Here is a 72,089-nt window from a genome sequence, read left to right as displayed (position 1 = left end):
GCGGTCACGTTGTGACCGCTGTGTGCCCTGCTGGTGACCTGGCAGTGACCTGCCTAAGATCGGAGGGATCCTAGGCAGTTGCCATGGTCACCAAGCCCTGCAGGGATTGGTGGGATCGATGTTATCATTCGATCCCACCAATGACAGCTCACAGCAGCGGTGTGACCGCTCTGTGACCTGTCTGTCACCTGCAGGTGACCTGTGTGACCGCTCTGCAGGGGTCCTCACTCTAGCTGAGGGACTCCTGCTGAGCGGTCACACAGCCAGATCTTGTCTTGCTGGGCCTTGTGGTGCTACAGAAGCCTGTAACACCACAATCCCCTGCGATACAAAAAAGCGGAAGAAAGAAAACCAAAGAAAGAAAACCAAAGAAAGAAGAGAGACTACAAAAGGTAAGTGCTAACAGCCCCTACCCAGTCTCATTTCACCCACCCATCCCCCCTTCCACCCACCCGTCCCCCCCTTCCCCCTCTTCCCCCTCTTCCCCCTCTTCCCCCCCTTCCCCCTCTTCCCCCCCTTCTTTACCCCCTCCGTCCCTCTTTGCGCTGCCTCCGTGCGCACGTTTAGCAGCCGCCGAGCGTTGATTGGTGACGCAGTTCACCGATCAACACTCGTGCTCGCTTTTTTTTCAGCAGCCCCCTTTGCCCAATTCCGTACACCCATCCCGCAGCCACCAAACTTTGATAAGTGACGCAGTTCACTTATCAGAGCTTGTGCCTGCCGTTTTCCTTTTTTTTTTCTCTCCCACATCTCCGTGCGCTCACCCCGCGCGCATCTAACCCGTGCTTTCCTTTTTTTTTTCCCCACATCTCCGTGCGCTCACCCCGCCGCGTCTAACCCGTGCTTTCCTTTTTTCTTTTTTTTTCTCCCACATCTCCGTGCGCTCACCCCACCGCGTCTAACCCGTGCTTTCCTTTTTTTTTTTTCAACCACATCTCCGTGCGCTCACCCCACCGCGTCTAACCCGTGCTTTCCTTTTTTTCCCCCACATCTCCGTGCGCTCACCCCGCCGCGTCTAACCCGTGCTTTCCTTTTTTCTTTTTTTTTTCTCCCACATCTCCGTGCGCTCACCCCACCGCGTCTAACCCGTGCTTTCCTTTTTTCTTTTTTTTTTCTCCCACATCTCCGTGCGCTCACCCCACCGCGTCTAACCCGTGCTTTCCTTTTTTCTTTTTTTTTTCTCCCACATCTCCGTGCGCTCACCCCACCGCGTCTAACCCGTGCTTTCCTTTTTTTTTTTCTCCCACATCTCCGTGCGCTCACCCCACCGCGTCTATCCCGTGCTTTCCTTTTTTTCCCCCACATCTCCGTGCGCTCACCCCGCCGCGTCTAACCCGTGCTTTCCTTTTTTTTTTTTTCTCACATCCCTGTGCACGCACCCAGCAGCCGCTGAACTTTGGTAAGTGACGCGGTTCATTTATCAGAGCTCTCGTGCCTGCGGGTTTTTTTTCACATCCCCGTTCACACACCCAGCAGCCACCAAACTTTGGTAAGTGACGCGGTTCACTTATCAGAGCTAGGGCTTGCTGTTTTATACTTTTCTTTCACAGGTATTTTTTTTCCTTTAGCTTTTTGTTTTCAGAGTAGTTTGCACCAAGCACTATCCCCCAACACTTACACAGTTACCAATAAAGTACACTCAAGCACCACACTTACAAAAAAAATGTCCCGCTCGTCCCGTTCGTCCCAACGGCGCTATTCAGTGGAGGAGGCATATGCTTTCCTTGCCTCCGACACTGATAGCGAGGGAGAGGATCCCACTTTTCTTTATTTTTCTGATTCTTCCTCATCCTCTTCCCACTCCTCATCTTCCTCCTCCGGCCCTGCGGAACCGCCACGCAGACGCCGCAGGACAGAAGATGAGGCTAGGCCCACCATTGCTGAAGACGAACCAGCACACCCCACTGCGGATCCCATATGGACCAGGCCCCCCGAAAATTACGAGCCACTGATTCCTGATTTTGTGGCAGAATCAGGAATCAAGTTTGACACCACCGGCCTCACAGAACTAGACTTTTTCAAAGTCTTTTTCTCTGAGGCTTTCGTTAACCTCATGGTGGAGCAAACTAATCTGTATGCTCGGCAATTTTTGGCCCAAAACTCGGGTTCATCATATTCTAACTGGTCTCCTGTAGACGCAGTTGAAATGATGCAGTTTTGGGGCCTGGTCCTCCATATGGGGATTCTGAAAAAGCCTGAACTTCGGCAATATTGGAGTGTGGATATTTTATATAACACTCCAGTATTCAGAATGGTCATGACCCGGACGCGTTTTGAGGCCATCCATAAATTCCTGCATTATTCCGATAATGCACGGTGTCCCGCACGAGATGACCCCAACTTTGACCGTCTGTTCAAAGTTCGGCCGGTCATCGAACACTTCAACAAAAAGTTTGCAGAAGTGTACGTGCCTCAAAGGGACATCTGCGTGGATGAGTCCTTAATTCATTTTAAGGGGCGGCTCGGATTCCGTCAATACCTGCCCAGCAAGAGGGCCAGGTACGGAATCAAACTCTACAAGCTGTGTGAGAGTACCTCAGGGTACACCCACAGCTTTAGAGTCTACGAGGGGAAGGACAGCAGGATTGAACCGCCTGAGTGTCCCCCTGTCCTGGGAGTGAGTGGGAAAATAGTGTGGGATTTGGTGCACCCACTGCTGGATAAAGGTTATCACCTCTATACCGATAACTTTTATTCCAGCATCCCACTCTACAAATCTCTCTTTGCGCGAGGTACCGTAGCCTGCGGTACTGTCCGCAAAAATCAGAGAGGCCTCCCAAAGACGCTACTTGGGCAGATTCTCAGAAAAGGTGAGAGCAAAGCCCAATGTAGCGACCACCTGCTGGTTGTCAAGTACAAGGACAAAAGGGATGTCCTTCTGTTGACCACCATACACGGTGATGGCAGCGCCCTCAGCATTGTTCGGGGTACCTCTGCACAGGTCTTGAAACCGGACTGTGTACTTGGGTACAACAAAAACATGGGGGGCGTTGATCTCTCCGATCAACTCCTCCAACCGTACAGTGCTTTGAGAAAGGCCAGGGTGTGGTACAAAAAGCTGTCCGTGCACATCGTACAAATGGCAATGCTCAACGCTTTCCTGCTGTCACGATGTGCACGCAACACCGATACGTCGTACCTTCATTTCCAAGAGGTAGTGGTTAAGGCCCTGATGTTTGGCACGAGGGAAGGAGCGGGCCCCAGTACTTCTGGAACTGAAGGTGCACGTATCGTACCAGGCCAGCATTTTCCTGGGGTGGTCCCGCCAACTGAAAAAAAAGGTAAGCCGCAAAAAAGGTGCCGAGTGTGCTACAAAAGAGGAATTCGAAGGGACACCATCTATCAATGCGACACCTGCCCCGACAAACCTGGCCTGTGTATGAAGGATTGCTTTAAATTGTACCACACCTCCATGCACTACTAATTTACTTTCCAGGAAATAGAATAATTCCAAAGTTGGCACATCTACGTAGGTTCTCTGGGGGTCTACTTTCCAAAATGTTGTCACTTGTGGGTTTTTTTCCTGTTTAGGCACATCAGGGGCTCTGCAAACGGAACATGACGCCCGCAGACGATTCCATCAAAGTCTGCATTCAAAAACGTCAGTACTTCCCTTTCGAGCCCCAACGTGTGCCCAAACAGTTTTTTCCCACATGTGGGGTACCAGCGTACTCAGGGCAAATTGGACAACAACTTTTGTGGTCCAATTTCTCCTGTTACCCTTGGGAAATTAAAAAATTGGGGACTAAAAGATCATTTTTGTGGGCAAAAAATAGGATTTTTTATTTTCACGCCCGGGCGTTATAAACTTTAGTGAAACACTTGGGGGTTCAAAGTTGTCACCACACATCTAGACAAGTTCCTTAGGGGGTCTAGTTTCCAAATTGGGGTCACTTGTGGGGGGTTTCCACTGTTTAGGCACATCAGGGGCTCGTCAAACGGAACGTGACGGCCGCAGATGATTCCATCAAAGCCTGCATTCCAAAACGTCACTACTTCCCTTCCGAGCCCTGACGTGTGCCCAAACAGTAGTTTTCTCCCACATATGGGGTACCAGCCTACTCAGGACAAATTGGACAACAACTTTTGTGGTCCAATTTCTCCTGTTACCCATGGGAAATTAAAAAATTGGGGACTAAAAGATCATTTTTGTGGGCAAAAAATAGGATTTTTTATTTTCACGCCCGGGCGTTATAAACTTTAGTGAAACACTTGGGGGTTCAAAGTTGTCACCACACATCTAGTCAAGTTCCTTAGGGGGTCTAGTTTCCAAATTGGGGTCACTTGTGGGGGGTTTCCACTGTTTAGGCACATCAGGGGCTCGTCAAACGGAACGTGACGGCCGCAGACGATTCCATCAAAGCCTGCATTCCAAAACGTCACTACTTCCCTTCCGAGCCCTGACGTGTGCCCAAACAGTAGTTTTCTCCCACATATGGGGTACCAGCCTACTCAGGACAAATTGGACAACAACTTTTGTGGTCCAATTTCTCCTGTTACCCATGGGAAATTAAAAAATTGGGGACTAAAAGATCATTTTTGTGGGCAAAAAATAGGATTTTTTATTTTCATGCCCGGGCGGTATAAACTTCTGTGAAGCACTTGGGGGATAAAAGTGCTCACCACACATCTAGATAAGTTCCTTAGGGGGTCTAGTTTCCAAAATGGGGTCACTTGTTGGGGGTTTCCACTGTTTAGGCACATCAGGGGCTCACCAAACGCGACGTGGCGTCCGATCTCAATTCCAGCTAATTTTAGCTTGAAAAAGTCTTATGGCGCTCCTTCCCTTCTGAGCCCTGCCATGCGCCCAAACAGTGGTTCCCCCCCACATATGGGGTATTGTCTTACTCTGGACAAATTGGACTATAACTTTTATGGTCCAATTTCTTCAGTTACCCTTGTGAAAATAAAAAATTGGGGACTAAACGATCATGTTTGTGGAAAAAATATGTTTTTTTATTTTTACGCACGGGCGGTATAAACTTCTGTGAAGCACTTGAGGGATAAAAGTGCTCACCACACATCTAGATAAGTTCCTTAGGGGGTCTAGTTTCCAAAATGGGGTCACTTGTGGGGGGTTTCCACTGTTTAGGCACATCAGGGGCTCACCAAACGCGACGTGGCGTCCGATCTCAATTCCAGCTAATTTTAGCTTGAAAAAGTCTTATGGCGCTCCTTCCCTTCTGAGCCCTGCCATGCGCCCAAACAGTGGTTCCCCCCCACATATGGGGTATTGTCTTACTCAGGACAAATTGGACTACAACTTTTATGGTCCAATTTCTTCAGTTACCCTGGTGAAAATAAAAAATTGGGGACTAAACGATCATGTTTGTGGAAAAAATACGTTTTTTTATTTTTACGCACGGGCGGTATAAACTTCTGTGAAGCACTTGGGGGATAAAAGTGCTCACCACACATCTAGATAAGTTCCTTAGGGGGTCTAGTTTCCAAAATGGGGTCACTTGTGGGGGGTTTCCACTGTTTAGGCACATCAGGGGCTCACCAAACGCGACGTGGCGTCCGATCTCAATTCCAGCTAATTTTAGCTTGAAAAAGTCTTATGGCGCTCCTTCCCTTCTGAGCCCTGCCATGCGCCCAAACAGTGGTTCCCCCCCCACATATGGGGTATTGTCTTACTCAGGACAAATTGGACTACAACTTCTATGGTCCAATTTCTTCAGTTACCCTTGTGAAAATAAAAAATTGGGGACTAAACTATCATGTTTGTGGAAAAAATACGTTTTTTTATTTTTACGCACGGGCGGTATAAACTTCTGTGAAGCAATTGGGGGATAAAAGTGCTCACCACACATCTAGATAAGTTCGTTAGGGGGTCTAGTTTCCAAAATGGGGTCACTTGTGGGGGGTTTCCACTGTTTAGGCACATCAGGGGCTCACCAAACGCGACGTGGCGTCCGATCTCAATTCCAGCTAATTTTAGCTTGAAAAAGTCTTATGGCGCTCCTTCCCTTCGGAGCCCTGCCATGCGCCCAAACAGTGGTTCCCCCCCACATATGGGGTATTGTCTTACTCAGGACAAATTGGACTACAACTTTTATGGTCTAATTTCTTCAGTTACCCTTGTGAAAATAAAAAATTGGGGACTAAACGATCATGTTTGTGGAAAAAAATACGTTTTTTTATTTTTACGCACGGGCGGTATAAACTTCTGTGAAGCACTTGGGGGATAAAAGTGCTCACCACACATCTAGATAAGTTCCTTAGGGGGTCTAGTTTCCAAAATGGGGTCACTTGTTGGGGGTTTCCACTGTTTAGGCACATCAGGGGCTCACCAAATGCGACGTGGCGTCCGATCTCAATTCCAGCTAATTTTAGCTTGAAAAAGTCTTATGGCGCTCCTTCCCTTCTGAGCCCTGCCATGCGCCCAAACAGTGGTTCCCCCCACATATGGGGTATTGTCTTACTCAGGACAAATTGGACTACAACTTTTATGGTCCAATTTCTTCAGTTACCCTTGTGAAAATAAAAAATTGGGGACTAAACGATCATGTTTGTGGAAAAAATACGTTTTTTTATTTTTACGCACGGGCGGTATAAACTTCTGTGAAGCACTTGGGGGATAAAAGTGCTCACCACACATCTAGATAAGTTCCTTAGGGGGTCTAGTTTCCAAAATGGGGTCACTTGTGGGGGGTTTCCACTGTTTAGGCACATCAGGGGCTCACCAAACGCGACGTGGCGTCCGATCTCAATTCCAGCTAATTTTAGCTTGAAAAAGTCTTATGGCGCTCCTTCCCTTCTGAGCCCTGCCATGCGCCCAAACAGTGGTTCCCCCCCACATATGGGGTATTGTCTTACTCAGGACAAATTGGACTACAACTTTTATGGTCCAATTTCTTCAGTTACCCTTGTGAAAATAAAAAATTGGGGACTAAACGATCATGTTTGTGGAAAAAATACGTTTTTTTATTTTTACGCACGGGCGGTATAAACTTCTGTGAAGCACTTGGGGGATAAAAGTGCTCACCACACATCTAGATAAGTTCCTTAGGGGGTCTAGTTTCCAAAATGGGGTCACTTGTGGGGGGTTTCCACTGTTTAGGCACATCAGGGGCTCACCAAACGCGACGTGGCGTCCGATCTCAATTCCAACTAATTTTAGCTTGAAAAAGTCAAATGGCGCTCCTTCCCTTCTGAGCTCTGCCATGCGCCCAAACAGTGGTTCCCTCCACATATGGGGTATCAGCGTACTCAGGACAAATTGGACAACAACTTTTGCAGTCTAATTTCTCCTGTTACCTTTGGGAAAATAAAAAAATTGTTGCTAAAAGATCGTTTTCATGACTAAAAAGTTACATTTTCATTTTTTCTTTCAACATTGCTTTAGCTCTCATGAAGCACCAGAAGGGTTAATAAACTTCTTGAATGTGGTTTTGATCAGCTTGAGGGGTGCAGTTTTTAGAATGGTGTCACTTTTGGGTATTTTTTGCTATATAGACCCCTAAATGTGACTTCAAATGTGAGGTGGTCCCTAAAAAAAATGGTTTTGTAAATTTTGTTGTAAAAATGAGAAATTGCTGGTCAACTTTTAACCCTTATAACTCCCTAACAAAAAAAAAAATTGTTTCCAAAATTGTGCTGATGTAAAGTAGACATGTGGGAAATGTTAATTATTAAGTTTTTTGCGTGACATATCTCTGTGATTTAAGGGCATAAAAATTCAAAGTTCGAAAATTGCGAAATTTTCTAAATTTTCGCCAAATTTCCATTTTTTTCACAAATAAACGCAGGTAATATCAAAGAAATTTTAGCACTATCATGAAGTACAATATGTCACGAGAAAACAATGTCAGAATCGCCAAGATCCGTTGAAGCGTTCCAGAGTTATAACCTCATAAAGGGACAGTGGTCAGAATTGTAAAAATTGGCCCGGTCATTAACGTGCAAACCACCCCCGGGGCTTAAGGGGTTAAGAAATGAAGGTCGGTCAGTCAGAAAAATTGGGAAAACTTTGAAAGTGTCCCCAAGTGCAGTTGCAAAAACCATCAAGCGCTACAAAGAAACTGGCTCACATGAGGACCGCCCCAGGAAAGGAAGACCAAGAGTCACCTCTGTTTCTGAGGGTAAGTTTATCCGAGTCACCAGCCTCAGCAATCGCAGGTTAACAGCAGCGCAGATTAGAGACCAGGTCAATGCCACACAGAGTTCTAGCAGCAGACACATCTCTACAACAACTGTTAAGAAGAGACTTTGTGCAGCAGGCCTTCATGGTAAACAGCTGCTAGGAAACCACTGCTAAGGACAGGCAACAAGCAGAAGAGACTTGTTTGGGCTAAAGAACACAAGGAATGGACATTAGACCAGTGGAAATCTGTGCTTTGGTCTGATGAATCCAAATTTGAGATCTTTGGTTCCAACCACCGTGTCTTTGTGCGACGCAGAAAAGGTGAATGGATGGACTCTACATGCCTGGTTCTCGCCGTGAAGCATGGAGGAGGAGCTGTGATGGTGTGGGGGTGCTTTGCTGATGACACTGTTGGGGATTTATTCAAAATTGAAGGCATACTGAACCAGCATAGCTACCACAGCATCTTACAGCGGCATGCTATTCCATCCGGTTTGCGTTTAGTTGGACCATCATTTATTTTTCAACATGACAAAGACCCCAAACACACCTCCAGGCTGTGTAAGGGCTATTTGACCAAGAAGGAGAGTGATGGGGTGCTACGCCAGGTGACCTGGCCTCCACAGTCACCAGACCTGAACCCAATCGAGATGGTTTGGGGTGAGCTGGACCGCAGAGTGAAGGCAAAAGGGCCAACAAGTGCTATGCATCTCTGAGAACTCCATCAAGATTGTTGGAAGACCACTTCCGGTGACAACCTCTTGAAGCTCATCAAGAGAATGCCAAGAGTGTGCAAAGCAGTCATCAAAGCAAAAGGTGGCTACTTTGAAGAACCTAGAATATAAGACATATTTTCAGTTGTTTCACACTTTTTTGTTAAGTATATAATTCCACATGTGTGAATTCATAGTTTCGATGCCTTCAGTGTGAATTTACAATTTTCATAGTCATGAAAATACAGAAAAATCTTTAAATGAGGTGTGTCCAAACTTTTGGTCTGTACTGTATATCACAGCTCACGCAGTATATTGCCCGGCCGCGTAATATATTGCACAGCCACATAGTATATAGCACAGAGACGTAGTATATAACACAGCCCATGCAGTATATTACACAGCCCATGTAGTATCTAACACAGCCCACGCAGTATATAGCAATGTGGGCACCATATCGCTGATAAAAAAAGAATTAGAATAAAAAATAGTTATATACTCACCTTCCGGCGGCCCCTGGATCCAGACGAGGCGTTTAGCGATGCTCCTCGCGACGCTCCTGTCCCAAGAATGCATTGCTGTCTCGCGAGATGATGACGTAGTGGTCTCACGAGACCTCTACGTCATCATCTTGCGATACCGCAATGCATGGCCCGAAGCATCACGAGGAGCGGGAAAGGCGCCGGAAGGTGAGTAAATAACAATTTTTTATTTTTTTTCTTATTTTTAACATTAGATCTTTTTACTATTGATGCTGCGTAGGCAGCATCAATCGTAAAAAGTTGTCCACAGAGGGTTAATAGCAGCGTTAATGGACTGCGTTACACCGCGGCATAACGCAGCCATTAACCCTGTGTGAGCGCTGACTGGAGGGGAGTATGGAGGAAGTACTGATGGAGAGTAGGAAGGGGCGAATTTGCGGCCGGACTGTGCCCATCGCGGCCGCGACCAATCAGCGACGTGGGATTTCCGTTACAGACAGACAGACGGAAGTGACCCTTAGATGATTATATTGATAGAAAAGAACAATTTACATTTTACTTAAAAATCTATATATATAATATATATATAATCGTCTAAGGGGCACTTCCGTCTGTCTGTCTGTCACGGAAATCCCGCATCGCTGATTGGTCAGCGACGGGCACAGTCCAGCCGCGAATTCGCCCCTTCCTACTCTGTCAGTGCCCCCTCCCTACTTCCCTCCAGTCAGTGCTCACACAGGGTAATGGCTGCGTTACGCCGCGGTGTAACGCAGTCCGTTAATGCTGCTATTAACCCTGTGTGACCAACTTTTTACTATTGATGCTGCCTATGCAGCATCAATAGTAAAAACATCTGTTAAAAATAAGAAAAAAATAAAAAATCATTATATTCTCACCTTCCGGCGCCTTTCCAGCTTATCGCTACGCTCCGGGCCTTGCATTGTGGTCTCGCGAGACGATGATGTAGCAGTCTTGCGAGACCGCTAAGTCATTTGGGTAATTTCGCAATGCATTGCTGGGAACGGAAGCTGACGGCCGCATCGCACGCATAGGGACAGCTTCGCTGGATGCCGGAGGGTGAGTATTGTTATGAACAGGAGATTCAGAACCACAATGGACCTTGAAGTTCAGAGCACATAAAGTGACCTGACAATTACCAAAAACATAGGACGAGCTCTGAGACGTGGGAACTCTGCTGACCGCAATCCCTAATCCTATCCAACCACACTAAAGGTAGCCGTGGAGCGCTCCTGACCAGTCCTATGCGCCTCGAGCACAGCCTGAGAAACTAGCTAGCCCTAAGAAAGAAAAATAAGCCTACCTTGCCTCAGAGAAATACCCCAAAGGAAAAGGCAGCCCCCCACATATAATAACTGTGAGATGAGATGAAAATACAAACGCAGAGATGAAATAGATTTAGCAAAGTGAGGCCCAACTTACTGAACAGACCGAAGATAGGAAAGATTGCTTTGCGGTCAACACAAAACCCTACAAACAACCACGCAGAGGGGGCAAAAAGACCCTCCGCACCGACTAACGGTACGGAGGTGCTCCCTCTGCGTCCCAGAGCTTCCAGCAAGCAAGAAAAACCAATATAGCAAGCTGGACAGAAAAAATAGCAAACAAAAATAACACAAGCAAAACTTAGCTTATGCAGGATAGACAGGCCAGAGGAACGATCCAGGAGAAAGCAAGACCAATACTAGAACATTGACTGGAGGCCAGGATCAAAGCACTAGGTGGAGTTAAATGGAGCAGCACCTAACGACTTAACCTCATCACCTGAGGAAGGAAACTCAGAAGCCGCAGTACCACTCTCATCCACCAAAGGAAGCTCATAGACAGAACCAGCCGAAGTACCACTCACGACCACAGGAGGGAGCTTGGCCACAGAATTCACAACAGAGTATATAACTATATTTGTAATGTACTACGTGGGCAGTGTTATACACTACGTGGGCTGTGTTATATACTACGTGGGCTGTGTTATACACTATGTGGGGAGTGTTATATACTACGTGGGCAGTGTTATATTCTGCATGGGCTGTGTTATATACTACATGGCTGTGTTATATACTACGTGGTTCCTATATACTACATGGCTGTGCTATATACTACGTGGCTGTCTATGTTACGTGGCCTCTGCTATATGCTATGTGGCTTCTATATATATACATACATACATACATACATACATACATACATATTCTAGAATATCCGATGCGTTAGAATCGGGCCACCATAATATACCTATAAAGAGAAAAATCAGACAAACTGAACATTTTGCAGTGGCCTCTTAATTTTTGCCAGAGCTGTATGTTCATCATTCTTTTGGATGTTTTTTGATAGGTTTCAGGCAGTGTTTTCTGTTTTGCTTTTTTTTTATCCGTATTGCTTTTAGGAAAGAATAGCTTTGTACGTTCGGCACACAGTACACAATAACATGGTGGCACAGAGTCACTGCAGCCCTGTAGTATGAAGTAATACAGGACTCAGTGCATCTACGTACAGCCACTGTGCACTTTGCATGTATTGGTTTCTGAACTTGCAGTAATTACTGTTTTCAATCAATTTCTTCCAGCATCCCACTGCAGAAAAAAACTCAACCAAAGTTTCTGATGCTGAACATGCTGTTTATTGAACTTAAGCTGTGGGCACACATGACGGTGGTTGTTCATTCTTGCACAAAGTCTTTTTTATCAGGCTTCTCAATCACATTTGGATTCTGGTGAAAGTCCGGGGATGATTTACTAAGGATGTCTGTGCGCTGCTCATCACTCTTCTCCCATATACTACGCTCATCATTCTTTTCCACATGGCTCTGCTGTATGCCAGGGCCAAGGGGTGCCGAGGCTGTCTCCCACTGTTTCTTTGTCTCCCTTTGATACAGTTTCTTCTTTGCTAAAAACTCACGCTGGGCATCCCAAGAGCAAGAGTAGGTAGAGAACGTGTCGTAAAATACTGGGTTTCTGGTTTCCTGTTCGATCTGTTCTCCCTGAATCCTGTGGAGAGTAGTGGATTGCTTTCTTCGAACAGCTCTTTCCAAGAAAGGTTTTTTTCCCAGGTCCACCTATACACAAGCAAGGAAACATTATCGGGTATGGCAAACGATAGTGAATTTAGATTGAGCTGAGCTGACATATGACAAGCAGTGAAAATAAAGTTGGTATATCTGTTGTGACAGAATGATGCCCAGGGCGCTGTCTGGTGTTACAGCTCAGTCTCATTCACCTGAATAGGGTTGAGCTGCAATGCCAGTCGCATGTACAGATGTGACTCACCGGGTTGGACCAAGTCATGGTCATTCATGTCCAGCTTTTGTATCTTATTTGTAGGTAATCTCAGGTCAATTGGAATGGGGTTTGTTTTTTACGTTTACATCCTGGAATATTGATGTCCACGTAAAATGGGAAAAAGATGAAAATACATGAATCATTCATATTCTATGTATTGTCCAATGTTTTAAAAGTTTGTCTGTGATTGTCTGTCTAATAAATGAAAAAAATGAAAGGCCTTTTATTTTTTTCCCAGAAGCAGTTTACTCTTGCAAATAGACTATGTCTGATATAGAAAGTCACCCATTTACTAGTCACTAGGCTTGAGCTACAGACAAAACCAATGGACAAGTGTGGTCCTGCTTCTGTAAAGAAAATCAAGGGTTTTATTTAAAGCTAATCAAAAAGATATGCAAAACCCTGGTCCATTGAGTATGTCAGTAATCCATGCCTGCCGGACCAGAAAAGCCTTGCAAATGTCCTCCTGCCTGCCGTCATCCCCGGTGCCTCTTCTGATTAGTAGGCCCGGTGAAACGTCATACTCAATGAGAAGATGATATCGAGCTAGGCTAACTAATCAGAGAAGGAGCTGTGAATGTTAGCAGGTAGGGGGAGGTTTGCAGGGCTCTGGTCCAACTGTCATGGACTGCCAACATGATTGATGGACCAGGGTCCTGCAAATCTTTTTGCTCAACTCTCGTTTTATTTTGAAGTCTGAAGGGACTTTTTTGCTTTACATAATTACAAATTTGCATCCACGGACCAAGAACTTTTTTGTGCTTTTTACAAAAAGAATTACATAGAAATAATAGGTAGAACTTGATAGATTGATGTGTTTTAACCTTTCCAGGTAACAAAGGGTGGCTTTTCCAAAATCAGCATCAAGCCGTAAGGTGACAAACCAGAATGCCATGGTGCTTTCTACCCCTTACATCCTTCTGCATGTACACGTCTGAGATTTCTTTATGTCTATTATGGATGGTTTTCTGCATCAGCCTGTGGCGTTGTGGGTGTCCAGAGAGTTTCTTTTCTTTCCTTGAGCTCAGGGGAACACATGGTATCACATCATAGGGACTACTAGAACATGAACCTATGCATGAAACAGTAGAATATTAGGTAGTTCATCTATACACCTAAAATTATACATCATGCTACCTGCATTTCTCCATGTAATGACCTTTATTTGTCTTGATCTTCTTAAGGTAGTGCACTAGTTGTTTGTCTGTCATGCTCATGATGTGTGTGTCACTGAATAAATTTACTATTATGTGGGACTTTGACCTCTCTTTCTTGGGGAATGGTGGAATGGCTTCAAATTTTTCCTGGTAGTATCTGTTAAAGTAAATCATAAGGATTTAGAACAGAGTTTTTTGGTGAGTCAGAGTCTTCACACAGAGAAGTCTATTCATTAAAATCTAGCTTAAAATGACAGAGATACCCCAATATCCCACTTGTTGGTTTTCAGGAAGCCGAGATGCTTGGGATCATCACCTTGTAAAATCTAACATAAATGGGTTATGAGGATCAGGGCTCATACTCCACCATTCATAGGGTTTTAAATGATGTTAACCTCCGTGTTGTATCTTCCATACAGTCAGGCCAATCAGCTGCAATAGTGTTTAGCACTGAATGACTTCCCTTTACACATCAATTGCCTGCAGTCGCCACTAGGGGGAACTCCCAATATGCAGATTTTTACTGCTCTCCTTGTTAGTATTAGCTGTACAAATATACATGCAGCATGGCTGACCCAAGTGGTGGCTGAATGCAGAATTTCCACCGTTTTATCAGGATTGACCATTTTTTCTCCTCCCACACCTTGTCACCTTTTCCGTGAAGTTGAGTGTACCCATGTACCTAATCCTTTGTGGTATTGTGCTGGTGGTCCATTGTATTGAATCCTGTATGAGCACTGTTGATCTGTTGTATGTAATAACTGTGCAATACTGTGCAGCTCCAGCAGTTTAGAAAGAACCTGTCAGCAGGATTTAGCACAATAAAGAAAATGTATGGCATAATGGGAATATCACACTGATTAAATTGATACCTTTGTATCATCTTGGAACATTGCTCTATCACCAGGGATTTTTTGCATGTGTAGTATATACTATGTGCACTTTCATGGATATTATTTGCTTCATTTGTCATCCAATACTGTTTGCATAAGAAATTTTTAGGATGCCCTAGTTGAATGTCATGCCCATCGAATGTAGGACTGTCATACTGTAACTAGGGTTGAGCGAAACGGATCGTTCATTTTTAAAAGTCGCCGACTTTTGGCAAAGTCGGGTTTCATGAAACCCGACCCGACCCCTGTGTGGGGTCGGCCATGCGGTACGCGACTTTCGCGCCAAAGTTGCGTTTCAATGACGCGAAAAGCGCCATTTCTCAGCCAATGAAGGTGGACGCAGAGTGTGGGCAGCGTGATGACATAGGTCCTGGTCCCCACCATCTTAGAGAAGGGCATTGCAGTGATTGGCTTGCTGTCTGCGGCGTCACAGGGGCTATAAGGAGGCGTTCCCGCCAACCGCCATCTTACTGCTGCTGATCTGAGCCTAGGGAGAGGTTGCTGCCGCTTCGTCAGAAGCAGGGATAGCGTTAGGCAGGGTCCATTAACCACCAAACCGCTTGTGCTGTAGCGATTTCCACTGTCCAACACCACCTTTTGTTTGCAGGGACAGTGGAAGCTACATTTTTTTTCCCTCAGCGCTGTAGCTCATTGGGCTGCCCTAGAAGGCTCCCTGATAGCTGCATTGCTGTGTGTACGCCGCTGTGCAAACCAACTGCTTTTTTCAAAGCACAAATCCTCTTGTTCCTTCCTTTCTGCACAGCTATCTTGTTTGTTTGTCCACACTTTTTATTTAATTTGTGCATCAGTCCACTCCTTATTGCTGCCTGCCATACCTGGCTGAGATTACTGCAGGGAGATAGTAATTGTAGGACAGTCCCTGTTTTTTTTTTTTTTTTCTCCCTAAAAAAATAAGTTGTGGGAGATTAAGATTGGCATTTCTGCTAGAGTGCCATCCCTGTGTGTGCCATCTCTCTCACATAGTGGGCCATAGAAAGCCTTTTTTTTTTTTTTTTTTGTGGGGTTTATAAATTCTCCCTGAAAAAAAAAAAACAGTGGGAGATTAATATTGGCCTTTGGGCTTGTGTGCCAGTCCTGAGTGTGCCATCTCTCTCTCAAATAGTGGGCCATAGAAAGCCTATTAATTTTTTTTTTGTTTCTAAATTCCCCCTGAAAAAATAACAAAAAATCAGTGGGAGATTAATATTGCCCTTTCTGCTTGTGTGCCACTCCTGACTCCTGGGTGTGCCATCTCTCTCTCTCAAATAGTGGGCCATAGAAAGCCTATTTTTTTTATTGGGTTTCTAAATTCTCCCTGAAAAAATAAAAAAAAAATCAGTGGGAGATTAATATTGCCCTTTCTGCTTGTGTGTCACTCCTGACTCCTGGGTGTGCCATCTCTCTCTCAAATAGTGGGCCATAGAAAGCCTATTTTTTTTATTGGGTTTCTAAATTCTCCCTGAAAAAAATCATTTTTTTTAATTTGGTTTCTAAATTCTTCCTGAAAAAATCATTTTTTTTAAATTTTGTTTCTAAAGTCTCCCTGAAAAAATAAAAAAAAATCAGTGGGAGATTAATATTGCCCTTTCTGCTTGTGTGCCAGTCTTGACTCCTGGGTGTGCCATCTCTCTCTCTCAAATAGTGGGCCATAGAAAGCCTTTTTTTTTTTTATTGGGTTTCTAAATTCTCCCTGAAAAAATAAAAAAAAATCAGTGGGAGATTAATATTGCCCTTTCTGCTTGTGTGCCAGTCTTGACTCCTGGGTGTGCCATCTCTCTCTCTCAAATAGTGGGCCATAGAAAGCCTATTTTTTTTTTTATTTGGTTTCTAAATTCTCCCTGAAAAAATCATTTTTTTTTACTTGGTTTCTAAATTCTTCCTGAAAAAATCATTTTTTTTTATTTTGTTTCTAAAGTCTCCCTGAAAAAATAAAAAAAAATCAGTGGGAGATTAATATTGCCCTTTCTGCTTGTGTGCCACTCCTGACTCCTGGGTGTGCCATCTCTCTCTCTCAAATAGTGGGCCATAGAAAGCCTATTTTTTTTTTTTTATTGGGTTTCTAAATTCTCCCTGAAAAAATAAAAACAAAATCAGTGGGAGATTAACATTGCCCTTTCTGCTTGTGTGCCACTCCTGACTCCTGGGTGTGCCATCTCTCTCTCAAACAGTGGGCCATAGAATGCCTTTTTTCTTTTGGTTTCTAAATTCTCCCTGAAAAAAAAAAAAAAAAAAGTGGGAGATCAATATTGACATTTCTGCTTGAGTGACAGTCCTGCGTGTGTGGCATTTCTCTCATTTGGTGCCACCGAAAACAGAGTGTGTAACATTGTGCCTGATTTTCCTTGCGGTCTCACCCACCTGTAAAGGGATATCTAAATCATACTGAAGTTATAGCTCACCGTGTAAGTTGTTTGACAGTAACAAATACCGTTACTTTGGTTACGTTTTTAAAACAATGAGGAAGTCTGGTGGAAGAGGTCGTGGCCGTGGGCGTTCATTGTCAGCTGGTAATGATGGTAGTGGTAGTGGAGCATCAGGTGGTCGTGGGAAAAAAAATATTGCACCTAAGTCTGGAGCTGTGGAGCCAGGTTCGTCGTCTGGCTACAGAAGGCCTCGAACGCTCCCTTTTCTGGGAGTAGGAAAACCGCTTTTAAAGCCGGAGCAGCAAGAGCAAGTTTTGGCTTACCTTGCTGACTCAGCCTCTAGCTCTTTTGCCTCCTCTTTTGAAACTGGTAAATGTAAAAGCAGCGCGTCGTTAGTGGATGTTCACGGTCAGGGACAAGTCGCTTCCTTGTCCTCTTCAGAAAAACAACAACAGAGAAGGATGCAGCAGGCGACACAGCGGGTTACTCCATGGAGCTCTTTACACATACCGTCCCTGGCTTAGAAAGTGAAGCAGTTAACAGGCCATGCCCATTACAAGTTGAATCTGACATGGAGTGCACTGATGCACAGCCACAGCCAGACTACTATGCTGGTCCTTTGACTCAGACCACAACATTGCCCTCGCAGGGTACTGATCCAGAATCAGACCCTGATGAGACTATGTTGCCCCGTCACGAACGCTCTACCACCGACTTACACGGTGACACAGATGAAGTTGCGCACGAGCTAGAAGAGGAGGTTATAGATGACCCAGTTGTTGACCCCGATTGGCAGCCATTGGGGGAACAGGGTGCAGGCGGCAGTAGTTCTGAAGCGGAGGAGGAGGGGCCGCAGCAGGCATCAACATCGCAACAGGTTCCATCTGCCGGGCCCGTAGATGGGACAAAACGCGTGGCAATCCAAAAACTGTTGGAGGACAGCGTGGCCATCCGGTTAAAGCTCAGTCTGCAATGCCTGAAAAGGGATCCGAGGCTCGAAAGAGTGCAGTCTGGCATTTTTTTAAACAACATCCAATTGCTCCGCACAAAGTCATCTGTCAAAAATGTTCAACTACCTTAAGCAGAGGTCAGAATCTGAAAAGTCTCAATACAAGTTGCATGCATAGACATTTAACCACCATGCATTTGCAAGCCTGGACTAACTACCAAACGTCCCTTAAGGTTGTAGCACCCTCTGCCAATGAAGCTAGTCACCAACGCTACATCCCTACCGTCACTGTAAGGCCACCATTTTCCGCACCACCTGCAGTATCTGTGCAGGTTTCTTTGCCAGGCCAAAGCAGTCAGGGTCAGGGAATCACCAGTTTCGTAGTAGGAAACACTGCATCTAGGGCACAGGCGGAAACAATACCGTCTCCAACCGTCTCTCAGTCTGCCATGTCCACCGGCACACCCGCTAGTTCCACGATCTCCAGCTCTCCAGTCCAGCTCACCCTACATGAGTCTCTGGTTAGAAAAAGGAAGTACTTATCCTCACATCCGCGTACACAGGGTTTGAACGCCCACATAGCTAGACTAATCTCGTTAGAGATGATGCCCTACCGGTTAGTTGAAAGTGAAGCTTTCAAAGCCCTGATGGACTACGCTGTACCATGCTACGAGCTACCCAGTCGACACTTCTTTTCGAGAAAAGCCATCCCAGCCCTCCACCAGCATGTTAAAGAGCGCATCGTCCATGCACTCAGGCAATCTGTGAGTACAAAGGTGCACCTGACAACAGATGCATGGACCAGTAGGCATGGCCAGGGACGTTACGTGTCCATCACGGCACACTGGGTGAATGTGGTGGATGCAGGGTCCACAGGGGACAGCAATTTCGGGACAGTTCTGCCTAGCCCACGGTCTAGGAAACAGTTGGCTGTAGGTGTTCGCACCCCCTCCTCCTCCTCCTCCTCTTCGTCCTTCTGCAGAAGCGAGAGCTCGTCCACAGACCGCAGTCGCCAAACCACTCCATCCGCAGCTGGCACTGTTGCACACCAGTTGTCCCATTATGGGGCAGCTACTGGCAAGCGTCAGCAGGCTGTATTGGCTATGAAGTGTTTGGGCGACAACAGACACACCGTGGAAGTTCTGTCCGAGTTCTTGCAGACAGAAACGCAGTCGTGGCTGGGCACAGTAGATATTGAGGCAGGCAAGGTAGTGAGTGATAACGGAAGGAATTTCATGGCTGCCATCTCCCTTTCCCAACTGAAACACATTCCATGCCTGGCTCACACCTTAAACCTGGTGGTGCAGTGCTTCCTGAAAAGTTATCCGGGGTTATCCGGCCTGCTCCATAAAAAGTGCGCGGACTTTGCTCACATATTCGCCGTTCGCCCGTACACTCCAGCCGTATGCAGACCTATCAGCGGTCTTTGAACCTTCCCCAGCATCGCCTAATCATAGACGTTGCAACAAGGTGAAACTCAACACTGCACATGCTTCAGAGACTGTGCGAACAGAGGCGGGCTGTTATGTTTTTGTGGGAGGATACACATACACGGGCAGGCAGTAGGATGGCAGACATGGAGTTGTCAGGTGTGCAGTGGTCGAAGATACAAGACATGTGTCAAGTCCTTCAGTGTTTTGAGGAATGCACACGGCTTGTTAGTGCAGACAACGCCATAATAAGCATGAGCATCCCCCTAATGAGTCTGCTGATGCAAAGTTTGACGCACATAAAGGAGCAGGCATCTGCAGCCGAGGAAGAGGAAAGCCTTGACGACAGTCAGCCATTGTCTGGTCAGGGCAGTGTACAGGACGAGGTAGTGGGCGAACAGGAGGAGGAGGACGAGGAGGATGATGGGGATGATTATATTTTTAATGAGGAAGCTTCTCCGGGGCCACTGGAAATTGGTGGCGTGGCAAGGCCGGGTTCTGGGTTTCTGAGGGACACAAGTGACGTAGATTTGCCTGAAACTGCCCCTCAACCAAGCACAACCGCAGATTTGACAACTGGAACTTTGGCACACATGGCGGATTATGCCTTACGTATCCTCAAAAGGGACACACGCATTACGAAAATGATGAACGATGACGATTACTGGTTGGCCTGCCTCCTTGATCCTCGCTATAAAGGCAAATTGCAAAATATTATGCCACATGAAAACCCTGAACAAATATTAGCAACCAAACAATCAACTCTTGTTGACCGTTTGCTTCAGGCATTCCCAGCACACAGCGCCCGTGATCGTTCTCACACGAGCAGCAGGGGGCAGCAGACCAGAAGGGTTAGAGGTGCAGAAATCCGAAGTGGCGTTGGACAAAGGGGTTTTCTGACCAGGTTGTGGAGTGATTTTGCTATGACCGCAGACAGGACAGGTACTGCTGCATCAATTCAAAGTGACAGGAGACAACATTTGTCCAGTATGGTTATTGTTCTGTCTCCGCCATCTAATATTGTTACCCTGATTATTTGCTTGCATAATTGCAGTTTCCTCAGTATACAGTATTGATATATTCATGCCTTTATTCATCTGTGATGCTTTGGCTCCCTCTAGCGGCCAGAGTTATGTTGGCAGTTCAATCTTGTTTTTGTATTATCCATGTCTGATTCTCCTCCTCCTTTGCAATGCATTATGGTAGCTCAGCCTCCATTTCCCTCCATTTTTCCATTCACTTTCTTCGGTTTGCCTTCAAGGAAAGACGCTTCACTTCATCCCCCTTGCGATTGCATTGCCGGTATGTCTTTATTCTTCCTATAGATATTTCTGCACTATATTAGCTTAGTTTAACCAGTTGTACTCCTAGTTTAGTCACTAGCCTTCTAAATGTTATGCATAATGTATATCATGTGTATTATGTATCTGTTCTATGCCATGCACTGATTCTATGTATATCATTGTTCATAGTTTCACCGCATCAATATACCACTACGTTTAATAATGCACAGACTCAACCACAGTCTCCTTATTGGACCCGGTATAGCGGTTTAGCTGACTGTATAGCTACGTATGAGCCTGCCTCAGCTAGTGAGGACAGAACAGTGAAACGGCAGCCATCCAACTAGTGGGATTCAAGTCACCGGCTACACAGGGACTAAATACAGCTACAGCAATCTCTGCACAGCCAAGCACTTTCCCAAGACACCATGTCTCACAAATCGCATAGGACAAGATCTGTTACTTCCGTCTCCTCAAAGACAACATCCATCAGCAGCGCTGTCGCCATTGCCCGCGCAAATGCTGAAGCTGCCAAAATACGAGCGAGCTTTGCTGACCAAGAGATGCAACTTAAATTAGAAAAAGCATGCATAGATGATGAGAGAGCCAATCAAGAGAGAAGGTCGCAGTTAGAAAAAGCACGCATAGATGATGAGAGAGCCGATCAAGAGAGAAGGTTGCAGTTAGAAAAAGCACGCATAGATGATGAGAGAGCCGATCAAGAGAGAAGGTCGCAGTTAGAGAAGGCACGTGTGGATGCCGCCTTAGAAAGCCTAGCAGCAAAAAGGGAAGCTGCCGCAGCCCTCGCCGAATCAGAATCGCTAGAAGCCGCGCAAAATCCCAAGCTGCATAGCCAAAGCAGTACGTCGAGTCTGGAGTTTCCAGTGCAAGACTCACCACAATGCACATCTCAGTATGTTAATGACCTTCCTGATCCAAACTATAACCCTGAACCAGTACCAAAACCACAATACGACACCTCCAGCGAAGTGAGCGAGAGTCGTCACGAGGCTCAGGACAGAAACAAACTTGAAAATGTGAGGCAAAACAACTCTGCTAATGACTACCTTGCCCCTCATCAGGTAACCAACGTGGATCACCCTGCTGACGCACCGTACATCAGGCCGAAGCAATACGACACCGGCTGGCGCCACCATGAGGACACTAACAGGTACGAACGCACCTCACATCACTATCAGGGCGACCCATCACCAGTATACTCTGCTGACAACCGGTTCACGACAGAATTTGCCAAGTTCTTCACACGACGTGAACTGGTTGCCAAGGGACTCATGAAATTCACTGACCGAGCTGAAGGTTACAGAGCTTGGAAAGCTTCCTTCCAAAATGTCATTAGAGACTTGGGGCTGCAACACAGGGAAGAGATAGACCTGTTAGTCAAATACCTGGGAGAAGAGTCAGTCAAACACGCAGTAAGGATCAGAGACATTAATATAAACCGCCCTGAGACTGGCCTCAAAGAGATCTGGAAAAGGCTGGATGAGTGTTACGGCTCAGCAGAAGTAATAGAAAGAGCCTTGTTCAAAAGAATCGATGACTTTCCTAAAATATCTAACAAAGGTCTCCAGAAACTTAGAGAGCTAAGCGACCTGCTGAAGGAAGTCCAAGTTGCCAAATATGAGGACGACCTACAGGGACTTGCATTTCTCGACACAGCCAGAGGTGTTAACCCTATAGTCCAGAAGTTGCCCTACAATCTACAGGAGAGGTGGCTCACACATGGTTCCACGTACAAATACAAACACAGTGTTCCATTCCCTCCCTTCTCCGTTTTTGTAGACTTCATACACCAACAAGCGAGAATTAGAAACGATCCCAGCTTTGACTTTGCAATACCATATGCCACACCGTCACCACCTGCAAATCCACGCAGAACATCTGTGGCAGTACACAAGACTTATGTTTCTTCTTCAGGTTCTAATTACAGGTCTGCTGGCTGCTCCCAATCAGAGACAAAGGTGCAGGACCCTGACAAGCAGTGCCCACTTCATCAGAAGCCTCATCCTCTCCTGAAATGCAAAGCCTTCAGAGGAAAATCTATGCCAGATCGCAGAAGCTTCCTGAAAGAAAACGGTATCTGCTACAAGTGCTGCTCGTCCACAGCTCATCTCGCCAAGGATTGCAAGGTCAGTGTAAAATGCACAGAATGTGGCACCACAGACCATAACACCGCTCTACACCCTGGCCCAGCTCCATGGAGTACACAAAACACGCCTGCTGACAGTGAGCATGGCGGGGAGGAAAGGAACACTGATACAGCTACGCCAGAGATCACTTCACAATGCACCGAGGTCTGCAAAGGGACAATAGACAGTAGGTCCTGTTCAAAAATATGCCTCGTCAAAGTATACCCGAAGGGCCATAGAGACCAAGCTGTAAGACTGTATGCTATCTTGGATGATCAAAGTAATCGATCCTTGGCTAGATCAACGTTCTTTGACCTATTCAACATCAAAGGGCCAAGCACTCCCTACTCCTTAAAGACGTGTGCAGGTACTGTGACAACAGCAGGCAGGAAAGCTACTGACTACCAGATCGAGTCTTTAGACGGACAATTCTGCCTACCGCTACCTACGATCATCGAATGTAACCAGATCCCAGACAACAGATCTGAAATCCCTATACCAGATGTAGCAATCCATCACGCTCACTTAAAACGAATAGCACACCTTATACCGGAACTCGACCATCAGGCCCAGATAATTCTGCTGTTGGGGAGAGATATCCTGCAGGTTCATAAAGTGAGACGTCATATCAATGGACTCCACAATGCTCCCTATGCCCAAAGGCTAGACCTAGGATGGGTCATAATTGGCAACGTATGCTTGGGACGCATGCACGCCCCATCTTCTGTGACAAGCATGCTGACAAATACATTGGAGAAAGGACGTCCATCTCTGTTTCAACCTTGTAACAATGAGTTCCATGTCAGGGAACTGCCACACAGCATCCAACTGCCCAACCATTTAATAGACTTTACTCACGACAGCAGTATAGTGTCGGGAAGCTATGAGGATCATTTAGGGTGCACAGTCTTCCAGAGAACTAAGCAGGACAACCAAGTGGCAATGTCGGTAGAGGACAAGTTGTTCTTAGAGGTAATGGACAAGGGACTCGTTAAAGATGAGACCAACAGCTGGGTCGCACCTCTTCCCTTCAAAACCCACAGACCACGTCTACCGAACAACAGAAATCAGGCATTACAACGTTTCTCCTCTCTCGTTCAAAATCTGCAAAAGAAACCAGAGATGAAAGATCACTTTTTCTCCTTCATGTCAAAGATTTTTGAAAACCGTCACGCAGAACTAGCTCCCACTCTCAAAGACTCTGAAGAATGCTGGTTACTACCCATGTTCGGAGTATACCACCCTAAGAAACCAGGCCAGATCAGAGTCGTGTTTGATTCCAGTGCTAAATTTAATGATGTCTCCCTGAATGACGTTCTGCTGACAGGACCAGACCTCAATAACAAACTACTGGGTGTACTTATGCGCTTCCGTAAGGATTCCATTGCCTTCATCGCTGACATCCAGCAAATGTTCCATTGTTTCCTTGTGAGAGAGAGAGACATGATGAGAGCATTATACTGCCTCTGTACAAATCCCTAGTTAGACCGCACATGGAGTACTGTGTCCAGTTTTGGGCACCGGTGCTCAGGAAGGATATAATGGAACTAGAGAGAGTACAAAGGAGGGCAACAAAATTAATAAAGGGGATGGGAGAACTACAATACCCAGATAGATTAGCGAAATTAGGATTATTTAGTCTAGAAAAAAGACGACTGAGGGGCGATCTAATAACCATGTATAAGTATATAAGGGGACAATACAAATATCTCGCTGAGGATCTGTTTATACCAAGGAAGGTGACGGGCACAAGGGGGCATTCTTTGCGTCTGGAGGAGAGAAGGTTTTTCCACCAACATAGAAGAGGATTCTTTACTGTTAGGGCAGTGAGAATCTGGAATTGCTTGCCTGAGGAGGTGGTGATGGCGAACTCAGTCGAGGGGTTCAAGAGAGGCCTGGATGTCTTCCTGGAGCAGAACAATATTGTATCATACAATTATTAGGTTCTGTAGAAGGACGTAGATCTGGGTATTTATTATGATGGAATATAGGCTGAACTGGATGGACAAATGTCTTTTTTCGGCCTTACTAACTATGTTACTATGTTACTATGTTACTATGAACTTCCTAAGATTCTTCTGGTACAGAGACAATGATCCTACTAAAGAAGTCACAGAGTATCGCATGAGAGTGCACATCTTTGGCAACAGTCCTTCACCTGCAGTCGCCATTTACGGACTCAAAAGGTCGGCTCAGGAAGGAGAAGCAGAATACGGAGCAGATGTCAGACAATTCATAGAAAAGGACTTTTATGTCGACGACTGTCTAAAAGCCATGCCTTCAAATGAGACTGCCATCAGTCTTCTCAGGAGAGCCCAGGACATGCTTGCCTGCTCAAACCTTAGGCTTCATAAAATAGCCTCAAACAGCCAAGAACTCATGCAAGCGTTCCCATCTCAGGACCTATGTAATGGTCTCAGAGACCTGGACCTGGGGTCAGACCCCGCACCAATGCAACGCAGCCTCGGGCTTCTCTGGAATCTACAATCAGACACTTTCACCTTTCAGGTCAGCCAGGAAGAAAGGCCTTTCACACGTAGAGGCGTCCTGTCTACCATCAACAGTTTGTACGACCCCTTGGGTTTCGCAGCTTCTGTTACTATACAAGGCAAGGCCCTACTAAGAGACTTAACTAGGGAAACATCTGACTGGGATGCACCTCTGCCACCTGATAAGAGGATCCAGTGGGAAGAGTGGAAGAACTCGTTAGCGGCACTCTCCAACTTGCATATGCCAAGACCATACACCCCTGTGCCATCTACTGAGATACAGAGCCAAAGACTGTACGTATTTGCAGATGCTTCTGTCAAAGCAATTGCCGCTGTTGCCTACCTCAAAACTGTAGACTCCAAATGTCAGTGCCACATTGGTTTCGTCATGGGAAAGGCCAAACTCGCACCACAACCAGAGCACACTATACCCAGGTTAGAGCTTTGTGCCGCAGTCTTAGCCGTTGAGTTAGCGGAGTTCATCGCATCCGAAATGGATATCGACCTGACACAGGCCAAGTTCTACTCAGACAGCAAAGTAGTCCTGAGATATATCCACAACGAAACCAGGCGATTCTACGTTTATGTCAATAACAGAGTGCTACGAATCAGGAGATCAGTTCACCCACAGCAGTGGCATTACATACCCACAGACCAGAATCCCGCAGATCATGCAACTAGAGCAGTTGACGCAAGTCGACTAGGAAGCACAACGTGGCTCTCTGGACCAAAACTATTGTACATTGAGGTCCAGACACCTTTGAACTTGTAGGAGAGGACTCAGATGCTGAAATCCGCCCTCAGGTGTCTACACTACATACAATGACCTCTGTTACCCAGCTTGGATCTTGCAGGTTCGACAGATTCTCAAGTTGGAAGTCACTTACTCGAGCCATTACCTGCCTGACACATATAGCTCGCTCATTCATGGCTACCAGAACTTGTGGCACAGAAAAATGTAAAGGTTGGCATCTTTGTGAAAATACCTACGTTACCTCCGACTTAGAGTTCTCTAGAAATCACATCATCCTCACTGTTCAAAGAGAAACCTACTTTGCAGAAATCCAATGTCTTACTAACAAAGCTCCAATACCAGCGAGCAGCGTATTGAGAAAACTCGACCCATTCATCGACAACAGTGGCCTGCTGAGGGTAGGAGGCCGACTCAAAGAAGCTGAGATGGAGTTTGTGGAGAAATTCTCTCTTATACTTCCCGGAAAATGTCATGTTGCCTACCTAATCATACAACATTACCACAATCTGGTCAAGCATCAAGGAAGACTATTTACAGAAGGAGCCATCAGATCTGCTGGCTTGTGGATCATCGGTGCAAAAAGACTCATCAGTAGTGTCATCTACAAATGTGTTACCTGCCGTAAGCTTCGTGGTTCAACTCAAACCCAAAAGATGGCTGACCTACCAGCAGATAGACTCAGCCCAGACCCTCCCTTTACTAGCGTTGGTCTCGATGTGTTTGGGCCTTGGTCAGTTGTTACACGTCGTACGAGAGGCGGCCAAGCCAATAGTAAACGTTGGGCAGTCATGTTCACTTGCATGTCAATCAGAGCCGTCCACATAGAGGTCATCGAGTCCCTTGACACGTCAAGCTTCATCAATGCCTTAAGACGTTTTATGGCCATCCGTGGTCCTATCAAGCACATACGTTCAGACAGAGGTACTAACTTCGTTGGTGCAGCAAAGGAATTAGGAATACCCTCAAATCTAAACTATAAGACTCTCGAGAGGTTCCTCAGTGTCCAAGGCTGCACATGGTCATTCAACCCACCTCACTCTTCACATATGGGAGGATCTTGGGAACGAATGATTGGTCTAGTACGGAGAATTCTTGACTCCACTCTTCTTCAAGAAGGAGCAGCGAGACTCACCCACGAAAGTCTCATCACATTCATGGCTGAAGCTGCAGCTATAATTAGCGCAAGACCCCTGGTTCCAGTTCCTAACGACCCTGAGGAGCCTTTGTTATTGACTCCAGCTACTTACCCAGAAAACAGGACTGTCCAGTGCCCCTCCAGAAGGATTCGACGCGAAGGACCTCTACAAGCGCCAATGGAGACAGGTACAAAGTCTTGCAAATACTTTCTGGGACAGGTGGCGCAAACAATATTTGTCTACCCTGCAGCCACGGACGAAGTGGCAATCTACTAAACCTAATCTGAACATAGGTGACCTTGTTCTTGTGAAAGACTGTCAGATTCACCGGAACCAGTGGCCACTTGGTCTAGTTACCGCAACGTTCCCGAGCAAGGACGGCAACGTCCGCAAAGTTGAGCTAAGGATGACTAAAGGGAATGAACCTAAGACATTTTCCAGACCGGTATCTGAACTGGTCCTATTGTTGCCTTCGGAAGAAAGGAGTAGTGACATCCGTTGATGCCAGACGGGGAGTGTTCTGTCTCCGCCATCTAATATTGTTACCCTGATTATTTGCTTGCATAATTGCAGTTTCCTCAGTATACAGTATTGATATATTCATGCCTTTATTCATCTGTGATGCTTTGGCTCCCTTTAGCGGCCAGAGTTATGTTGGCAGTTCAATCTTGTTTTTGTATTATCCATATCTGATTCTCCTCCTCCTTTGCAATGCATTATGGTAGCTCAGCCTCCATTTCCCTCCATTTTTCCTTTCACTTTCTTCGGTTTGCCTTCAAGGAAAGACGCTTCACTTCATCCCCCTTGCGATTGCATTGCCGGTATGTCTTTATGCTTCCTATAGATATTTCTGCTCTATATTAGCTTAGTTTAACCAGTTGTACTCCTAGTTTAGTCACTAGCTTTCTAAATGTTATGCATAATGTATATCATGTGTATTATGTATCTGTTCTATGCCATGCACTGATTCTATGTATATCATTGTTCACAGTTTCACAGCATCAATATACCACAACGTTTAATAAAGCACAGACTCAACCACAGTCTCCTTATTGGATCCGGTATAGCGGTTTAGCTGACTGTATAGCTACGTATGAGCCTGCCTCAGCTAGTGAGGACAGAACAGTTACTAACTATTTTTCATCCCTTATCGATGTTCTACCTCAACCGTCATTCCCATTTGATTACTGGGCATCCAAATTAGACACCTGGCCAGAATTGGCAGAATATGCATTGCAGGAGCTTGCTTGCCCGGCAGCTAGTGTCCTATCAGAAAGAGTATTCAGTGCTGCAGGTTCAATATTAACCGAAAAAAGGACTCGTCTGGCCACCCAAAATGTTGATGATCTAACCTTCATTAAAATGAACCACAACTGGATTTCTAATTCTTTTGCCCCACCTTACCCGGCCGACACCTAGCTTTCCTATGAAAAGGTATTGCCTGTGGACTACTCTGAATGACTTTACCAATCTTGTAATTTGCAGCAGCTGATTGTCCAGCATACGACATGTTTACACCTCCCTAAATGGCCAAACTCCCCACACGGGGCCGTGGTATCGCCACTTGGCGCAAGCACCCGTGAGAGTGCTGTTTGTCTGACGAGGTGGGTGTGCCCGCTTTTGGTCTACGGCACTGCCACTGGGTCCCTCATAGTACAATAAAGTGTCTCTGGCGGTGGTGGTGCGCACCCAACGTCAGACACACTGTTGTAACAAGAGGGGCCCTGGGCATGTACCGCCGGCCACAAGAGAGTTCCCCCAGCCCCAGCTCAAACATTGCTCTACCACTTGCACAATTATCTCTCACAGTTCCACCTATGTTTAGTCTATGCGCTGACATCCGTAAATTTCTGCCACTGACAATACCATTGTGTTGACATGTATGATGGTACTTAACATAGTCAGGGGCAGTGTCCTATATTTACCCAAGTAAATACTTTGTGCCAAATTACTAGGTCTGAAACTACACAGAGGAGCCCACCCCTGTACCTAATGATTGCACCCTTTTGGTTTTTCTTTTTGTTGTAATGCGAGACATTAACATGTATTTATTTTTTGGGACTACTAACTGGCAGACACTCATTACAATCGGCCGCCGCTGACAACACCAATGGTGCCCACTGCCTGTGTACCCCTGCAAGAGAATTAAAAGTGCCTACAGCCCAATTTTATTATGTTAGGCCTTCGAAGCCTGTCTGCGGTCCCTCCTTCCAATAGTTCTCCACTGACCAGACCACTGCTGCCCGTGTACCCCTGGAACCAATGTTAAAGTGCCTACAGCCCTAATTTATTATGTTAGGCCTTCGAAGCCTGTCTGCTCTGCGGTCCCTCCTTCCACTAGGCCTCCACTGACCTGTCTACTGCTGCCCGTGTTCCCCTGGAACCAATTCTAAAGTGCCTACAGCCATATTTTATTATGTGAGGCCTTCGAAGCCTGTCTGCGGTCCCTCCTTCCACTAGGCCTCCACTGACCTGTCTACTGCTGCCCGTGTTCCCCTGGAACCAATTCTAAAGTGCCTACAGCCATATTTTATTATGTTAGGCCTTCGAAGCCTGTCTGCGGTCCCTCCTTACACTAGGCCTCCACTGACCTGTCTACTGCTGCCCGTGTTCCCCTGGAACCAATTCTAAAGTGCCTACAGCCATATTTTATTATGTTAGGCCTTCGAAGCCTGTCTGCGGTCCCTCCTTCCAATAGTTCTCCACTGACCAGACCACTGCTGCCCGTGTTCCCCTGGAACCAATTCTAAAGTGCCTACAGCCATATTTTATTATGTTAGGCCTTCGAAGCCTGTCTGCGGTCCCTCCTTCGACTAGCCCTCCACTGACCTGTCTACTGCTGCCCGTGTTCCCCTGGAACCAATTCTAAAGTGCCTACAGCCATATTTTATTATGTTAGGCCTTCGAAGCCTGTCTGCGGTCCCTCCTTCCACTAGGCCTCCACTGACCTGTCTACTGCTGCCCGTGTTCGCCTGGAACCAATTTTAAAGTGCCTACAGCCAAATTTTATTATGTTAGGCCTTCGAAGCCTGTCTGCGGTCCCTCCTTCCACTAGGCCTCCACTGACCTGTCTACTGCTGCCCGTGTTCCCCTGGAACCAATTCTAAAGTGCCTACAGCCATATTTTATTATGTTAGGCCTTCGAAGCCTGTCTGCGGTCCCTCCTTCCAATAGTTCTCCACTGACCTGTCTACTGCTGCCCGTGTTCCCCTGGAACCAATTCTAAAGTGCCTACAGCCATATTTTATTATGTTAGGCCTTCGAAGCCTGTCTGCGGTCCCTCCTTCCAATAGTTCTCCACTGACCTGTCTACTGCTGCCCGTGTTCCCCTGGAACCAATTCTAAAGTGCCTACAGCCATATTTTATTATGTTAGGCCTTCGAAGCCTGTCTGTGGTCCCTCCTTCCAATAGTTCTCCACTGACCAGACCACTGCTGCCCGTGTTCCCCTGGAACCAATTCTAAAGTGCCTACAGCCCTAATTTATTATGTTAGGCCTTCGAAGCCTGTCTGCTCTGCGGTCCCTCCTTCCACTAGGCCTCCACTGACCTGTCTACTGCTGCCCGTGTTCCCCTGGAACCAATTTTAAAGTGCCTACAGCCATATTTTATTATGTTAGGCCTTCGAAGCCTGTCTGCGGTACCTCCTTCCACTAGGCCTCCACTGACCTGTCTACTGCTGCCCGTGTTCCCCTGGAACCAATTCTAAAGTGCCTACAGCCATATTTTATTATGTTAGGCCTTCGAAGCCTGTCTGCAGTCCCTCCTTCCAATAGTTCTCCACTGACCTGTCTACTGCTGCCCGTGTTCCCCTGGAACCAATTCTAAAGTGCCTACAGCCATATTTTATTATGTTAGGCCTTCGAAGCCTGTCTGCGGTCCCTCCTTCCAATAGTTCTCCACTGACCAGACCACTGCTGCCCGTGTTCCCCTGGAACCAATTCTAAAGTGCCTACAGCCATATTTTATTATGTTAGGCCTTCGAAGCCTGTCTGCGGTCCCTCCTTCGACTAGGCCTCCACTGACCTGTCTACTGCTGCCCGTGTTCCCCTGGAACCAATTCTAAAGTGCCTACAGCCATATTTTATTATGTTAGGCCTTCGAAACCTGTCTGCGGTCCCTCCTTCCACTAGGCCTCCACTGACCTGTCTACTGCTGCCCGTGTTCCCCTGGAACCAATTTTAAAGTGCCTACAGCCAAATTTTATTATGTTAGGCCTTCGAAGCCTGTCTGCGGTCCCTCCTTCCACTAGGCCTCCACTGACCTGTCTACTGCTGCCCGTGTTCCCCTGGAACCAATTTTAAAGTGCCTACAGCCATATTTTATTATGTTAGGCCTTCGAAGCCTGTCTGCGGTCCCTCCTTCCAATAGTTCTCCACTGACCAGACCACTGCTGCCCGTGTTCCCCTGGAACCAATTTTAAAGTGCCTACAGCAAAATTTTATTAGGTTAGGCCTTCGAAGCCTGTCTGCAGTCCCTCCTTCCAATAGTTCTCCACTGACCAGACCACTGCTGCCCGTGTTCCCCTGGAACCAATTCTAAAGTGCCTACAGCCATATTTTATTATGTTAGGCCTTCGAAGCCTGTCTGTGATCCCTCCTTCCAATAGTTCTCCACTGACCAGACCACTGCTGCCCGTGTTCCCCTGGAACCAATTTTAAAGTGCCTACAGCCAAATTTTATTATGTTAGGCCTTCGAAGCCTGTCTGCGGTCCCTCCTTCCAATAGTTCTCCACTGACCAGACCACTGCTGCCCGTGTTTCCCCTGGAACCAATTTTAAAGTGCCTACAGCCATATTTTATTATGTTAGGCCTTCGAAGCCTGTCTGCGGTCCCTCCTTCCACTAGGCCTCCACTGACCTGTCTACTGCTGCCCGTGTTCCCCTGGAACCAATTCTAAAGTGCCTACAGCCAAATTTTATTATGTTAGGCCTTCGAAGCCTGTCTGCGGTCCCTCCTTCCACTAGGCTTCCACTGACCTGTCTACTGCTGCCCGTGTTCCCCTGGAACCAATTCTAAATTGCCTACAGCCATATTTTATTATGTTAGGCCTTCGAAGCCTGTCTGCGGTCCCTCCTTCCAATCGTTCTCCACTGACCAGACCAATGCTGGCCGTGTACCCCTGGAACCCAGCTGAAAGTGCATGGAGCCTCCTTTTTTTTTTGTTTTATATTTAGGAAGCCCAGATGAACTACGCTGTACCACGGTTCAAGCTACCCAGTCGACATTTCTTTTGCGAGAAAAGCCATCCCAGCCCTCCACCGGCATGAAAAAGTCTGCATTGTCATAGCACTCAGGCAATCAAACAGTAGAAAGGTGCACCTGACAAGAGACGCATGGACCAGCAGGCATGTCCACAAAAAGTTACGTGTCCATTACGGCGCACTGGGTTAATGTGTTGGATGCATGGTCCACAGGGGACAGCCTACAAAGTCTGTCTGCAGTCCCTAATTCAAATTGTCCTCCGCTGACCACACCACTGCTGCACGTGTACCCCTGGAACCAATTTTAAAGTGCCTACAACCTAATTTTGTTATGTTAGGCCTACTACGCCTGTCTGCGGTCCCTCCTTCCAATACTCGTCCACTGACCACACCACTGCTGCCCGTGGACCCCTGGAACCTATTTTTAATTGCATAGAGCATCCTTTTTTTAATAGTAGGCGTACAAAGTCTGTCTGCGGTCCACTATTAAAATTGTCCTCCACTGACCAGAGCAATGCTGCCTGTGTACCCCTGTAACCTTTTTTAAACTGCAGTGAGCCACATTTTTGGTATAAGGCCTACTACCTGTGTCTGTCTGCGCCACTCAATACAGCTGTACTCCTTTGAAAAAAGCAGAGCGTCAATAGTCTTGTTTTCAGCCTCTAGGAATTTGAAAACTGCATTGGGGCTACTACTTTGGTAGGGCCTACTAACGGTGTCTGCCGCTCCAACGTGTGCCCCAGGTTTCCTCTCCATTGCTTCGGTCTTCCGACTCTCGTTTAGTAGTTGTTGAAAACTACACTGCATTAGGCCTACAAATTGGGTATGGGGTGTAGAGAGACGGTGTGTTCCACTCCAAGGTGTTCCCCAGGTTTCCTCTCCATTGCTTGGATCTTCCGACTCTCGTTTAGTAGTTGTTGAAAACTACACTGCATTAGGCCTACAAATTGGGTATGGGGTGTAGAGACGGTGTGTTCCACTCCAAGGTGTTCCCCAGGTTTCCTCTCCATTGCTTCGATCTTCCGACTCTCGTTTAGTAGTTGTTGAAAACTACACTGCATTAGGCCTACAAATTGGGTATGGGGTGTAGAGAGACGGTGTGTTACACTCCGAGGTGTTCCCCAGGTTTCCTCTCCATTGCTTGGGTCTTCCGACTCTCGTTTAGTAGCTGTTGAAAACTACACTACATTAGGCCTACAAATTGGGTATGGGGTGTAGAGACGGTGTGTTCCACTCCAAGGTGTTCCCCAGGTTTCGTCCACATTGCTTCGATCTTCCGACTCTCGTTTAGTAGTTGTTGAAAACTACACTGCATTAGGCCTACAAATTGGGTATGGGGTGTAGAGAGACGGTGTGTTACACTCCAAGGTGTTCCCCAGGTTTCCTCTCCATTGCTTCGGTCTTCCGACTGTCGTTTAGTAGTTGTTGAAAACTACACTGCATTAGGCCTACAAATTGGGTATGGGGTGTAGAGACGGTGTGTTCCACTCCAAGGTGTTCCCCAGGTTTCCTCTCCATTGCTTCAATCTTCCGACTCTCGTTTAGTAGTTGTTGAAAACTACACTGCATTAGGCCTACAAATTGGGTATGGGGTGTAGAGACGGTGTGTTCCACTCCAAGGTGTTCCCCAGGTTTCCTCTCCATTGCTTCGATCTTCCGACTCTCGTTTAGTAGTTGTTGAAAACTACACTGCATTAGGCCTACAAATTGGGTATGGGGTGTAGAGACGGTGTGTTCCACTCCAAGGTGTTCCCCAGGTTTCCTCTCCATTGGTTCGATCTTCCGACTCTCGTTTAGTAGTTGTTGAAAAGTACACTGCATTAGGCCTAGAAATTGGGTATGGGGTGTAGAGACGGTGTGTTCCACTCCAAGGTGTTCCCCAGGTTTCCTCTCCATTGCTTCGATCTTCGACTCTCGTTTAGTAGTTGTTGAAATCTACACTGCATTAGGCCTACAAATTGGGTATGGGGTGTAGAGACGGTGTGTTCCACTCCAAGGTGTTCCCCATGTTTCCTCTCCATTGCTTCGATCTTCCGACTCTCGTTTAGTAGTTGTTGAAAACTACACTGCATTAGGCCTACAAATTGGGTATGGGGTGTAGAGAGACGGTGTGTTACACTCCAAGGTGTTCCCCAGGTTTCCTCTCCATTGCTTCGGTCTTCCGACTCTCGTTTAGTAGTTGTTGAAAACTACACTGCATTTGGCCTACAAATTGGGTATGGGGTGTAGAGACGGTGTGTTCCACTCCAAGGTGTTCCCCAGGTTTCCTCTCCATTGCTTCGATCTTCCGACTCTCGTTTAGTAGTTGTTAAAAACTACACTGCATTAGGCCTACAAATTGGGTATGGGGTGTAGAGACGGTGTGTTCCACTCCAAGGTGTTCTCCAGGTTTCCTCTCCATTGCTTCAATCTTAAAGCTCTTGTTTAGTAGTTGTTGAAAACAACACTGCATTCGGCCTACAAGTTGGGTCTGGGTTGTAGAGACGGTGTCTTCCACTCCAAGGTGTTCTCCAGGTTTCCTCTCCATTGCTTCAATCTTCATGCTCGTCTTAAGTAGTTGTTGAAACAACACTACATTAGGCCTACAAGTTGGGTCTGGGTCGTAGAGACGGTGTCTGCCGCTCCAAGGTGTTCTCCAGGTTGCCACATAATCGAAGCTGCATAGAGCCTATTTTGTAATTTTACGCCTACAAAGTCTTTCTGCGGTCCCTCCTTCCAATTGTCCTCCACTGAGCACAACAATGCAGAACGTGTACCCATGTAACCTTTTTTAAACCAGCGTCGAGCCAACTTTGTGGTTTAAGGCCTACTTGTAGTGTCTGGCTGCGCCACTCAATACAGCTGTCCTCTTTACAAAAAATTACCTACAATTATCTGGTTTAATCGGAATTTTAAAACTGCAGTGGGCCTACTAGTTGGGTTCTACCTGCTGGACACAACACTTTTCTAACAGGCAGTTTTCTATCAGAGAAAATTACAAAAGAACAACCCAAATAAAATAAAGGCTATATATAAATCAGTATCACAATCATAAATATAGTGATATTAGCTCACCCGGGTGTCTTTTGACAGTATCACAATCATAAATATAGTGGATATTAGTGGATATTACCTTAGGGCACCACGCCGTCCTGAGTACACGCACACACCCAGTACTCAGGCTGGCGCGGTGCCCTAAGGTAATATACACTAATATCCATTATTTTTCCCTGAAATCTGTTATAGTTCAGCACTTAGCACTTTGTCTCTATCAGCACTGTGCAGGGTCTGGAAATAACCCTGATGGTTAATGGTTAAAACATTTGTGTTCTTTGAATTTATTTGCACTTCAGCACTTTTTTGCATATATTGCACATCAATTTTGGAGTTTTTATTATTTTTGATTATTGTTTCCACATTGTGTCACTCAATTTTTCAGGGAACTAATATACCCCGATTGTGGGTAATACTTACCTTGCACGGATATATAAATTATTATTATTATTGTGCTGTTGGGTATCCGTATATTCATTTTTATATGCCGTCCCGTGCTGCACACTTTTTTGTATGATTGTTTTGTATTTTTATCGGATATTTTTTAACGGTATTTTTTTTTTTTATATATATATATATATATATTGTATCGCTGCTTGATAAATAATAAAAGAATATATCTTGATCCAGTCTGATCTTCATGGTGCATCCTTTGGTTTGGTGATTGGTTTTGGTTCTCAGTTTTCTATCAGGCAGACACAACATCATTATTGAAGCTTCTCGAGACATAAATATTTAAGCTTTCAAATGCTGCACCTTATGTGTCCTGCCAGCTTCTGAATGTAGTGTGGCTGGACTACACATAAATCAGCCAGGTGGTCCATTGTGACAGTGGCCCATGGGAAATCTGCCCGTTAGTGCTCATCACCAGTTCGGATCTGTGAACTATCAACATCGCTGATGGACCACCATCCTGCTGATTTTTAACAGAAATCCACAATTGCTAAAAGTCAGATTTCTACTCACCTTGCTATTTCGGCAGTGGATCTTGCAGGAAGACAAGATTTTTGTAACATTCTAGAGATGGCATCAAATAAAACTGTATCCAAATACTCCTGTTCAGATACTGGCAAAAGCAGATTTCTGTCTGCAACACAAGCCATAGAATAATATATATATATATATATATATATATATATATATATATATATATATATATATATATATATATAACAAATACTAGACCATTCACAAAAGCAAGTGTGAACTGCAGGGTAATATGTGCTTCCAAGCCTGGTCACATATTCCCAACAGTGATAATAGCTCTTTTTTATCTTCATAGACAATAAGGGTTTTGTAGCATAAGGGGCATCTCTTATCTCTAGATATTGTCTGCAAACAATAGGAAATAAAATTGATGCTAAAAAGAAATCCTCAAACTTACCTCTGCATACAATACAAATAAATAATACAAATAGGCAGTGTCCTTTACTTGGGGATAGAGGTAGGAGAGTGAAGAGGTGTGAGAATATCAGCACTGAATGCTTCCCCTCATCATGTCAATATACTGATGAAGTGTATGTAAAGAACATGTGCACTGCTCAATCAGATGGTGCCAAGGTAGGTTCCAAAACCGTAGTAATACTTATAAGAAAAACCTGGCACTCAACTTGCATATAAGATGCTTTTTAATGGTTCCAAGCGGAAATACAGTGACAGCAATCGGAGGTACAGTGACATCAACAGCAAAACGTTTCGGTCATATACATCTGACCTTCATCAGTTGCTGTAAAATACATATGAACAAAACACAAAATTTGGTATAAAACTGGTACAAAACAAAATAAAGTATATACAGAGAAGCATCCATTAGTATGACGTTGTAGAGAATCATAGTGAATTCATCTTATCGAGAGAAACCGAAGTACATGATGGCACAGTCAAACTAAACGGACATGAGGAATGAGAAACAGTACATACCAAAAAGTGATAACTGGCAGCGTGAGTGTTGTCACTAACAAAGAACTTGTGGTATAGGTTGCTGAAAAAATGTGGCATAATTACATGCTATAGGTGTGTAAAAGAGAATATGTCTGCATACCCCTAAGATGCATGGCCCTGTTCAGCACAAATAGAGATGGGCGCAGCCTGTGGTAAAATGGAAATCCTCATTATATAGTCCATCCCTCTAGGGGTGATACGGGTAATGGAGGAGAGGAATCAAGTGACTCACCCTGTTGTGGCGCTGCCGACGCGGACTCCACCGCTTGTCTATGGCAGGCTGTTACTGTGCTGTATTAGAAGGATGGTGAGGAGGTGTGGAGACGCCGAAAACCGGAAGTGGGGCGGGAACTGTGAGTACTGATGCATGCTGGGAGTGGACGTGACCTCACAAACATGGAGGTGCGTTCCAGTGCATCAGATGTGCGTTCCACAGGTTACAAAGAGAGCCTGGTATCTAAATATGACGTCGGTAGGATGTGCTGCTGGCTGCGGCATGCGGTGATGTCGTAATTGACATAGTTATGCTTCCTAGTGGATGTACCATACATAGAAGGGGACCGGGCGGTATTCACAAAGATGTGGAGTGTAATCCCTGGGAATGTGTAATTTACAGGGAATAAACGTATGGGTGTAGAACTACAAGATAGTCATCAGGTATTATGAATGAGAAAACCGGGTAGAATTAATAAACTGTGACATATCAGGGAGGCGCAATCTTACACACGGTGCAGCGGATAGTGAAGTGCTCGTGAGACGTGGTGTCGGCTTATCAATAAAGGCGACTCTAAGGAAATAGAGAAGATACAATTAGTGATAGCATCAACACAATACAACCACAACATCGTACCAACACTGTTGTGAATTCCGCCCATCTCTATTTGTGCTGAACAGGGCCATGCATCTTAGGGGTATGCAGACATATTCTCTTTTACACACCTATAGCATGTAATTATGCCACGTCCCCACCTCTCCTGCCTGCCTTACTGAACATTACCCTCACTCATTTTTTCAGCAACCTATACCACAAGTTCTTTGTTAGTGACAACACTCACGCTGCCAGTTATCACTTTTTGGTATGTACTGTTTCTCATTCCTCATGTCCGTTTAGTTTGACTGTGCCATCATGTACTTCGGTTTCTCTCGATAAGATGAATTCACTATGATTCTCTACAACGCCATACTAATGGATGCTTCTCTGTATATACTTTATTTTGTTTTGTACCAGTTTTATACCAAATTTTGTGTTTTGTTCATATGTATTTTACAGCAACTGATGAAGGTCAGATGTATATGACCGAAACGTTTTGCTATTGCTGTCACTGTACCTCCGATTGCTGTCACTGTGTTTCCACTTGGAACCATTAAAAGCATCTTATATGCAAGTTGAGTGCCAGGTTTTTTTTATAAATATACTGATGAAAACAGACATTTTGTGTTGAAATTTATTGCCCTAAATAAATTATATTGTTTACTCGGTCTCAATCCTGGATTCGATAGGACCCATATAAAGTATTCCTTATTTTGTCTTCTGCACACAATTTAATAAATTCGTATATATATAAAACTGAACTCACCAATAGTTATCAAAAATCGCTGATTGTCTGTCAAAACTGCAAGGAAATCAGAAAAATTCACCTTCCCATCACCTAAATGGAAACATAAAATTCAATCAGATTTGATTATCAGTTCCTGGCACATTTGGCAGCTCCTTATAGTTCAAAGTTTAAAAAAAATCTAATGAAAATAATTGGAGGTTTTCTTTTTAACAGAAAAAATAATTCAAGTCTGGCTTAAAATAGTTCAGAAATCTCAAATACCTTATACCGAAGAGAAACATTTTCAAAGCAGAAACATAAAAAAAATTACCTATGAAGTGGTAATATTAAAATAACAGGAAAAAAAGTGTGAGTGATACTGTACCGTCAAAAAATACTAACTGCAATGGACATCTAGAAAAAATGTATTACATATCCACAGGATATATGTGTCTGATCGGTGGCGGTCTGTCCCACTACTGGCAGCTCCACTTATCACAAAAATGGAGGTTATAAGTTCAGAGCGGACGTCAAACATGCAGGACCACCACTTACCGTAATTCGTACAAGGGACATAGAATTCCTATTATTATGGCCATTATGGATGTCTTGGGAACACAAGCGATCTGATGATTATTCCATATCCTGAGTCTGAACTGTCCTATCCTAATGAATATTCTGTCCTATTCTTACCTCCTGATGCTGATTTAAGCAGTGTCTAACAAATGCTTAAATACGTAAATATTACTCCTTCACCCCCGAGTCTGTTTGCATCTTCCTGATCAGGCCAAATTTTACAACTCTTACCTGTCACTTTATGAGGTAAAAACTCTGGAACGCTTCAATGTATCCCTATGATTCTGAAAATGTTTTTTCGTGACACATTGTACTATGTTAGTGGCAAATTTAGGTTCATATTTTTTACATTTATTTGTGACAATATCGTTATTTTTGGTGAAAATTCAGGAAATTTGCAATTTTCTAACTTTTACTTTTTTATGCCCGAGAGTTTTATATTACACAAACCAGTTAATAAATAACATTAAACACATGTCTACTTTAATCTGCATCATTTTTGGAACAAAGTTTACTTTTGTTAGGAAGTTATAAGTATTAAAAGTTTATCAGCAATTTCTAATTTTTCCAACAAAATTTACAAAACCAATTGTTTCAGGGACCACATTACATTTGATGATGATGATGATATAAATTATCCAAACGTGACACCATTTTAAAAACCGCACCCCTCAAAGTGCTCAAGACCGCATTCTGGAAGTTTATTAACTGTTCAGGTGCTTCACAGGAATTATAAACTAAGGTGGAATAAAAAAAATGAAAATTTTACTTTTTCTCCACAAAATATTGCTTTAGCACCCAATTTAGCATTTTCATAAGGGTATAGGAGAAAATGGACCACACAATTTTTGTGCAATTTCTTCTAAATACGCCAATACCCCATATGTGGTGGAAAACTACTGTTTGGCCTCATGTCAGGATTTGGAAGGGAAGGAGCACTATTTGACTTTTAGAGTGCAACATTGGTGGGAATAGATAGCGGACGCCATGTTCTGTTTGCAGAGTCCTTGATGTGCCTAAGCACTGAAAAAACCCCAACAAGTGACCCAATTTTAGAAACTACACCCCTCAAAAAAAGTATCTAGAGGTGTGGTGAGCAGTTTGAACCCCCCCAGGTGCTTCTCAGAATTTTTTAGTGTGGAGCTGCAAAAATGAGAAAATACATTTTTTCTCCAAAAATGTTTCTAAACCCCAAATTTTTCATTTTCACAAGGTTAACAGAAGAAAATGGACAATTTGTTATGCAATTTCTCTTGAGTACACTGATACCCTATATGTTGTGGAAAACTACTGTTTGGGCGCACAGCACGACTTGAAAGGGAAGGAATGTCAATTGAATTCTGGAGAGCAATTTTGGCTGAAATAGAGTGCGGATGCCATGTCTCATTTGAGGTGCCTCTGACATGCCAAAACAGCAGAAAACCCAACAAGTGAGCCTATTTTGGAAACTACACCTCTTGAGGAATTCATATAGGGGTGTAGTGAGAATTTATAACCCTCAGGCGATTCACAGAATTGCATAACATTGGGCTGAGTAAATGGTAAATTACAATTTTTTTTCTACTAAAATGTTGCTTTGGCCCCAAGTTTTCAATTGCCAAGAGGGATAATAGAAGGAAATGAATGGTATAATTTGTTACAAAATTTCTCCTTAGTGCGCCAGTACGCCATATGTGGCACAGTGCAAAGCTCAGAAGAGAATAAGCACCATATTGGAGTTCAGACTTTGTTGGGATGGTTTTGAGAGTGCAATGTCACATTGGCAGAGCCCCTGAGGTCCTAGAACAGTGGAACCCCTCCATTAGTGAAACCATATTACAAATTACAACCCCCAATTAATTCATATAGGAGTGCAGTGAGCATGTTGACACATGTGCCTCACAGAATATTACACCATTGGGTGATGAAGAAAGAATAATTACATTTTTACCACTAAAATGTTGTTTTAGCCCCAAATTTTAAATTTTTATAAAGGCTAATAGGAAAAAATGGACCTCACAGTTTGTTGTGCAATTTCTCCTGAGTACATCAATACCCTAAATACAGTGAGGAAAAGAAGTATTTGATACACTGTCGATTTTGCAAGCTTTTCCACCTGAGGAAAAAGTAGAAAAATCCAGCTCCAGGATAGTACTGAAGACTAAGAACACAGAAGTTGTTCGAAACGCGTTCGGTCATCTATGGCTGCTCCCTAACTATTTTGCTAGTCATTTGCAAGCCCTTATTCAAATTTTTAAATGTTTGAATAAAGAATTTTTTAAATTTTACATCCTGGAGCTGGATTTTTCTACTTTTTCCTCAAATTTTCCACGTCCTGGCAGTGATTCTCTGTGCTCGGATGGTATCACCACAGCAATTTAACTTCTAATGGGTGAGCTGAAATACCTTTTTCTGCATATCTAAGTTTTTCCACCTACAGAGAATTGAGAGGTCTGTAGATTTTATCATAGCTGCACTTCAACTGTGAGATACAGAATCTAAAAATATAAACCAGTAAATCACATTGTATGATTTTTAAATAATTAAGTTGGATTTTATTGCATGAGATAAGTATCTGATCATCTACCAACCAGCAAGAATTCTGGCTCTCTCAGACCTGTTAGTTTTACTTTAAGAAGCCCTCCTACTCTGCACTCATTATCTGTATTAATTGCACCTGTTTGAACTTGTTACCTGTATAAAAGACACCTGTCAACACACTCAATCAATCACACTCCAACATCTTCACCATGGCCAAGACCAAAGAGCTTGCTAAGGACACCAGGGACACAATTGTAGACCTGCACAAGGCTGGGATGGGCTACAGGACAATAGGCAAACAACTTGGTGAAAAGGCTACAACTATTGGCACAATTATTAGAAGATTGAAAAAACACAAGATGACTATCAATCTTACTTGGTCGGGGGCTCCATGTAAGTCTCGCATCATGGGGTAAGGCTGATTCTGAGAAAGGTCAGGAATCAGCCCAGAACTACACAGGAGGACCTGGTCAATGACCTGAAGAGAGCTGGGAACACAGTGTCAAACATTACCGTTAGTAACACACTACACCATCATGGATTAAAATCCTGCAGGGAACGCAAGGTCCCCTGCTCATATCAGCACATGTCCAGGCCCATTTAACCCCTTCATGACCCAGCCTATTTTGACCTTAAAGACCTTGCCGTTTTTTGCAATTCTGACCAGTGTCCCTTTATGAGGTAATAACTCAGGAACGCTTCAATGGATCCTAGCGGTTCTGAGAATGTTTTTTCGTGACATATTGGGCTTCATGTTAGTGGTAAATTTAAGTCAATAAATTCTGCATTTATTTGTGATAAAAATGGAAATTTGGTGAAAATTTTGAAAATTTCGCAATTTTCACGTTTTGAATTTTTATTCTGTTAAACCAGAGAGTTATGTGACACAAAATAGTTAATAAATAACATTTCCCACACGTCTACTTTACATCAGCACAATTTTGGAACCAAAATTTTTTTTTGCTAGGAAGTTATAAGGGTTAAAATTTGACCAGCGATTTCTCATTTTTACAACGAAATTTACAAAACCATTTTTTTTAGGGACCACCTCACATTTGAAGTCAGTTTGAGGGGTCTATATGGCTGAAAATACCCAAAAGTGACACCATTCTAAAAACTGCACTCCTCAAGGTGCACAAAACCACATTCCAGAAGTTTATTAACCCTTCAGGTGCTTCACAGCAGCAGAAGCAACATGGAAGGAAAAAATGAACATTTAACTTTTAAGTCACAAAAATGATTTTTCAGCAACAATTTTTGTATTTTCCCAATGGTAAAAGGAGAAACTGAACAACGAAAGTTGTTGTCCAATTTGTCCTGAGTACGCTGATACCTCATATGTGGGGGTAAACCACTGTTTGGGCGCACGGCAGGGCTTGGAAGGGAAGGAGCGCCATTTGACTTTTTGAATGAAAAATTGGCTGCACTCTTTAGCGGACACCATGTCAAGTTTGGAGAGCCCCCGTGTGCCTAAAAATTGGAACTCCCCCACAAGTGACCCCATTTTGGAAACTAGACGCCCCAAGGAACTTATCTAGATGCATAGTGAGCCCTTTAAACCCCCAGGTGCTTCACAAATTGATCCGTAAAAATGAAAAAGTACTATTTTTTCACAAAAAAAATTTTTTAGCCTCAATTTTTTCATTTTCACATGGACAACAGGATAAAATGGATCCTAAAATTTGTTTAGCAATTTCTCCTGAGTACACCGATACCTCACATGTGGGGGTAAACCACTGTTTGGGCACATGGTAAGGCTCGGAAGGGAAGGAGCGCCATTTGACTTTTTGAATGAAAAATTATCTCCATCGTTAGCGGACACCATGTCGCGTTTGGAGAGACCCTGTGTGCTTAAACATTGGAGCTCCCCCACAAGTGACCCCATTTTGGAAACTGGACCCCCCAAGGAACTTATCTAGATGCCTAGTGAGCACTTTAAACTCTCAGGTGCTTCACAAATTGATCCGTAAAAATGCAAAAGTACTTTTTTTTCACAAAAAATTTCTTTTCGCCTCAATTTTTTCATTTTCACATGGGCAATAGGATAAAATGGATCCTAAAATTTGTTGAGCAATTTCTCCCGAGTACGCCGATACCTCATATGTGGGGGTAAACCACTGTTTGGGCACACGGCAGGCCTCGGAAGGGAAGGCGCGCCTTTTGACTTTTTGAATGGAAAATTAGCTCCAATTGTTAGCGGACACCATGTCGCATTTGGAGAGCCCCTGTGTGCCTATGCAATGGAGCTCCCCCACAAGTGACCCCATTTTGGAAACTAGACCCCCCAAGGAACTTATCTAGATGCATACTGAGCACTTTAAACCCCCAGGTGCTTCACAGAAGTTTATAATGCAGGGCCATGAAAATAAAAAATAATTTTTCTTTTCTCAAAAATTATTTTTTAGCCTGGAATTTCCTATTTTGCCAATGGTAATAGGAGAAATTGGACCACAAATGTTGTTGTCCAGTTTGTCCTGAGTACGCAGATACCCCATATGTGGGGGTAAAACACTGTTTGGGCGCACGGCAGGGCTCAGAAGGGAAGGCACGCCATTTGGCTTTTTAAATGGAAAATTAGCTCCAATCATTAGCGGACACCATGTCGCATTTGGAGAGCCCCTGTGTGCCTAAACATTGGAGATCCCCCACAAATGACACCATTTTGGAAACTAGACCCCCAAAGGAACTAATCTACATGTGTGGTGAGCACTTTGAACCCTCAAGTGCTTCACAGAAGTTTATAACGCAGCGCCATGAAAAAACAAAAAAAAATTCTTTTCTCAAAAATGATTTTTTAGCCCGCAATTTTTTATTTTCCCAAGGGTAACAGGAGAAATTTGACCCCAAAAGTTGTTGTCCAGTTTCTCCTGAGTACGCTGATACCCAATATGTGGGGATAAACCACTGTTTAGGCACATGCCGGGGCTCGGAAGTGAAGTAGTGACGTTTTGAAATGCAGACTTTGATGGAATGCTCTGCGGGCGTCACGTTGCGTTTGCAGAGCCCCTGATGTGGCTAAACAGTAGAAACCCCCCACAAGTGACCCCATTTTGGAAACTAGACACCGAAAGGAACTTATCTAGATGTGAGGTGAGCACTTTGAACCCCCAAGTGCTTCACAGAAGTTCATAACACAGAGCAGTGAAAATAATAAATACGTTTTCTTTCCTCAAAAATAATTTTTTAGCCCAGAATTTTTTATTTTCCCAAGGGTTATAGGAGAAATTGGACCCCAAAAGTTGTTGTCCAGTTTCTTCTGAGTAAGCTGATACCCCATGTGTGGGGGTAAACCACTGTTTGGGCACACGTCGGGGCTCAGAAGGGAAGTAGTGACTTTTGAAATGCAGACTTTGATGGAATGGTCTGCGGACGTCACGTTGCGTTTGTAGAGCCCCTGGTGTGCCTAAACAGTAGAAACCCCCCACAAGTGACCCCATTTTGGAAACTAGACCCCCCAAGGAACTTATCTAGATATGTGGTGAGCACTTTGAACCCCCAAGTGCTTCACAGACGTTTACAACGCAGAGCCGTGAAAATAAAAAATCATTTTTCTTTCCTCAAAAATGATGTTTTAGCAAGCAATTTTTTATTTTCTCAAGGGTAACAGGAGAAATTGGACCCCAGTAATTGTTGCGCAGTTTGTCCTGAGTATGCTGGTACCCCATATGTGGGGGTAAACCACTGTTTGGGCACACGTCGGGGCTCGGAAGTGAGGGAGCACCATTTGACTTTTTGAATACAAGATTGGCTGGAATCAATGGTGGCGCCATGTTGCGTTTGGAGACCCCCTGATGTGCCTAAACAGTGGAAACCCCTCAATTCTAACTCCAACACACCCCTAAACCTTATCCCAACTGTAGCCGTAACCCTAATCACACCCCTAACCCCAACACACCCGTAACCCCAACACACCCCTAACCCTAACCACAACCCTAATTCCAACCCAACCCTAACCCTAAGGCTATGTGCCAACGTTGCGGATTCGTATGAGATTTTTCAGCACCATTTTTGAAAAATCCGCGGGTAAAAGGCACTGCGTTTTACCTGCGGATTTACCGCGGATTTCCAGTGTTTTTTATGCGGATTTCACCTGCGGATTCCTATTGAGGAACAGGTGTAAAACGCTGCGGAATCCGCACAAAGAATTGACATGCTGCGGAAAATACAACGCAGCGTTCCCGCGCGGTATTTTCCGCACCATGGGCACAGCGGATTTGGCTTTCCATATGTTTACATGGTACTGTAAACCTGATGGAACACTGCTGCGAATCCGCAGCGGCCAATCCGCTGCGGATCCGTAGCCAAATCCGCACCGTGTGCACATAGCCTAATTCTAAAGGTATGTGCACACGCTGCGGAAAACGCTGCGGATCCGCAGCAGTTTCCCATGAGTTTACAGTTCAATGTAAACCTATGGGAAACAAAAATCGCTGTACACATGCTGCGGAAAAACTGCACGGAAACGCAGCGGTTTACATTCCGCAGCATGTCACTTCTTTCTGCGGATTCCGCAGCGGTTTTACAACTGCTCAAATAGAAAATTGCAGTTGTAAAACCGCAGTGAAATGCGCAGAAAAAACGCGGTAAATCCGCCATAAATCCACAGCGGTTTAGCACTGCGGATTTATCAAATCCGCAGCAGAAAAATCCGCAGAGGACCAGAATACGTGTGCACATACCGAAACCCTAGCCCTAACCCTAACCCTAGCCCTAACCCTACCCCTAACCCTAGCCCTAACCCTACCCCTAACCCTACCCCTACCCCTAACCCTACCCCTTGTTCTTACCCCAACCTTAGTGGAAAGAAAAAAAATATTTATTTTTTTTATTGTCCCTACCTATGGGGGTGACAAAGGGGGGGGGGGGTCAGTTACTTTTTTTTTTATTTTGATCACTGAGATAGGTTATATCTCAGTGATCAAAATTCACTCTGGAACGAATCTGCCGGCCGGCAGATTCGGCGGGCGCACTGCACATGCGCCCGCCATTTTGGAAGATGGCGGCGCCCAGGAAAGAAGACGGACAGACCCCGGGAGGCCAGGTAAGTATAAGGGGGGGGGGAGATCAGGGCACGGGGGGGGCGTCGGAGCACGGGGGGGTGGATCGGAGCATGGGGGGGTGGATCGGAACACGGGGGGGTGGATTGGAGCACGGAGTGGGAGATCGCTGTGCGGGCGGGTGGATCGGAGCACGGGGGGGGGGATCGCTATGCGAGGGGGGGATCGCTGTGCGGGGGGGAATCGGAGTGCGGGGGGGTTTGATTGGAGCGCGGGGGGTGTGATTGGAGCACAGGGGGAGCGGACAGGAGGACGGGGGAGCGGAGCACAGGACGGAGGGGAGCGGACCACAGATCGGGGGGCTGCGGGGGCGATCGGTGGGGTGGGGTGGGTGCACATTAGTGTTTCCAGCCATGGCCGATGATATTGCAGCATCGGCCATGGCTGGATTGTAATATTTCACCATTTTTTTAGGTGAAATATTACAAATCGCTCTGATTGGCAGTTTCACTTTCAACAGCCAATCAGAGCGATCGTAGCCACGGGGGGGTGAAGCCACCCCCCCTGGGCTAAACTACCACTCCCCCTGTCCCTGCAGATCGGGTGAAATGGGAGTTAACCCTTTCACCCGATCTGCAGGGACGCGATCTTGCCATGACGCATATGCTGCGTCATGGGTCGGAATGGCACCGACTTTCATGACGCAGCGTATGCGTCAAAGGTCGGGAAGGGGTTAAAATTCACCAATAACCATCTGCTTGACCCAGAGGAGGCATAGGAGAAGGTCATGTAGTCAGATGAGACCAAAATAGAACTTTCTGGTATCAACTCCACTTGCTGTGGTTGGAAGAAGGATGAATACAACCCCAAGAACACAATCCCAACCTCTTTCTCCTAGTCAAAGCTTTGAAGATGGGTCATGGCTGGATCTTCCAGCATGACAATGACCTGAAACATACAGCCAGGGCAATTAAAGGAGTGATTCTGTAAGAAGCATTTCAAGGTCCTGGAGTGGCCTAGGCAGTCTAGCGACCTGAACACAATAGAAAATCTTTCAAGGGAGCTGAAACTCAACGTTGCCCAGCAACAATCTCAAAACCTGAAAGATCTGGATGGAATTGTGGGCCAAAATCCCTTCTGCAGTGTGTGCAAACTTGGTAAAAATGTACAGAAAATGGCTGATCTCTGTAATTGCAAAGGTTTCTGCGTCAAATAATAAGTTCTGTTTTTCTATTGTACTAAATACTTATTTCATGCAATAAAATGCTAGTTAATAATGTAAAAATCAAATATAATATGATTTTCTGGATTTTTTAAAGATTTTGTCTCTCACAGTTGAAGTGTACCTACAATAAAAATTACAGACCTGCATTCTTTGTAGGTGGGAAAACTTGCAATATAAACACTCTATCAAATACTAATTTTCCTCCCTGTATAATAGGGGAATACTTTTCAGGCACAGGAAAAAGTTCAGAAGGGAAGAAGCACATTATATATTATAGTGCAGATTTTGCTGTGCCATGACCCAGTGAAAGAGCCCTTAAGGTGTCAGAACAGCAGAACCTCCCCATAAGTGACCCAATTTTACAAACTACACCTCTCAATGAATTCATATAAGGGTGCAGTGATCATATTGATGTAAAGTAGCACAGGGAGCCCCATCATGAATGATATATGAAAGTATGGGTCCTGCCTGAGTGTGTGGACTTGTGCAGTGAGGGCGCTACACCCACACAAGTCGCAAGTAACTGATGTTCCTGGTTTGCCAGGACCAGGTATAGGCCAGTTCAATGAGGGAGACCACCATTTAAAAAAAATTTTTTACTTATTTTTATGAACGTTTCATTTATGACTTTAAGCATTTTCCACACAGTTTCTATCCTTCTTTCCACTGTTGTTTTCTATCTTTACATTGCCTCTTTACTCTTTCTTGAGATTTGGGAGGGACTATTTGACTATTGGAGAACAAATTATTGCTGAATAGTTTGCGGACTCCATATACAGAGCCCCTAAGTGCCAGAAGAGCAGAATTGCTCCTCAAGTGAATCCATTTTGGAAATTACACTACTCTGGGAAATCATCAACAGGTGTAATGATTTTAACTTACAAGGGTGTTTGCCAGAAACAAGCAGCAATAGACGTTGGTGAGTAAAAATTGCAAATCTGCCTTTGTAGTGTCTAGTACATTGTAGTGACCATATATTAGACCCAGCTTCTGTTTCTGGAGACATGCACACATAAATTAGGCAGACTTTCATCACTACAGAGATGGCTAACATGTGGACGCTAAATATGGTTTAGGCACATTGGAGCTCAGAAGGGAGGAGGCATTTTGATTTGGGAGTGCAGAATTTGCTAATTTCTTTTTTTTTGTGGGAGGGGGGCAAGTAGCCACAGCCCACCTTTGTGCTACCAGTAACATGGAAGACCCCCATATTTCCATTGAGAAATGACGGACCTGAGTGGGGACTTTTTTTGTGGATTGAGTTAAAGTTTTTATCAGGAAGATTTTACATAACATTTAGGATCACATTTATCCTGCGCTTTACCTTGAGCACTTACATCATAGTTTCCATCTAAATCGCTGAGTGATGTGATTCCGATGAAACCCCATAGGGATCCATTCATTATAATGAGGCAGCAGAGTTACTCTGGACTCCATCTGCACTCAGTTCAGTGGTGTCCTGTGGCCGACTGCACTCTTATGCACGCTTAAAAAGACAGACACTGCCGGATCATAGGCCATACAGCGTCGACAGTGCCTCCATCTGCCTCATTATAGGGAATCTTCCTCCAGGTTTCCATCTGACTCACGTATTTCAGATATTTAAAAGGAAACCCTTATGTGGGCGCTCAGCATAGATCACAGGATAAATGTGAAACGAGCCTTACTGTACTACGATCTTTGGGTGGCAGAATAAACAAATCAACAGCGAGTCATGAATTGATTTTATTTATTTTTTACGTCGTTCCTAGTGCAGTACTTCGGGTCAGTGCGTTTACAGCAATACCAGATTTATATCCGTTTTCTATGTTTGGCTACTATCATACACTAAAAAAAACTTTTTTGTTGCAAAAAAAGTTTTTTCATTGTCACATTTTGAGAGCTGCTGTAGCTTTTCCTTATATTTGCTGACAGAGTCAAATCAGGGGTTGTATTTTGCGGGACGAGTTGATGCTTTTTTTAATTGGTACCATTTTCTGGCACATAACATTTTTTGATTGCTTGATCTATTCTAATTTTTGGGAGGCAGAATGAACAAAAACTCAGGAATTATTTATATTTTTTATGACGTTTACCGACTGGTAAAAGTGATAACTCGGCTTTATTCTTCGGGTCAGTGAGATTACAGTGATGAAGCATTTCTACTGTATAATGTTTTAATGTTTTGCTGCTTTTACACAATAAAACTATTTTATAGAAAAAATAATTGTTTTTGCATATCAATATACGGAAAGCTATAACTTTTTTATTTCTCCACTGACGGAACTGTATGGAAGCTTTTTTTTGTGAGACAAGATAACACATTCAGCTATACCATTTGTATTTATATTTATCTTTTTGAACGCATTTTATTCCACTTTTTGGTGGTATGATGAAAAATCTTAGTTTTTTCACACTTTTTTCTTTTACGGTGGTCTCTGAAGGGGTTAAATAGTGTTACTGTTTTATAGATTGGGTTGTTCCAGATGCTGTGATAGCAAATATGTGTACCTTTTTTTTTTTTTTTTTTACTTAGTCCCTCTATGGGAATTTATCTTTTATTAGTCTGATCACTGGTATAATGCATTGCAATGCACCAGCACTGCAATGAATTATACCGGTCAGTGTTACACTGACAGAAGCCTCCTACACCGTGCTCTTGACGTGTCTTGGCAGGGCCGGCTCCAGGTTTTCGAGGGCCCCGGGCGAAAGAGTCTCAGTGGGCCCCCCCCTTTAACACATACCCCGATTTATGATGCACAGATACGGCAGAGAAATGTATAGTACAATGCCAGATTTCACTTCTTACATGAGTGACAGCTATTGTAAATTCTGCAGTGTATATATACAGGACAGGAGGAGTGGTACTGTGCAGTGTATATATACAGGAGGAAAGGTGCTGTGCAGTGTATATATACAGGAAGAAAGGTACTGTGCAGTGTATATATACAGGGGGAGAGGTGCTGTGCAGTGTATATATACAGGGGGAGAGGTGCTGTGCAGTGTATATATACAGGGGGAGAGGTGCTGTGCAGTGTATATATACAGGGGGAGAGGTGCTGTGCAGTGTATATATACAGGGGGAGAGGTGCTGTGCAGTGTATATATACAGGGGGAGAGGTGCTGTGCAGTGTATATATACAGGGGGAGAGGTGCTGTGCAGTGTCGTGAGCAGGGCGTTGTTGTATCAGAAAATCTTTTCTGTTTTGAGTTTTTCTATGAAACAAAGACTTTTCTACATAAATAACTTTGGTTTTGCGGCCCCAAACAGATCTGTGCTACAAAGTAACAGGGGGCTCGGACATTAATGAGGGACCTGATGCTGAATCCTTTCCACAAACCCTAATGACCCAATTAGTGCCCCGTCATTAGAACCTCATTAAACACCTCCCTGTCCTGAGTAGTCATGTACAGTATGGGGGGATCCTGCAGCCCACCCCCTGACTGCTCCATACCATACACTGCCCTCTGTCGCGCTCACTATTATCCTGTGCATTTCTCCTTCATCGTTACCCCATGTTACACTTGTCACCCCCCACTACAGAGTAAGCAGTGCAGCCAATGTCACCCCGTCCTGGATCCTAATGGCAGCAGGAAATGTCTGCTCCTCTATTGGGTTGATTTAATCAAGGAATAATGTGGATTTGTTGCCGGTGGCTGCAGGGGAAGGGTTAAGTGATGCCATGTCCTTGGTGGGAGCAGTGGCAGCTGCTGGGACCTGGACAGAGACAACCAATGTTGCTCTGGGGCCCTGGGGTACCGCAGGGGTCAGTATTGGGACCTGTTCTCTTCAACATATTCATTAATGATCTGGTAGAAGGTTTACACAGTAAAATATCGATATTTGCAGATGATACAAAACTATGTAAAGCAGTTAATACAAGAGAAGATAGTATTCTGCTACAGATGGATCTGGATAAGTTGGAAACTTGGGCTGAAAGGTGGCAGATGAGGTTTAACAATGATAAATGTAAGGTTATACACATGGGAAGAAGGAATCAATGTCACCATTACACACTGAACGGGAAACCACTGGGTAAATCTGACAGGGAGAAGGACTTGGGGATCCTAGTTAATGATAAACTTACCTGGAGCAGCCAGTGCCAGGCAGCAGCTGCCAAGGCAAACAGGATCATGGGGTGCATTAAAAGAGGTCTGGATACACATGATGAGAGCATTATACTGCCTCTGCACAAATCCCTAGTTAGACCGCACATGGAGTACTGTGTCCAGTTTTGGGCACCGGTGCTCAGGAAGGATATAATGGAACTAGAGAGAGTACAAAGGAGGGCAACAAAATTAATAAAGGGGATGGGAGAACTACAATACCCAGATAGATTAGCGAAATTAGGATTATTTAGTCTAGAAAAAAGACGACTGAGGGGCGATCTAATAACCATGTATAAGTATATAAGGGGACAATACAAATATCTCGCTGAGGATCTGTTTATACCAAGGAAGGTGACGGGCACAAGGGGGCATTCTTTGCGTCTGGAGGAGAGAAAGTTTTTCCACCAACATAGAAGAGGATTCTTTACTGTTAGGGCAGTGAGAATCTGGAATTGCTTGCCTGAGGAGGTGGTGATGGCGAACTCAGTCGAGGGGTTCAAGAGAGGCCTGGATGTCTTCCTGGAGCAGAACAATATTGTATCATACAATTATTAGGTTCTGTAGAAGGACGTAGATCTGGGGATTTATTATGATGGAATATAGGCTGAACTGGATGGACAAATGTCTTTTTTCGGCCTTACTAACTATGTTACTATGTTACTATGCTGTGACTGCACAGTGTGATGTGGAGGAGAGAAGCTGAGACTCCGGAGCAGAAATCACCCACATGCCAGCACTGGGCAGAGTCCCTCCCTCCAGTCACCAGCCTGGGGCCACGGGGCCCCAACGTACAGCCCACAGCTCAGTTTTATCCATGGCAGCAGCTCCCCTTCCTCCTGGCATCTGGTTAACCCCATTTATGCGGGTCGGATTGTTATCTTTAAGGTTTAGTAATAACCTTCATACAGATGGGAAGGGGTTAAGCTTCTTCCTACCCCACTGGTGCAGGTTTGGTGCAGCATGCATGTATTCTAGGAGAGCTGGGTGGCTGCAGGTTGCAGGCTGCACCCCACCAGCTGCTCCTCCAGACATCACCCACATTTTTAGGCAGCGGAGACAGACAGCAGCAGACTGAGCCACAAGTCCATCTGCAACCACTGCTCTGCTGGATACTTTGCACTCACTCAGTCACTGGTAGGAGCTCCGGAATCTGCCTGATAAACTTCAGCACTGCAGCCAGCCAGGGGCCAGAGCAGAGAACTTGCTCTCTCCACCCACAATGTCACACTGGCTGCCTTCTCTTAACCCCTATGTGTGCCTGCCTGGCTGCACTGACTGAGAAGATGCTTGTGTCAGAGCTGGCACATAGGGGTTAAGAGAACGCAGCCAACAGTGACTGTGTGGGTGGAGAGAGCATGTTCTCCTGCTCTGCTCGCTGTCCCAGCTGTATCTATGACAGCGTTAGTGGGCCCCCCTCTCTCCCCAGGGCCCCGGCATTTGCCCAGGTGCGCCGGGTGCTGACGCCGGCCCTGTGTCTTGGCATAGTATAAAAAGGATACCGTATTTGGCAGACCCCGAGGTCTGTGTTTACAGTACATTGTGGGGGAAATGATCTGAAGGGAGAGGGAGAACCTCCCTCTCCCAGCCTTCTAAATGCTGCAATTGCTATTGATCATGGCATTTAGAAGGTTAAATGGCCTAGCCGTGACAGCCAGGGATCGGCTGAAAGTAGAAAGTTAACTGCAGCACTCTATAGCGACGTCTATGAACCCGGTAATCATACCCACATAGATGCAGCATCCCAATCTACAAGGAGCTCACTTGGAAAAATTAATCATCAGTAGAATAGGAGGACAGCATCCAAACTTGAGTGAAGTAAAAAATCTTCTTTTTATTTGGCCAAATACAGTGCATGGGAATTACTGAATATGGGGATTGGCTATCACTTAAGCCAAGCTCCTGGCGGGGATCATGCCGGCACAGCTCCTGTACTCGCACGATCGCCATGATGTACCGGTATGTCCATTTGTGGGAAACAAACAAGTTGTATGGGTGCATAGATGCTTGTTCTGCAATAAAAGTTATGCTTTTTTGTAGAGATCTGATCTGCCAGTTATGAGATATCTAGTGTAAAAATTGTATGCAAATCAGGCTGTAAGTGCTCAGGGAGTTTGTTCATGCACTTAGCTTCTGTCAAGAGCATTGACACGCTTCTAAACTAGATTTCTCATAACTGGCACATTGCATATCTACAAAAAAGTAGACATCCGCAAACATCTTACATGCACCTCTAAGGGGGTGGTTTATCATGCAAAGTGTCCGTGTGGCAAAGTGTATGTGGGTTTGACCACGAGGGAATTAAAAATCCGTGTGAGAGAAGAAGTTCTGGATATTGAAAAAGTGGTTACAGCTGAAGATGATGTTCTACTGAAGACACTCCCACGACATTTTAAGAAATATCATAAATGCAACCCTCGTGGTCTCTGTATTAAAGCTATTGACAAGGTGGATTTGGGAATTAGGGGAGGAGACATTGGAAAGTTCCTTGCACAATTAGAATGTCGCTGGGTTTATCGCCTGGGTGCTCTCAGTCTGGCTGGGCTGAATGAGAATATGGGTTTTTCTGCTTTTTTTATGATTGGCATCCTTTTTATATGGGGGGGAGGGGTTATCATTTCCTTGTTATATTAATATTTATTGACATCTGTTTTTGATTTTAATCTTTTTTCTTTTATCTCTTTAGTTATATGAGTTGTCACAGTTGAGTCGCCTATTTGAATTTGAGTGTGTCCATTGGGACTTTGGACATGAATTGTCTATCACTGGTCCTCCCTACAAGAAGAATGAACCCTGGGAATAAGAGTTTTTAAATATTTGATGTCATTGGAAATTGTTGCACTTTATTACTAAATGAATTATTTTATCACATGATATAAATTCTGTATTTTATATTATCACTTTACATGATTCTAATTAATTATAAATGAATGCACTAGGTCACTTTGTAGAGATTATTTTATTTATTTATTGCATTTATTTCATTTGTTATGTAATCACATAGTATTGCATTAGATATAGGAATTTATTAATTTATTATCCCATGATATGCACTGTCACTTTAAGGAACTTAATCGTGCTAACTTGCTAATTTTAAGTATATATAAGTATTCTGCACACATAAGCCTCCTGAATATTGTAAAATGGCACCAGGTTTATCTTTATTTTTAGTCTCCTGAATTATTAGTCCATACTTTGCTCACCAGCTATCGGCGATTCTGGTGATGCCGCTAAGTTGTGCGCATGCGCAGCCGACCCAGCCTCCGTCACTTCCGGGAGATGCTCTTACACTGACACACAGACTGAGGCGTGCGTGTCATTGAGAATCGCTAGGAAGCACGTCAGAGGAGGCAGGGGGGACACAACTATGCTCCCATACCCGCTGATAGGCTGTCGCTCATATAAATACACAGCCGCCCCTCACCCGGATACGCCCCTGGAAGAAGCTGGCGGCAAAAACGTGTGTCGGGGTGAGGGGACGCTAGGATCACCATCTAACATCTGGTAATTATCAATTTTAATACTATCTTACACTAGGTGAATTTACGTGGCACACATTTTGATGGAGACAATGTAATTAATCTGTAGTGACATGTCTCCTGCATCTCCTGATGTTACCTAACACAGGATTGTTGTTATAATCTGTTTGGACACATTGCCTAGTCATACCTTACGAGTGTATAGAATAGGATCACTGTTTTTGTCTTTAAAAAAAGGGGGGTTTATATGCATGATTATATGCGAATACTAGTACTGTATACCATCAAATAGGTTGCTATAATATATAGATAATTCCTTTACATTTACTCTTGCCCCTTTTTGTCTATGCTTAATTTTTCATGATGTATTCTAGCATCCCCTAAACGGCATTTTGCTTTTTGATTAATGTTGTTCATTGTCATTGTGGCTTAATTAATTAATAAATATTATTTTTATTATATTGGTTGGGATCTCTTCCTTATCCTATACATTTATTGGTATGGGATATGTTGTTTGTTTGATGAAGTGCCCTGGGTATCATTGGACATATGTTGATTTGAATATCTACAAAAAGGTATAGTTTTTATTGGGGATAAGCACCTATACAGCCATAATGAAACCACCGGAGACTAGACGGAGGTGGACATGACTTGGGGATGGGTGGACTGAGAACTCCTGCAGCTTTTGTTTGTATTGCAGTGTAGATTTTAACCCCTTAGGGTACCGTCACACTATACGATTTACCTACGATCACGACCAGCGATATGACCTGACCGTGATCGTAGGTAAATCGTAGTGTGGTCGCTGGGGAGCTGTCACACAGACAGCTCTCCAGCGACCAACGATGCCGAGGTCCCTGGGTAACCAGGGTAAACATCGGGTAACTAAGCGCAGGACCGCGCTTAGTTACCCGATGTTTACCCTGGTTACAAGCGTTAAACTAAAAAAAAACAAACAGCACATACTTACATTCTGGTGTCCGTCAGGTCCCTTGCAGTCTGCTTCCCGCATTCACTGACTGCCGGCCGTAAAGTGAAAGTGAAAGCACAGCCGCTGTGCTCTGCTTTCACTTTACGGCCGGCAGTCACAGTGCGGGAAGCAGACTGCAAGGGACCTGACGGACACCAGAATGTAAGTATGTGCTGTTTTTTTTTTTTTAGTTTAACGCTTGTAACCAGGGTAAACATCGGGTAACTAAGCGCGGTCCTGCGCTTAGTTACCCGATGTTTACCCTGGTTACAAGCGAACGCATCGCTGGATCGCATCGCTAGATCGCTAGATCGGTGTCACACACACCGATCTAGCGATGACAGCGGGAGATCCAGCGATGAAAGAAAGTTCTAAACGATCTGCTACGACGTACGATTCTCAGCAGGATCCCTGATCGCTGCTGCGTGTCAGACACAGCGATATCGTAACGATATCGCTGGAACGTCACGAATCGTACCGTCGTAGCGATCGAAATGTTATAGTGTGACGGTACCCTTAGTGACAGAGCCAATTTGGTACTTAATGACCGAGCCAATTTTTGCAATTCTGACCACTGTCACTTTACGAGGTTATAACTCTGGAACGCTTCAACGGATCCCGCTGATTCTGAGACTGTTTTTTCGTGACATATTGTGTAGTGGCAACATTTCTTCGATATTACTTGCGATTATTTATGAAAAAAACGGAAATATGGCGAAAATTTTTAAAATTTTGCAATTTTCAAACTTTGTATTTTTATGCCCTTAAATCACGAAAAATATGTCACGAAAAATAGTTAATAAATAACATTTCCCACATGTCTACTTTACATCAGCACAATTTTGGAAACAAAATTTTTTTTTGTTAGGGAGTTATAAGGGTTAAAAGTTGACTAGCAATTTCTCATTTTTACAACACCATTTTTTTTTAGGGACCACATCACATTTGAAGTCATTTTGAGGGGTCTATATGATAGAAAATACCCAAGTGTGACACCATTCTAAAAACTACACCCCTCAAGGTTCTCAAAACGACATTCAAGAAGTTTATTAACCCTTTACGTGCTTCACAGGAACTGAAACGATGTGGAAGGAAAAAATGAACATTTAACTTTTTTTTGCAAACATCTTAATTCAGAACCATTTTTTTTATTTTCACAAGTGTAAAAACAGAAATGTAACCATAAATTTTGTTATGCAATTTCTCCTGAATACGCCAATAACCCATATGTGGGGGTAAACTACTTTTTGGGTGCACCGCAGAACTTAGAAGTGAAGGAGCGCCGTTTGACTTTTCAATGCAAAATTGACAGGAATTGAGATCATGTCACGTTTAGAGAGCCCCTGATGTGCCTAAACAGTGGAAACCCCCCACAAGTGACACCATTTTGGAAACTAGACCCCTTAAGGAACTTATCTAGATGTGTGGTGAGCACTTTGAACCCCAAAGTGCTTCACAGAAGTTTATAACGTAGAGCCGTGAAAATAAAAAATCGCTTTTGTTTACACAAAAATGATCTTTTCGCCCACAAATTCTTATTTTCACAAGGGTAACAGGAGAAATTAGACCACAAAAGTTGTTGTGCAATTTCTCCTGAGTACGCTGATACCCAATATGTGGGGGTAAACCACTGTTAGGGCGCACCGCAGAGCTTGGAAGAGAAGGAGTGCCGTTTTACTTTTTCAATGTAGAATTGGCTGGAATTGAGATTGGACGCCATGTCGCGTTTGGAGAGCCTCTGATGTGCCTAAACAGTGGAAACCCCCCACAAGTGACCCCATTTTGGAAACTAGACCCCTTAAGGAACATATCTAGATGTGTGGTGAGCACTTTGAACCCCCATGTGCTTCACAGAAGTTTATAATGTAGAGCCGTGAAAAAAAAAAATCGCATTTTTTCTACAAAAATGATCTTTTTGCCCACAAATTTTTATTTTCACAAGGGTAACAGGAGAAATTAGACCACAAAAAGTTGTTGTGCAATTTCTCCTGAGTACGTCGATACCCAATATGTGGGGGTAAACCACTGTTTGGGCGCACCGCAGAGCTTGGAAAAGAAAGAGTGCCGTTTTACTTTTTCAATGTAGAATTGGCTGGAATTGAGATCGCACGCCATGTCGCGTTTGGAGAGCCCCTGATGTGCCTAAACAGTAGAAATCCCCCACAAGTGACCCCATTTTGGAAACTAGACCCCCCATGGAACTTATCTAGATGTGTGGTGAGAACCTTGAATGCCGAAGTGCTTCACAGAAGTTTATAATGCAGAGCCGTGAAAATAAAAAATATTTTTTTTTCCACAAAAAAGATATTGTAGCCCCCAAGTTTTTATTTTCACAAGGGTAACAAGAGAAATTGGACCCCAAAAGTTGTTGTCCAATTTGTCCTGAGTATGCTGGTACCCCATATGTGGGGGTAAACCACTGTTTGGGCGCATGGCAGAGCTCGGAAGGGAAGGAGCGCCTTTTTGGAATACAGACTTTGATAGAATGGTCTGTGGGTATTATGTTGCGGTTGCAGAGCCCCTGATGTACCTAAACTGTAGTAACCCCCCACAAGTGACCCCATTTTGGAAACTAGACCCCCCAAGGAACTTATCTAGATGTGTGGTGAGAACTTTGAATACCCAAGTGCTTCACAGAAGTTTAGAATGCAGAGTCGTGAAAATAAAAAATATTTTTTTTTCCACAAAAAAGATATTGTAGCCCCCAAGTTTTTATTTTCACAAGGGTAACAGGAGAAATTGGACTGCAATAGTTGTTGTTCAATTTATCCCGAGTACGCTGATGCGCCATATGTGGGGGTAAACCACTGTTTGGGCGCACGGCAGAGCTCGGAAGGGAAGGAGCGCCTTTTTGGAATGCAGACTTTGATAGAATGGCCTGTGGGCATTATGTTGCAATTGCAGAGCCCCTGATGTACCTAAACTGTAGTAACCCCCCACAAGTGACCCCATTTTGGAAACTAGACCCCCCAAGGAACTTATCTAGATGTGTGGTGAGAACTTTGAATGCCCAAGTGCTTCACAGAAGTTTAGAATGCAGAGTCGTGAAAATAAAAAATATTTTTTTTTTCACAAAAAAGATATTGTAGCCCCCAAGTTTTTATTTTCACAAGGGTAACAAGAGAAATTGGACCCCAGAAGTTGTTGTCCAATTTATCCCGAGTACGCTGATGCCCCATATGTGGGGGTAACCCACTGTTTGGGCGCACGGCAGAGCTCAGAAGGGAGGGAGCACCATTTGACTTTTTGAGCGCAAAATTGGCTGTCGTGTTTGGAGACCCCCTGATGTACCTAAACAGTGGAAACCCCCCAATTCTAGCTCCAACCCTAACCCCAACACACCCCTAACCCTAATCCCAACCTGATCCATAATCCTAATCACTAACCCTAACCATAATCACAACCCTTACCCCAAAACAACCCTAATGTCAACCCTAACCATAACCCTAATCAAAACCCTAAATCCAACACACCCCTAATCCTAATCTCAAACCTAACCTCAAACCTAACCCTAATCCCAATACACCCCTAATCACAACCCTAACCTTAACCCTAATCCCAAACCTAACCCTAATCCCAAGCGTAACCCTAATGCCAACCCTAACCCTAATACAAACCCTAACCCTAATCCCAGCTCTAACCCTAACTTTAGCCCCAACCCTAGCCCTAACTTTAGCCCCAACCCTAACCCTAGCCCTAAGGCTACTTTCACACTTGCGTCGTTTGGCATTCCGTCGCAATCCGTCGTTTTGGACAAGAAACGGATCCTGCAAATGTGCCCGCAGGATGCGTTTTTTGCCCATAGACTTGTATTGCCGACGGATCGTGACGGATGGCCACATGTCGCGTCCGTCATGCACTGGATCAGTTGTGTTTTGGCGGACCGTCGGCACAAAAAAAGTTCAATGAAACGTTTTTTTGTACGTCGCATCCGCCATTTCTGAACGCGCATGCGTGGCCGTAACTCCGCCCCCTCCTCCCCAGGACATAGATTGGGCAGCGGATGCGTTGAAAAACTACAGCTGCTGCCCACGTTGTGCACAATTTTCACAACGTGCGTCGGTATGTCGGGCCGACGCATTGCGACGGCCCCGTACCGACGTAAGTGTGAAAGAAGCCTAACCCTAAATTTAGCCCCAACCCTACCCCTAAATTTAGCCCCAACCCTAGCCCTAACCCTAGCCCTAACCCTAGCCCTAACCTAACCCTAACCCTACCCCTAACCCTACCCCTAACCCTACCCCTAACCCTACCCCTAGCCCTACCCCTAACCCTAACCTAACCCTACCCCTAACCCTACCCCTAACCCTAACCTAACCCTACCCCTACCCCTAACCCTACCCCTAACCCTACCCCTAACCCTAACCTAACCCTACCCCTAACCCTACCCCTAACCCTAATTTTAGCCCCAACTGCTGTTCTCCTGCCAGCCGGCAGATGGAGACAGATGGCGGGCGCACTGGGCATGCGTCCGCCATGTTCTTCTGCCGGCGGCCAGGAGGAGCAGCAAGAGGATCCAGGGACACAGGTGAGTATTGTAGGGTCCCCGAATCCCCCTATTTCTCTGACCTCTGATGTGCGATCACATCAGAGGACAGAGAATTACACTTTACTTTTTTTTTTTTTTTTTGCGGTCGCCGGTAAACAGTTAATTACCGGCGATCGCAAAACAGGGGTCGGTAAAACCGACCCCGATCATGCTCTTTGGGGTCTCGGCTACCCCCGGCAGCCGAGACCCCAAAGATTTTCCCGGTGCCGGCCGGCGGGCGCACTGCGCATGCGCCCGCCATTTTGAAGATGGCGGCGCCCACCGGGAGACACGAGGAGCATCGGGGGAGCTAGGTGAGTATTGGGGGGCCACCTGGGACCCCTTTTCTCTGTCCTCCGATGTGCGATCACATTGGAGGACAGAGAAATTAAAAAGAGATCGCGTTTTGTTTTTTTTTGCGATCGCCGGTAAACGGTTAATTACCGGCGATCGCAAATGCGTGGTGGGTTAAACCCCCCCCCCCCGAATCATGTTCTCTGGGGTCTCAGCTACCCCCGGCAGCCGAGACCCCGGAGAAAATCAGCCTCTGGGGGGCGCTATTGACTTTTTCCACAGCGGCGCTGTGGTTTAAGTACCCTTAGCGGCCGCCGTTAAAAGGCGTATCGGCGGTCGCTAAGGGGTTAAACAAGAGAGTTGTTGCTTTAAAGGGAACCTGTCACCCCGCTGTCATTCCTTTCATCGGTGCGGGCGGCCATCTTCCTGGGGCCGCGCGTGCGCAGATGTAGTGCTCTGCTGCACGGGGCTTCAGGAAAATGGCCGCGGGATGCCGCGCGTGCGCAGAAGAGATCGCGGCGGCCATTTCCCAAAGCCGAGTTTGCATCTCAGATCGCGCGCTGTGTCTTCACGTGGGCACAGGGAATCCGGACCTTGGACATGCGCACACCACTACGCCACCAACGGAAACCTGGGGAAGAAAAGAACGCTGTGAACACGCCCACCTGACCAGACCAGCCTGATTGACAGGCGAAAACGCCGACTTTGGTAATGTATTTCTCGGCATACATGGGGAATCAGGGTACACTACATACACCATAGTAACGCACAGCGCAGGCCCTATTTAACAGTATTTATATCTCAATCTCAAAAAACGGGGTGACAGGTTCCCTTTAAGAGGAAGTTTAAATGTTTGTGCCTGGTGTATTACTGTGAGGAGGGTGGGGCTTATATAGGGGAGGCAACTCTGGCTCTCCCTCTTTCTCTCACAGGATGGACAGGAGGAAACATGTCTGCAGTTTCAGGGAGTATAATACTGGGGTTATCACCTCACATTATAGCTGATAGGAGCACATTCACTTCACACATCATATATTAGTGTAGTATCAGCTCCTACATCATATATGAGATCAATTTTACTCAGAAATTCATGTAGCCCCATGTTCCCTCATGTTTACCTCCCTGGAGACATGGCTGATATACTACTTCATATTCATCATGTATTAGTGTAGTCTCAGCTCTTACATCTTATTTGGGAGCAATATTACCTCAGAGATTCATGTAGCTGCCATGTTCCCTCATGGGTCTGTTACAAGTTGCATCACACACTGCAGAGACAGCTCCTGTGTGACCTCCTTACAGACTTGGCAGTTGTGTCACATTTCTGCTGTATTATACAGAGTCTTCATAGGTTTTGGGTATCTGTATGATGGATCAGAGCATTGACACATACAGTGTCTGCTATTGGTAGCGTGGAGCTGGGCAGTTACAGGGACTAGTCACTGGTGAGAGGGAGCAGTAATGGGGTGGTATATATATACCGTATATATATATATATGATGGTAAGAGGCTGCACTTCATGTCTGTGCATTGCATGCTGCGGTGTGCTGATTCCCCCCTTCCCATTTATGGAGTCTGGTGACCTGTATGTGACCTCATCTTTGCTACAGTACAGTCTGATGATGCTGGGTACAGATCCAGCATAACCAGGTTACTCTCACTATCTATATGTGATATATGAGTAAAGGCTCCATCTCTGCACAGCATGCTTATCATGTATACAGACTTTGAGTACATGTTGGATCCTCGGTCTCCAGGTTATTTTCCTTGCTGCACATATAATCTGTGAATGACTTCCAAATTCGTGCTTTATTTCTGGAGATATGGCAGCCTTTAGTCTCATTATGTTGCATGCTGTCCTGCCTGATATATCCACCCCTTTTTCTGTATATTGTCCCCTTCATATGTTTGCAGGATCGGGTTATACCCACTGAGCGCTTTTTTATTTTACCTAAGATGGTGGATAGCACTAGCCTGAGTGGATTACCTGGAGCCTTACTATATATATTTTATCAGGTGTCAATAATTATTCGGGGAGTAATTCAGCACATGGCGGGGTGGTGAGTGGGCACTAATAACGCAGCATATGGCAGGCAGTGAGTGGGCACTACTAACGCAGTCATGGCGGGCAGTGAGTGGGCACTAATAACTCAGCACATGGCGGGCAGTGAGTGGGCACTCCTAGTGTGATGCTGCACCGTGCTCTGGAGAACACATCAGGGGCCTAGTTTTCAGCCCTGTCTCTCGTCTATTGTATGTAGGTAGTGTGACTGACTGGGGACACAGACCTTGCCGTTTTCTGCACATACACTTATGGCTGCAGGCAGCTTATACTAGACCTACATATTTATTTTCCTATGATGTATGTGCAGCTGGTGATTAGAGAGCCTGTCTGTAACTGCTGTAGAGGAGCAGGCGGCTTCTTTATTGTTACAGAATTGCCCATCATCGAATGTATCTGACCCTATGATGGGACATTTTCCAGTATCAACATGTAATATACCTTGGTTGTAAACTTACATGCTGTTTTCATCTTCACTTATCCCACATCTTGTGCAGTTGGGGGGGGGGGTGTCCTTGAAGTTGTTTATAAATTGGTCTGGGGGATCCATTGGGATATGGATTCCTCTTTTTGGAATTTAATTTGGTTCTTGATCTGGTGAATGGTAGAGGGGATTTTCAGCAAGGGTTTGTTGAATCCTCAAGGAAGTTCAAGTGAACATTGGAACCTTATGGTTGTGGTGCTCCCGAGCTAGTGGGGTAACGGCTGGGAGTAATTGTTGGTACATTTTATGTTCACTTTTTGTTTGGTAATCACCAGATCTTATGAGCTTCAAGGACTCCTCCCAGCATGTTAATGTTCTTTATGCTTTGATGTTTTATTGTATGCTGTTTTAATTCTTATATTGTCCCCTTCATATATTTGCAGGAATGGTGTATATCCACCGAGTGCTTAATTTTATATTACCTAAGATGGTGGATAGCACAGACTAAGTGGATTACCTGGAGCCGGGCAGTTGGGGGGGGGTCCTTGAAATTGGTTACAAATTGGTCTGGGGGATCCATTGGGATATGGATTCTTCCTTTTAGTATTAAATATGGTTCTGGATCTGGTGAAATGTGGAGGGGAGTTTCGGCAAAGGTTTGTCGGATCCTCAGGAAGTTCAAGTGAACATTGGAACCCTGTGGTTATGGTGCTCCCGAGCCAGTGGGGTAACGGCTGGGAGTAATTGTTGGTACATTATATGTTCACTTTATGCTTGGTAATCTCCAGATCTTATGAGCTTCAAGGACTCCTCCCAGCTAGCTAAGGTTATTTATGCTTTGTTGGGTTGTTGTATGTTTGTTTTAATAAAGGTGTGTATTAAAAAAAAGAAAAAAAAAGCACTTATTTGTTTCTTTTTTAGTGGGTCCTTGAAGCTAATTATAATTTGGTCAGTAGGGGTAACCATTTCAGGTATGGACCCTCTGTTTAGGGGGGGTGTTCATCATAGTATCACCCCTTGTGTGGAGGAGTAAACATCTCGGGTGTGGCCCCTGGATGGAGGGGTGTACATCATAGTATGACCCCCTGGTATGGAGGGGTAACCATCTTTGGTATGGCCCCCTGGTGTGGAGGAGTAACCATCACGGTATGGCCCCCTGGTCTGCAGAAGCATTTATATCTTACAAGACCCTGTTAGGGTAAAGTCCCTGTGGTCATGGCAATCATATTCTACATGCCTACAAATTGGGTGTTGGACGAGGTCCTGAATAGTACCTGGACAGGTCATATGCCTGGGGTGTTGGACGAGGTCCTGAATAACACCTGGACAGGTCATATGCCTGGGGTGTTGGACTACGTTCTGAATAGCACCTGGACAGGTCATATGCCTGGGGTGTTGGACTATGTCCTGAATAGTACCTGGACATGTCATATGCCTGGGGTGTTGGATGAGGTCCTGAATAGCACCTGGACAGGTCATATGCCTGGGGTGTTGGACAAGGTCCTGAATAGTACCTGGACAGGTAAAAAAAAAAGGTAGGCATGCATTTCAATATAATCTGTAGCTTCAAGGATGCTCTCTTTTTTTCATGTGACTTGAGAATGCTGAGGCACATATTTTGACTGTTAATATTGACCAACTCCTATTTCTTTCAAGGTTGTTGTCTGGACAATGCAGTAATCTGGGGCATTAAACTGAAGAGCAATGTACCTAATATGGGTGCCCTGGAGTCAGTGGGAGTGACTAAGGGAAAAGTAATAAAGTGCATCCCGATGCCCTTGAGCCAGTGGGAATGGCTAAGGGTGAAGAAATCAAGTGCATTAACACGAAGGGTGATGTGCCTATTCCCAATGCCTTTGTGCCAGTTGGAGAGGGTTAATAGTATATGTTATCAAGTGCCTGTAAAGCAATTAACAATGGCGTGGTAAGGTAATTAATAATGCCTTTGTAGACTTTTCTGCTATAGGCTTATTTCATTTACTATGTCCACATATTACATAAATTATTTAAATTATTTAATGGTCGGTTATAATGTCGATATTATATTGTGTATGGCTTTTAATTACTCCTTGTTTATAGTATCTTTCTTTTTACATACACTCATCACTTTTTGGGTAGTAATAGTAAGTGGGTTTAGGAATTGGTTACTGCACAGCCCAGCAACTGTATGTAATGGTGGTTTCTTGAACTGAAATCTGTGAATTAGTGAGTTATTAGAGCTGGCTGCAATACATGCGGTATAATAATTTTTGAGGCATCACAGATGTCATTATACAGGTAGTCAGACTGTGGCTACCCCTTTGTTATGGTTTAGTTTCTGCATTCCCTATTATAGGATCCTCATTGCAGGATGTTTAGAGGCTGTTATTTTGCTGTAGTTACCATATTATCGATCATAATTTGGTAGTGTTGCATTGTTAAAACTAATCTGTTGTAGTCCTGGAATTTTGTTCCTTATATGCACAGTCTTTCCATAGCATGCAGAACTGGTTGATGACTTTATTAGGCATGGGTGATGGGGGTCTAGTCCATTCACGGTGTCAAATGGTGTCGCTGGTGGCGGTTTATGAGTCAGGTGGAAGTTGCAGACAAGTTAAGGTGGACTCATTTTAACTAATAGAGGATGTAAAACCTCATGGTGGTGAGCAGCCTCTGCTTTGGTGGCCAGCCTCAAGGACGTTGTAATGGTAACATCAATCAGGGGCGGGCACAGTGGTTAAGCGCAGGAGTGAGGATAGTAGGGTCATTGGTGCCCTGAAAGTTTACTGGCTCTGCTTGAATGGCAAGCCAGTGCGTGCCGCCCCTTTATGGCTGTCTGTCCTGGTGCTGTATGTCAGACAGCTGGGGATATCGCAGTACTTGTGAATCCCAATGTACTAGCACTCCACCTGACTCCTACTGTGATTATTTCATCCTGCAATTTGAATAAAAGCTGTGGCCATTTTGACAACCAAAATAATGTGTTTTGTGTATTTTTTTAGTACCTAGGTTTACAGTAGTTAGGGTAGTTTTAAGAAGGAGTGGGGCCATCCCATATCCAAAAGTCAAGAAACCACCAGAGACTAGACGGAGGTGGACATGACTTAAGGCCCCGTCACACATAGCGACGCTGCAGCGATACCGACAACGATCCGGATCGCTGCAGCGTCGCTGTTTGGTCGCTGGAGAGCTGTCACACAGACCGCTCTCCAGCGACCAACGATCCCGAGGTCCCCGGTAACCAGGGTAAACATCGGGTAACTAAGCGCAGGGCCGCGCTTAGTAACCCGATGTTTACCCTGGTTACCATCGTTAAAGTAAAAAAAAACAAACGCTACATACTTACCTACCGCTGTCTGTCCTCGGCGCTCTGCTTCTCTGGTCTGGCTGTGAGCACAGCGGCCGGAAAGCAGAGCGGTGACGTCACCGCTCTGCTTTCCGGCTGACCGGCGCTCACAGCCAGACCAGAAAAGCAGAGCGCCGAGGACAGACAGCGATAGGTAAGTATGTAGCGTTTGTTTTTTTACTTTTAGGATGGTAACCAGGGTAAACATCGGGTTACTAAGCGCGGCCCTGCGCTTAGTTACCCGATGTTTACCCTGGTTACCAGCGAAGACATCGCTGAATCGGCGTCACACACGCCGATTCAGCGATGTCAGCGGGACCTCAACGATCAAAAAATGGCCCAGGCCATTCCGACACGACCAGCGATCTCACAGCAGGGGCCTGATCGCTGGTACGTGTCACACATAGCGAGATCGCTGCTGAGATCGCTGTTGCGTCACAAAACTTGTGACTCAGCAGCGATCTCGCTAGCGATCTCGCTATGTGTGACGGGGCCTTTAGGGATGGGTGGACTGAGAACTCCTGCAGCTTTTGTTTGTATTGCGGTGTAGATTTTAAACAAGAGAGTTGTTGCTTTAAGAGGAAGTTTAGATGTTTGTGCCTGGTGTATTACTGTGAGGAGGGTGGGGCTTATATAGGGGAGGCAACTCTGGCTCTCCCTCTTTCTCTCACAGGAGGGACAGGAGGAAACACTCCACCTGACTCCTACTGTGATTATTTAATCCTGTGATTTGAATAAAAGCTGTGGCCATTTTGACAACCAAAATAATGTGTTTTTTAGTACCTAGGTTTACAGTAGTTAGGGTGGTTTTAAGGAGTGGGGCCATCCCATATCCAAAAGTCATGCTATTTCTATATGTAAAAATGTACTAACAGGTTCCTTTTATTGTGAGCTTCAATCATTTAATCAATGTGTAAAATTAATTTATTTAGCTCTATTTTGCTGGTACTGTTCTACCAAATTTTCTACAAATGATCTGACATATAGAATATCAGTGCGAGTACGTACTTACCATCAATATCTGCACTTTTCAAGGCCTCAAAAGCATCTTGATGAGTTAAGTAAATCCCCATAGTATTTAGTGAGAATTGCAGGTCATTCATGTCCACACGATTAGTTTTATCCTTACGAAAAAACTGAAAAGCATCTTGGAAAGCTATAAGTGGCAAGAAAGGAAATAAAAAAACTACAACAGGGACTTGTGATCTTTCTTGCATAGCGCAACGATTTACAAATGAAAAAACAGAGATGACGGATCGTATTCAGTGTGCCATACAATAGGAAAGTCATATAACCCAAATTGTCATGTGACCTACAAGTTGTGATAATGGATCTACTTGTGTCATGGCTATGTTGGCTTTTTCTTACATTTTCTTGAAGACCTGAATGACGTCAGGCCCTTTGATTTATGTAATGTAATGCTTCTTAGTGAGTTGGTCACTAGGGCAGACCAACATCATTAAAGCAGGCCATACACATGAGTAGTTTTAGGCTGAGCGATTATTCAGCTGACGGCTATGCCTCCTGACTCCCCAATGCATTGGAATGTTCAACATGCCACATCCTTCTCTACCCCAACATCATCTGGGCCAGTTGGTATTCCTCCATACAAAAATTGTAGTGTAGACGCTAATTGTGGGGTACATTATGTGTCTCTACATGGAACATACAGGTTGAATATGGCAGCAACTGGTCCTACTTGAACCGTTGTGTTACATACAGTGGGTACGAAAAGTATTCAGACCCCTTTAAATTTTTCACTCTTTGTTTCATTGCCGCCATTTGGTAAATTCAAAAAAGTTCATTTTTTTCACATTAATGTACACTCTGCACCCCATCTTGACTGAAAAAAACAGAAATTGAGATTTTGTTTGCAAATTTTATAAAAAAGAAAAACTGAAATATCACATGGTCATAAGTATTCAGACCCTTTGCTCAGACACTCATATTTAAGTCACATGCTGTCCATTTCCTTGTGATCCTCCTTGAGATGGTTCTACTCCTTCATTGGAGTCCAGCTGTGTTTAATTAAACTGATAGGACTTGATTTGGAAAGACACACACCTGTCTATATAAGACCTCACAGCTTACAGTGCATGTCAGACCAAATGAGAATCAGGAGGTCAAAGGAACTGGCCAAGGAGCTCAGAGACAGAATTGTGGCAAGGTACAGATCTGGCCAAGGTTATAAAATAATTTCTGCAGTACTCAAGGTTCCTAAGAGCACAGTGGCATCCATAATCTTTAAATAGAAGTTTGGGACCACCAGAAGTCTTCCTAGACCTGGCCGTCCAGCCAAACTGAGCAATCGTGGGAGAAGAGCCTTGGTGAGAGAGGTAAAGAAGAACCCCAAGATCACTGTGGCTGAGCTCCTGAGATGCAGTAGGGAGATGGGAGAAAGTTCCACAAAGTCAACTATCACTGCAGTCCTTCACTAGTCAGGCCTTTATGGCAGAGTGGCCTGACAAAAGCCTCTCCTCAGTGCAAGACATATGAAAGCCTGCATAGAGTTTGTTAAAAAACACATGAAGGACTCCCAGACTATGAGAAATAAGATTCTCTGGTCTGATGAGACGAAGATAGACCTTTTTGGTGATAATTCTAAGCGATATGTGTGGAGAAAACCAGGCACTGCTCATCACCTGCCCAATACAATCACAACAGTGAAACATGGTGGTGGCAGCTTCATGCTATGGGGGTGATTTCAGCTGCAGGGATAGGACGACTAGCTGTCATTGAAGGAAACATGAATGCAGCCAAATACAGAGATATCCTGAATGAAAACCTTTTCCAGAGTGCTCTGGACCTCAGACTTGGTCGAAGGTTCAACTTCCAAAAAGACAATGACCCTATGAACACAGCTAAAATAACAAAGGAGTAGCTTCAGAACAACTCTGTGACCATTCTTGACTTGCCCAGTCAGAGCCCTGACCTAAACCCAACTGATCATCTCTGGAGAGACCTTAAAGGGACACTGTCACCTGAATTTGGAGGGAACAATCTTCAGCCATGGAGGCGGGGTTTTCGGGTGTTTGATTCACCCTTTCCTTACCCGCTGGCTGCATGCTGGCTGCAATATTGGATTGAAGTTCATTCTCTGTCCTCCATAGTACACGCCTGTACAAGGTGCAATCTTGCCTTGTGCAGGCGTGTTCTACGGAGGACAGAGAATGAACTTCAATCCAATATTGCAGCTAGCATGCAGCCAGCGGGTAAGGAAAGTGTGAATCAAACAACCGAAAACCCCGCCCCTATGGCTGAAAATTGTTCACTCCAAATTCAGGTGACAGTGTCCCTTTAAAATGGCTATCCACCAACGTTCACCATCTAACCTGTCGGAACTGGAGAGGATCTGCAAGGAAGAATGATAGAGGATCCCCAAATCCAGGAGAGAAAAACTTGTTGCATCATTCCAAAGCTGACTCTGTTAGGTGTCGAGTTCCTGCCGCTGCACAGGGGGAATCTCGCACCATGTCCACTGCGGTCTCCCATTCTTCCCCAGCCGCAGTGGAGACGTCGGTCCCAGCATCTGGCTCAAGCTGATACTGTGCGTCTGGTTACATCTGCCGTCCCAGGTTCAGCCTTTGTGGCCAGCATTGATCAGCAGCGAGCAGACGTTCCAGGGACTAAAGGCCCCTTCACATTAAGCGACGCTGCAGCGATACCGACAACGATCCGGATCGCTGCAGCGTCGCTGTTTGGTCGCTGGAGAGCTGTCACACAGACACAGACCAACGATCCCGAGGTCCCCGGTAACCAGGGTAAACATCGGGTTACTAAGCGCAGGGCCGCGCTTAGTAACCCGATGTTTACCCTGGTTACCAGCGTAAAAGAAAAGAAAAACAAACACTACATACTTACCTACCGCTGTCTGTCCCCGGCGCTGTGCTTCTCTGCACTCCTCCTGTACTGGCTGTGAGCACAGCGGCCGGAAAGCAGAGCGGTGACGTCACCGCTCTGCTTTCCGGCTGCCTGACGCTCACAGCCAGTACAGGAGGAGTGCAGAGCACAGCGCCGGGGACAGACAGCGGTAGGTAAGTATGTAGTGTTTTTTTTTTTTACTTTTACGCTGGTAACCAGGGTAAACATCGGGTTACTAAGCGCGGCCCTGTGCTTAGTAACCCAATGTTTACCCTGGTTACCAGTGAAGACATCGCTGGATCGGTGTCACACACGCCGATCCAGCGATGTCAGCGGGAGATCCAGTGACGAAATAAAGTTCTGGACTTTGTTCAGCAACCAACGATCTCCCAGCAGGGGCCTGATCGTTGGTCGCTGTCACACATAACGATTTCCTTAACGATATCGTTGCTACGTCACAAAAAGCAACGATATCGTTAACTATATCGTTATGTGTGAAGGTACCTTAAGTCCTGCTTTTCATCTACTGAGCATGCCCATGGGACGACCTCTCATTGGAGGTTGGAGGTCACATGCCCGGGTCCTGTAGCAGCTCTGATTGGACCACCAGGAAGGTCCTGGAAGTCTGTGACTATAAAAGGTTTGCATGGCCGCTCGCAATGTGCTAGTATAGACTTGTCTATGTAGGTGTGTGCTCAGAGATTGATACTGGTGAATGCTCCTAAATGATCCCCATCCCTTTGGTTGTTGTCTGTGTATTAGGGTAAGTGGAGCAAGCAGTCAGCGCCTAATAATGGCTTCTCAGCTACATTAACACTACTGGTCAGTGTTGAGTGGGAATTCCCACTTGATC

General features: G+C 44.9%; 1 protein-coding gene across 1 annotated transcript; it reads right to left on the bottom strand.

The window, feature by feature from the left end:
* Nucleotides 1-13,320: 13,320 nt before the first annotated feature.
* EFCAB3 (EF-hand calcium binding domain 3) lies at nt 13,321-68,512 on the bottom strand. Its single transcript, XM_069755682.1, has 5 exons — nt 68,388-68,512; nt 38,929-39,000; nt 36,377-36,497; nt 13,734-13,888; nt 13,321-13,646 (listed from the first exon to the last, which is right to left on the bottom strand). Exons 1-5 carry the CDS (start codon nt 68,476-68,478, stop codon nt 13,438-13,440), a joined length of 648 nt encoding a protein of 215 aa, XP_069611783.1. The 5' UTR covers nt 68,479-68,512; the 3' UTR covers nt 13,321-13,437.
* Nucleotides 68,513-72,089: the final 3,577 nt, after the last annotated feature.

Source organism: Ranitomeya imitator, chromosome 2 (genome assembly GCF_032444005.1).
Source record: "Ranitomeya imitator isolate aRanImi1 chromosome 2, aRanImi1.pri, whole genome shotgun sequence".
NCBI lineage: Eukaryota > Metazoa > Chordata > Amphibia > Anura > Dendrobatidae > Ranitomeya > Ranitomeya imitator.
The sequence above is the reverse complement of the archived record's forward strand: the minus strand, read 5'-3'. Positions and strand labels throughout refer to the sequence as shown.

What these genes read in the sequence shown, in the direction of transcription:
- EFCAB3 (XM_069755682.1), bottom strand. Translation starts at nt 68,478, where the DNA reads ATGAATGACCTGCAATTCTCACTAAATACTATGGGGATTTACTTAACT. An exon ending in GCGATTTTTGATAACTATTG is followed by an intron (nt 36,498 to 38,928) that starts GTGAGTTCAGTT and finishes CTTGTGTTGCAG; the next exon opens with ACAGAAATCTGCTTTTGCCA. An exon ending in TCCACTGCCGAAATAGCAAG is followed by an intron (nt 13,889 to 36,376) that starts GTGAGTAGAAAT and finishes TTACTTTAACAG; the next exon opens with ATACTACCAGGAAAAATTTG.